Source organism: Platalea leucorodia (assembly GCF_965183815.1).
Source record: "Platalea leucorodia genome assembly, chromosome: 2".
NCBI lineage: Eukaryota > Metazoa > Chordata > Aves > Pelecaniformes > Threskiornithidae > Platalea > Platalea leucorodia.
The window spans coordinates 75,297,193-75,369,281 of record NC_138824.1 but is presented as its reverse complement, the minus strand read 5'-3'; the positions used below and the strand labels follow the sequence as shown (position 1 = coordinate 75,369,281).

Sequence of the window (72,089 nt, the reverse complement as noted above, 5' to 3'; positions counted from 1 at the left end):
CACTGTATTATTTTGGCCTAGTCCTGTGATCATCTTACTTCTCTTACTTTGTCCACTAACATTTTAAAAAGCAGCCGAATGCTGACATCTCAGTACTCCATATGCTGAGGAAGGAGGGAGAGGAAGGGCGAACCATTTATTTCGCTGCCTTCATTCCCATGAGAACGACTAATCACGTGGGAGTAGAACAACAAGTTCTGCTAGGCACACAGAATCTGCTTATGAGACATCTCTGCATACTCTCGAGGTTTCATTAGCTTTAAGTGGATTTTTTCCACTCCTCCAGATCACTGTCATTTCAAAACCAAATTTATTCAAACTAGGGAAAGACATCTCCTCAGGTATGCCAACTTCAAACTCAAGCACAAAATGTATTGTATGTATTTTTTTTAAACAGTTCAATGATTAAAATATGCATCAGTTACAAGAATGTGTTTGTGGTAAACTCTTTCTTTTCACGCTGTAGGGAATGCTAATAATTAGTGTGATTTCTGTCATCTTTCTAAGACACTGTCAAACCTGAAATTATTATGGAGAACTAATTTTTCCATACTGGCTGTCTTGCAAAAATAACCAGTTCGGTGTTTGTTATATGATCATCTAGGGAGAGAGTAACACAATAGCTACACCCAATGGCAACTTCATTAACTGCTATTTTTCTAAAGAAAACTGCTAGGATTTTCTTACCAGAGACTTAACAATCAAGGTCAAATGTAAGTACTTAGGCCAGTTTTAACAGTTGCTTTTTCATGAAGGTAGATAAATCCATTTTTAAATGGTTTCACATTGAGTAATCTTTCACTTTCATAATTCAATTTTTCTTGCAATTTATCTTTTAATGCACAGCAGTGTTCTTTTGACTGGTTTGTTATCTTCTCCAAGTAGTGCACTTGGACTAGAGTAAAGAATTGAGCCACATATTCTTCTCCTTACTGACTTCTCAGGTTTGATATTTCTACTTTATTGTGGTGACAAAAGTAGCATTTAGATTATGAACCACAGAAGGTGCTGCCGTGTTACATCCTGGTTTGCAAAGAAAGCTGATAGTGATGCTCTATATGGATAAGAGCCATCTCCAGTTCTGTAGAACATCATGTTAGCCTCTGAGGCTATAGATGTCAATAAACAAATAAAGAAGGGAGGGAAATCTTTTTTACCCAATTTTTGGCTTCTGAATTTTAGTAGGACAGTGATTTTTCTCATTGAGAAGTTAGAAAATTTTGATGGAAGTTTAAAAAAAATTTCCATTTTGCTTTAAGTAGGATGAAAAACCATCTTACATACTTGCTCCATAGATACAGGATTATACCTTGAATAGAAGTACATTTGGGAGCTTTACTACTAATTAAGCCAGGCTAAAGAAAAAGAAAATCATATTCTGAAGTTTTAGAGTCTACAATGCATGGGAGATAATTTTGACATCATGAATTGAATGTCAAAGCAAGAACTGAGAAATAGGAAGAAATAAAGCAAAGGACTTGCAACCAATGCTTCTGGTGAAAAGTGGAGGCCTTTGTTCTATGGCTTTTTTTTGGTTTACGTTTGTACCATGGCCAATTTAAGTTTGACGGATTAGTTTTTGCTTCAGGAAAAGTGGCAAAATCTTAATTTTCAGTTCAGTTTCATTACTGTGAATTTAGGGTAAGTTCCTATAAGAATTAATAAATGAAGGGTAAGAATTTATAGATTTTCTTCTCTTTATGGTACCTGAACTTGGATTTTTATAGTGTATAGATGTATTTTCCAGTCACATTCCCTGCTGGTGTAAAGGAAAAGTGATTCATGAGCTGCAGCATGCTTTCAGAGTTACAACGTGCCATGAACCTCAATGGGTAACTGCTTTCAGTCCCCTGCTGCCCTGAGCAGTTCTGTTGTATGACATGTTGCTTATATATTCACAAAAAACAACCGTGATGTTCCTTCTAGACACATAAGAAGAGTTGATCCTCCTCTGGAGGAGCAACGACTCCAAGGTTTTAAAAAATACAAAGGCAGAGAAGGTGCAAGGGGATCTTTGGTATGGGAGCAGCAATGAGAGAGGACGGAAGAACTCTCTCCATAAAAGCCATTTGCATCCATTGGAGCAAAATTCCATATCCAGCACAAGGTCCAGATTTGGGTACTGTCTTGACTGTATAGCCATCACCCAAAACTCACAAATCGCCCTCCTACCACTTTTCAACATTAGCAGGAGGGGAAAAAATGTACAAAAGCCAATTTGCTTCTCCCATTCCACTGCTCCAGAAAGAACCCAGTCAGATGCCAAGAAAACCAAAATGATACAGAATGAATGGGCACAAGTTATCACTCAAATACACCAACAGACTTCATCAGCTTCACCTGGATAGGCTTAGAGGAGCAGCAAAGCCTCTACTAAAATCATGTGTTTTTTTTCCTCTGAGTGTCTAGCCTTCATCATTGCCTATGGAAACAGGACACCCTCATTAATACAAGGCATTCACTCAAGTCTGTCTCACAGAGGACCTTTCCACACCCAGCCTACTATTTTTGTTCAAAGGCTGGCACTGCTCTTCAGTGTCTCAGCTGGAAGTTCAACACAGCTGAAAATTCACCAGGTGGAAAACTAAAGTCCAAAGTTAATTGTTTATTAGCAAAAATGTTTTTAATGAGAACCTTGTAGATTGTATTATCCAACCATGTGTAAGAGCCTCCCAGATCACATTTCTCAATCAAAGTTCTGCTAAAACTAGTAATGCTGATGGCAATTTGCTTAAAGGACAGTTAAAGGTTGCTGGAAGGATGCCAGCGTATCTATTGCTGGAATATATGCATTAAAACATCCAATGACAGGCAAAAATGCAACTGTAAGACCCCAAATATAAAAAGGTGTCATCAGAAATCCCTGTTTGAACATGGAAACCATAGAGCAAACAGGCTTTTAATTTGCCTGCATACAGCAAAGCACTTCTTGCACAGAAAGATCCCTGCAAAGGCAGGTTCTGCTTGAGATCTGTCAATGGGATCAGTAGGAACCTTGCCAAGGGTGGCTGCTCCTTCCACAGCAATGTCCTCATAAGCAGAAGAAGCAACTTGGTTCTGCTGAGCACGTGTGTGTTCCTCATGTGGTCAACAAGTCTTCTTCACAGTGTTTGTCATTTATCAAGAAAAATGGGAAGAGGCTCTGATTAAACTGATGATGCCTCTACGCCTCTGTCTTAAATTCAGACCAGTCAGGGATTATCCTGTCATTGACATGGCAAGCACAAATTGGCTTCAGATTTTTTCAGATCCTCAATACTGCAACTCATTGTGGGAGGGGAGGGGATAAGAAAAAAAAAACAAACAAAAACATTAAAAGCATCTTTTTGAAGGGGAATTGACAAAGTTTTCATTTAAGCTCATCCATCCAGGCTGATAACTTACCTTCCCAATAGAGGTGCTGATGTCTAAACAGCAAAATTACTTCAACATCTAAAAGAACAGAAAAGACTCTGAGGTCACTCTGTAAAGATTTTCCTGCAAAGGCATAGTAGGGCTAAGTCCACGTCATTGGCCTTTTCCCACTGTAATGAATTAACTCACAGAAGTACTGCATTTAGGCAATTAGGTCTGACAAACCAAAATGTCCCGTTTTTGCACTTACTGAAGACAAGGGCAGAACTACCACTGACTCTAACTGAGATAGGAGTTCTCTGACTCATCAATCTTACATACAGTTTATATATGCAGCTGTAGCACATTGGCTGTGACTAGCCTAGCTGCTGACTCAGGGGACAAAGCAGCAACAAGAGCAAATGGCAGTCCAAGGGTATGCCCTGATTTTAGCTCTGTTTCTGCCTTTCTTCCTTGCCCACCTCCAGGTTCATCCTAGAAATCAAAGGCACCTTGATTCACTTTTTTGCAAGCCTTCCTATTTACAGTGTAAAGGTCTTCAGGACTGTGCCCTTTTCACTGACACCTGCCCAGCGTATTTGAGGAGTAACTGCTGCAATACTAAGCCAGGCTATTGTGCCCAGGTAGGGAATCACAGGATTTGGAGCACACCGCATGTGCCCTACCCACACTGGCTAGCCACATCCTGAGACCAAACACTTTCTCTTGAGTCACAGCAATCCAAGGGCATGCAGCATGTTTTACAAGCACATCTGTATATGCTGAATATCTGACAATTTACAGTGGGCTTTACACAGCAAGGATCACAACAGACAGGGGCAGAGTTGGAAATGGTGTAAGAGGACAGAAGTTACAAGGATGGAAGATACTGAGATGGGCTTGATGTTGTGTGTCCATTGTGGGAAGGAAGTGTTTGGGAGAGCTTGCAGGCACATATGTACGGGATTTTTTTTTTTCCACATAGGCTGATTTGGCAGTCCTCCTCACTCAAGGCTAAATTAACATTTCCTTGGTAAAAACTGTAGAGGGTTCACATTTAGCTATTTAATTCATTCACTTAAAAGGGTAATTAATTCACAGATACCACCACTTCCTTCAGGCTACTTTTTAGCATGAAACTAATATTGCTGGTGCAGTCAAATAAGCAAAATCATTTCTCTGAACTGTTTTATTTTTTAAGGTGGTGGTGAGGAAATCGGCAAAGACCTGAGTCAGCCCCACACATCCCTGCTGGTTGTTTGGTCAGCCTCATTTCATTATTTGCGTTCGTGCCTGGCTGCTGCAGGATGTAACACCTCGCTTTGTCTGGAAAGTGAGCAAGCATTCAGAACACATTACTCACAGGCTGCACCTCCTGGCAAAGTCACCTTCATGCCACATAACTCGCAGGTAGGGAACACTGCACAGTGACTGCAGCTTAAGAGGGAACTCTCCGAAACCACTTGCCCCAACTCCTGCAATATCCTGTCAATATCTACAGGGCGAGATTGTACTCCGGCATAAGTGGCTCATGAACTGTGCCCTGTTGCTTTTAAGGATGAGAAGGACCATTACATCATTGTGATTTGATTTTGCGCCTATCACAGAATGTGACAAATAACCAACTTCTTCCTACTGAAGCTACTTTCTCCCTATGGTCCTCCTACAATCAAGGGACAAGGAGGCTTCTGCAGATGGCTATAAATGCAGACTCCTTCTGTACCTGATTCATTCAGTCTCCTCTGATTATAACAAGAGCCTAGTGAGATTAGCCGCACAAAGCTGATAGCCTTTGCAAAGATTTCTTACGTATGCTTTGATGCCTATTACTGAGCTCAACAACTCACTGAACTAAACATTCATTTTAGAAAGGCATGTGTTCTTGAATTAAAGGCACTACAGATAAGATCATCTGATGTCTCTGTCTCAGCCAGTCGCCCTCACTTTTCTTTCTAGTCCCTGCAGGAAAATAAGACATGCAAAATATTTGGAAAAATGGCACCCTGAAGTGCCTGGAACCTAAGGGACCACATTCAGAGGTTCAGATGAGATGAGTCCACCTCAAACAATGCTAAATATACCACTGCTTCTCTGCTTTCATTATTCCTTAAATTTATTTTCTTTTTTACCTGATGATAGGAGGTTTTTCCTCATAGCCAGAGAGTCACAAGCAGGTAAAATCTCATCTTTCATTAGAAGAGAGAGACAGAGAGCCTTTGTATCTGTGCAGAGATGCTCATAAACATGAGCAACATGTCCTAGAGTCTCATAAATGTGAAAACAAGTTAAAAATGACAATACACTTTTAAAATAAATCTCATGATTTACAGACCTTCTTAATCTTTGAACACTTAAGGTTGGCAACACTGTAAATATCAGCTTCTGGCCCAAAATGAAAGGCAAATTTTATCATTTTAATGGAGAATGACACAAAAGATAAATAAAGATGATCTGAAACCTCTGTCAAAAAGTTCATATACAAGATAAGCCATTCAGCAGAAAGGTGTCACATTTGAAATGCTTGCCTACACCATAAAACAATCTTTCAGATCAAGCCTGCAAGGCAGATTAGGAGAGAGTAGTGAGACATTTCCACCATCTGCCCTGGTGGAAGGAAAGGAAAATATAAGACTTCATCGACATATCTGGAAGCAACTCCAGCCTTGCAGTCTGCACATCAGCTGAAAGACAAGAATTTAAGTTTGGGCTGAGCCTTCAACAACGTCATCAAGCCATTATCTAGACCAAAAACCTCTCCCAGGCAAGTTCTCTTTGCACCCAATCATTGCCATTGACAGCCCATTTCCAGCCCCACTCCACCTGGAGATCTAGACTTTCTTTCTCTCAACCCAAACACTACCCCTAACCCAAACCCTAAATTAACCATGTAGACTGGCCTCTTTCAAACCCACACTTCCACTCCCTACCTCATTTTCACTCTGCCATCTCTGTGCAGACAGGATGTATTACTTCCATGAAGGAGCTGGGAAAGTAAACTGCACCATGTCCAGGCTCAGCTCCATATTTCAATTGCCCCATGATAGTCATTTGTCATACATCTGACATTGACCTCCACCCTGGTACTTAATCTACCATCTTCAGTGGATCTTGTGTGTCTCCTTCCGTAGTCTTCTTGTGTAAGCTTACCCTCCAAAGCTCAAGCTCCAGGTGTATAGGACCAATTCTAGAAGGTCCCTGTTGTGCATCCAGGGACTCAGAGAATTAGAGTGCCTCAGTTCAGGTTTTAAGACCATGGGACTACCTTAAAAGTGCATTTACCTAAATATAAATATATCATCCTGGGAAGGTAGGCACAGAGGAAGTGTTTCCAAATCCATACCTTGAAAGTCATTAATCAGATTCACCAAGTCTTGGTTTAGAAGAATAAAAATTTTTTTCTCTTTTATTTAGCACTGGTTTGTTATTCATTAGCATGCACCTAGACTGTGTTTTCAGGACTTTTCCCTTGAATATGGGGATTAAAAGGTATTTTGAAATGAAGAAAGGAATTCTTAGACACTCACATCACTCCAGGAGCCTGAACGTTAACATGGACATGATATACTCAGGAAAAATGTGACTTCCCATAAGTACATTTATCTACCCCCCCATGATGATGGATCAGCAATGAAAGAAAGTAGAGAAGGCATTTCTTCTCAGATGCAAAGCACTGATCTTTCAGAAGTTTACTTTAGCTGGCAATACCAAATCATGACCTCGAACTCCAGTGGAATTTTCTTTTAAATTGGTGCACTGGGTCTGTCTGGGATCATAGCAGGCGGTATGGTGCTGTATTTTGGTTTTGTGACTAAAACAGCATTGCTAACACCCCAGTGTTTTAGCTATTTCTTAGCAGTGTTTGCACAGCCTCAAGGCCTTCTGTTTCCCACTTTGGTCCCCCAGCGAGTAGGCTGGACAGCTCACCCAGATTGACCAAAGGGATATTGCATGGCACATCATGTCATGCTCAGCAATAAAAACTGAGGGGTGGGTGGTTTGGGGAAGCTAGTCATTGCTTGGAGACTGGCTGGGAATCAATCTACTTGTGGGATGTGGTGAGCGACTGTCTTTGCATCACTTGTTTGTTTTTTTCTTCCTCTTTCCTTAGCTTATTAAACTGTCTTTATCTCAACTCATGAGTTTTCTCACTTGCTCTTCACATTCCCTCCCCCATCCTGCTGTGGGGGCAAGTGAGCAAGCAGCTGGGTGGTGCTTAGCTGCTGGCCAAGGTCAAACCACCACAATTGGGATCAATTTGAGTCAGGGAAAAACATAGCTCCTTCACAGTCTTCACCTCCAGTGATGCTTTTTGCCTTCAAAAGACCTCAGAAATTCTCCAAAAGTCAAAAAGTTCTGGTTTGTATCTGTTCACTTGCTGCTGTTGAATGCAGGAACATGACCTCAACTACTATGGGAGACAAAAAGTCTAACACATAAAGTCTGGATGTGTGCAGAACGTGAATCCAAAGACCTGAGCAAATGGTGTGCACTGTCTGCTCATCACAGGTAAATGTGGGTACAGAAAGTTGAAGAAATACTTATAAATTATTCCAGTTGTATCACATGGGCCACTGTCTACACTAAATGAGTTGATGCTACAGTAGGGGAACTCTGGTATAACCAGATCCACTGAAAAAATGGTTGAGTATCACAGCTAGACCATGACAATGACCTGTACTAGTCCACTAATGACTAGTCCCTTTAGTGACTAGTGCGCCGGCATGGTCATGGTAGGGGTCAGTCCTACTCTTGGCTTCACCATGAACTTTGTGGTGAATCCAAGCAGATCACATTACCTGCCTTTGCTGCTTACAGCTAAAAACCATGGGCAGCGGTCATAGCCTCCATTGCACACTACTTTGACGCCCTTGCTGAAGTGCCCTGGGCATCAGTAACTCACCTAGGAACGACTGTCGTGCATTTATGGCAGAAGACGGGGCTCTGGCTGGCGGTGTTGCTGGCCAAGCAGACCATGAGAAACTGCCAGAGTGGTGGCTTCAGTCACAGGGTGGATGATGAAGGAAGCCAGACCTCATGGAGGGGATGGGGCAGCAGGGCCTGGCGAGGCAGCCCCTCAGGGAAGCTGCCAGAGACCCAGGGATCTTAGGAATGGGTGTTAGAGGCGCCAGCCTTTGCAGGGAGAGGGTAAAGGCAGGTCCTGCACAGGGGAGTCAGAGTCAAGGGCTATGAGGGCTGCAAGGGCTGCAGACAGCAGTTCATGCAACTGGCTGCCCTGGGGAACTGTCGGGGCCTCCATGGGTCGCCAGAGCCAGGGCCAGGCAGTGACCCACACCAGGACAGGTGGTGACCCACACCACGGCCAGCACCCGTGGCCAAGGAGAGCGGTGAGTCGCTGGAGCCTGTCCCCCCCCGGCAGCACCGGCAGAGAGGCACCAACCCCATGATGTAACTTGGCTCCGCATTTGCAAGGATGCTTTTATTCTCTGGGTAACAAGAAGAAATTAAATGTAAGCTTCGTGTTAAAGATGGTGAGGAAGGACGAGTTCACGCTGTGGCCCTCACTGCACATGAAAGTGAAGGGTTTGATCCTTCTTCTGCACATAGCTCCGGACTGAGCGCAGCATGACAAAAATGAGTTTACATTTATTGAGAGCTGAACGCAGAGACTCTTTAACCAATTTTATCTCGACCTCCAATACCTAAATGCTGTAATTTACATGGCTCTTCAGCTGTGACCGCAAATGACCGCGGAGAGTTTTCCAATGTTTTTCCCCCCAACCACGGCTGGTGCCATCCCAGCAGACAAGCGCAGCAACAGCAACATCTAGTGGCAAGTGAGATGGTGGCTACACCAGAGCAGACGCCAGCTGCACTTAATAGGATACAAATCAGACACAAATGTGAAAGAACAGAAAGCAGCAACAGAAAACTTTTTCTGTAATAATTTGTATTTAAAAGTTTTCTCATGTTTACACGAATATAATATATATAGAATATATATCTCTCGAATATAAACTAGTCTTAACTCTTCCTTTGCTTCACATGACTAACATTGTGTCATTCCTTCAAACACCAATTGATTCGATGACAATATGTTTGTATCTTATTTAACACCCTTAGGTTTTAATCACAGAATCATAGAATCATAGAATCATTAAGGCTGGAAAAGACCCTAAAGAACATCGAGTCCAACCGTTAACGTACCACTGCCAAGTCCACCAGGACATGGACATGGTTTGTCCTGAAGCACCACATCTATCTGTCTTTTAAGTACCTCCAGGGATGGAGACTCAACCACTTCCCTGGGAAGCCTGTTCCAATGCCTGACCACCCTTTCAGTGAAGAAGTTTTTCCTAATATCTAACCTAAACCTCCCCTGGCGCAGCTTGAGGCCGTTTCCTCTCGTCCTATCCCTTGTTACTAGGGAGAAGAGACCGACCCCCACCTCACTACAATCTCCTGTCAGGTAGTTGTAGAGAGCAATAAGGTCTCCCCTCAGTCTCCTCTTCTTCAGACTAAACAACCCCAGTTCCCTCAGCCACTCCTCATAAGACTTGTGCTCTAGACCCTTCAACTTTGTTGCCCTTCTTTGGACACACTCCAGCACCTCAATGTCCTTCTTGTAGTGAGGGGCCCAAAACTGCATAACAGCAGAATTTCAAGGGAAATTATATATGCAGTTACGATATTGTTATGTACTCAGGTGATGAACAGTATGATGCTTTAAGCATGAGAGAAATATTGTATGTATAATAAGACATTCAGGATTCCTGCATGGACAGGAGTGTACCTTGTCTTCTCTACGCAAGGTCCAAAACAATTCAATTTTTTTTTTCTCTTTTTCTCTTCTGGCACTAGTCATGTGTTTCATATGTCAGACACCCATTATTCAAGATGATAGACAATTTTGTTGTTAAAACATGCATCTAACTTACATCTTGTCTTTACCACTGTACTGGGTCTGGCTGGTATGGAGTTAACTTTCTTCAAAGCAGCCCATATGGTGCTATGTTTTAGATTTGTGACCAAAACAGTGTTGATAACACAGGGATGTGTTATCAGGGATGTGTGAGCAGTGAGCACACAGCATCAGGGCCTTCTCTTTTTCTCACTCTGCCCCCTCATCGAGTTGGCGGGGGGTGGGCAAGAGGGTGGGAGAGGACACAGCAGGGACAGCTGACCCCAACTGGCCAGAGGGATATCCCAAACCGTGAAACTTCATGCTCAGCAATAAAGACTGCGGGGTAGTCTTTCCAGGGCAGCCGCCACTCAGAGACTTGCTGGGCATCAACCTGCTGGTGGGAGATGATGAGTGATTGTCTTTGCACCACTTGTTTTGGGTTTTTTTCCTGCCTCTTTCTTTCACTTGTTAAACTGTCTTTATCTCAGTCCACAAGTTCGTTCTTGCCTTTGCTCATTCAGCTCTCTCTCCCACCCCACTGGGGGCAGGGAGTGAGCATGCAGCAGGTGGTTGCTTGATTGTTGGCCAAGGTCAACTCACCCACAACTAAGCATCCTTTACTTCATACCCTGTTTTAAATACGCACATTACATTGTGTCCAGAACTGCCAAGTATGATATTTCTCAGAAAGATCCTAGAAAAAAATAAAGGAAGGATTTCACTTCACAAACAGGAAAATGTTTCAGTTTAAAACTCATAAGGCAATTACCTGTTATAGATAGATGTAGTTGAATATACACAGTTAGACAGAGACAGCCATTATAATACCTATCTCTATGTAGTCACACAAAATAAACAGACTCCTGTTACCATACTGCTTTCCTGAGCACTCAGATCTGCCCTTGACCATCCCAAAATGTGCACTGTAGAAATGTTGCAAGACCCAGCTTCTGGTCTCTATACCTTATTTGCAGGTGCGTATAGGCATAAAATTCTAAATACAGTATCAGATAATGCCCTGTTCAACCAGAGTTAAGTGATGGCCGAAATAAGAGCATCTGCATGCAGTGCATTGAGTCCTATCCCATCCAAGACCCTGAGCTGAAAGGTGGCCAACACTTCTAAGAGATGGCTTGGGGAATAGTCTATATAGCCTATATCTGGATAGTGCCATTCCATTGTCTTTGCACTTTGCAGCAGTTCAGTAGAGATGGGTCTATTTGTCTCCCAGAGCCCTAAGCCCTCCAGCTTTCTCCTTGCAGTCACAGGGGGTCACAGCTGTACTAAAAGGTTAGAACTCGGCACTGGCAGAGGATAACTTTCTTTGAATGAAGCTCCAGCTTGAAATGAGACAATATGTCAAAACATCCAACTCTCTGGCTAAAAAAGAAAGTCTGATGAATGTTAACATTGCAGTGTCAAGCACTCGGAAGTGTGGAATGTCAAAATTAAGGTAGTTTCTGCTTCCAGGACTTGGAGACCAGGCCTCGACAAGGGAAAAATCCCTACTTCTTATACTAGCTGTACACTTCTTACACTCTGTTAAGAAAATACACCAGTTGCTGCAGCCTCAACTAGCATTCAAGCTGCATGCACAAATACTCACTTCCCACCACCTCTTCCAAATGCTTCCTGCGCCAGGCATCTGGGCTATTTCGAGCTGTACTTCACCAACTGATTTAAAGAAATAGCAGATGGAAAATGGCAGAGATCCCTGATGGATAATTAAATCCTCCACTACTTCCCTCTGCCCCACAGCTGCTATTCCCTGGGCTCTCAAAAGTGTTACCAGTGCAGAAGCATCACTGCCTTCCCAACAGTCATCAGGCTAAGCTGTGAAGTTCTCTTTTTCACAAGTTTATCTGTATTCTAAAGGAAATAGGGCATCATTTTTCATACCAGCTTCCCCTTGACCTTCCTGGTGTCTTGCCTTCTCCGTGGACCTGTCCCTGGATGCTGCCTTGCCCTTGAATTGATCACTTACCACCAAAGCTGCCATCCCCCAAAATTATCACAACAAAAGCCAATCTGGATGTGTGTTCCTCCAAGCCCATTTCTTCATCCATGAGACTCTTTGCATGAAGCACATTTTCCACAGATGAGACGATCCACAGCAAAGGGCCACCTTGCCCCTCTGTCCAGCTCCTGGTTAGAGAAAAACTGTCTTCAGGAGCAAGTTTCCCCCTGAAATCTGGTATTTGTAGGCTAGTCACATCCAGAAATCCAGTGCTTAAATCCTAAGGAGGATATGGAAGGAGTGTGTTTATTCCTCTAATAACAAATCATATTGCTGACCCTGTGAGTGTCCAGGCCTTTTGTGAATGCTGCTCTATACCCTGCACCAATGATGTGTGTCACAGACTGTAGCAAAGGAAGGAAAAATATTTCATTTGCTAGGTGGTTTGTTTGGTTTTTTTTTTTTTCATTTCCCACTTCAACTGTCATTGGCTGCCCCTTCATTCCTACCCTCTAGAACAGAATTACAGGTTCAAAAGTGACCAGTTACAAGAACATAGAATTTACTCTGTGCTACAGCAGTCCCCAGGCAACATGAGAAAAATGAACGTCACTACAGTGAACAGTTTTATTTTGCAGGAAGCAAACAGAGTACAAATTAAATTTTATCTTTGTCAGGTACCGTGTTAAACTTGGAAAGAATGGGGAAAAAACCTGAAGCAGAAACCGTGAACAGATTAGTAAGTATAAGCTCTCACATTTCTTTCATGGGTAATTTCTTGTGGAGGTGTTAATTTATTTTTCCCATACTCAGACATACAATCTGTATGTGCTCAACAGTCAGTCATTCTCCGGACAATGCATCAGCTTACAAAAGAGTTGTCTGCCTTAACTAAAAGCTGAGTTGATGATAGCTTATCTCATTTCCCCACTTATACACGCAAGAGGGCACAAGAAAGAAGAGAGAATTATTTCCTTCCTGAAACAGCATCATAGATTTTTCCAGTCCTCTTGACTTGAACCTCTCTGAAGCCAGCTGCCTCAAGGAGCTTGTTGTACTCTGCTGCTGTTCGCTCTTTTCCTTCTGTCTGCACCAACATATTCATCAAAACCAGTTGGGTGTCTAAAGGCTCACTTTTATCTTCATTCAGAAGCAATTCAACCAGCAGCACTCCACCGCCTGGATGAATAAAGAGAAATAAAACACATGCTGAGCTCTGGGAAGATGAGATATTTTTCAGCTGAGTTATTAGATCCTAACCTTTAGTTTCAGGAAGAAGCAGCCCCTACGTCAAGTCATAGTTCAGCATCACAGAAGACAACGAAAGAGCAAAAGAATTGGAGCATGCCTCTGCCTGGCTACCGAGGTACTGATGTACTGGGGCTGAAGGGGATGCTATGGCTGGGATGGAAATTCCCATTTCCCCCAGCTGAAATCCTCAGGAGCTTACTGATTTTGCGGAGAACCTGGCTCTGTAGGCAGTATTTTCAAAGCTCAAGGGTTCAATCTGATGTTTAATGGGATTTTTACTATGACGTATACACTTGTCTAACAGCATAGTGTTATTTCACATATCTGATGTTTCCTTCTGAGAGTACTTATTTTAAAACAAATTACCACAAAACATTTAAGTGTTAATCCTTCCAAGAAAAATGCCTTTTAAAGAACTCATATAATTGTCTCGTACAGAAGTTACAACAATTGGTAGAGACATTAGATAACCGCTCTGTTAGATTTTACTGTCTTGAAAAACATAAGCTCAAAAAGATGGCAGCTGAACCTGCAGCGTGAAGACACTGCATGCTCTCTTCCCTTGGAGAAGGCTGAACCTCAGCAGATGCGGGCAGGGAGCCCTCACCGCCAGACATGCAGACACAGAGTGTCAGGAAGGCAAAGAGAAAAAGGCTGGTGAGTGGTAAGTAAGTGAACTACATCACCTCCAGTCTAATGGTGACACTCTTAGTGGCCCCTGGGAACAAAACACAGGAATCATGACTTACTTACTTTGGCATTTATAGTGTGCAAGGGGCCCCTGCCGACTAGCCTTCCTTGGCTTCCTCTTTCCGCAGTTAGAAAGATGGGAAATGAAAAACAGAGCCACACAACCAGGCACTGGGGAAGCAGCGATGGAGCCTGTGACGGAGCCTGATGGCTCCCATGAATCCTGGCAGTGCCCAGCAGCGCTGGGACAGCGGTGTAAGAGGCTGCAGACAGTCTCTCAACCTAATGGCACTGACTGAAGTGGAGGAGGGAAAGAGTCTGGAACCAGAAGAATGAATCAAGCAAGGCACAAAAAAATGCCAAACCTGCCATGTACACAAGGGGATGGGCCACTACTCACGCAAATGAGACTCTGTAGAGAAAAACATTCAGCTTCCTAATGCTCTCGCCACTCTCACATTTCTCTTTTTAGCCCAACCTCAGTAAAACACTCCCTTTATTGCTGACAAGATTCTGATATGTCCTGCTTTCCATTGCTTTGCCCATCATATAACATAGGAGTTATTTTTCATTTCAGAGCTTGTAAAACAAGACAGTTCAGAGGCTTGTTAAAGAAGATCTACTGACGCTCACCTCCCAGGTCACAGATCTGCCTGAAAGGGGAAAGGTCAAATGCACCAAGAACATCTCTGCCACATATACTCCATACTGAGTTCTGGCCAGCCTTGAATTTCAGCATTTCTTTTCAGCATTTCAGCATTAGTTTAATTTGGACACATTAATTTTTATATCCTTCTTATATTGTGGAGCCCAAAACTGCACACAGTCCTTGAGGTGAGGCTGCACCAATGCTGAGTACAGTGGGACAATCACTTCTTTCAACAGGTTAGCTATACTGTGCTTAATACACCTCATGATATAGTTGGTAATTTTGGCCACCAGGGCATATTGTTGACTCATACTGAGCTTACCATCAACCAAAACCCCCAGATCCCTTTCTGCAGAGCTGCACTCAAGCTTCTTTTACCCTAGTCTATAGGTACATTCAGGATTACACCGTCCCAGGTGCAGAATCTGGCATTTGTCTTTGTTAAATTTCATACGGTTGGTGATTGCCCAGTGCTCTAATCTATCAAGATCTCTCTGCAAGGCCTCTCCACCCTCGAGGGAATCAATGGTTCCTCCTAATTTAGTATCACCAGCAACCTCATTTAGTATCATCGGCAAATGATTTGGTAACATCCATGAGAGGGAAGACTCTTTTACCTTCAGTAAGACAATAGTTGAGATTACTTCTCAAAAACATGACATGAATTTGAATTTTGAAAGCACTGTAGATGGTAAATGAAGAAAAGTAAAACTGAAATTGAATAGAGGAATATTATGCAAACGCGCATACATACAGGAAAACAACATCAGCAAACACTAAGGAAATTGAAACTACTGCCTGTCTGCCTTAATGTTATGCTGTCTGGAAGAGAGTCATTCTAACACTCTGTATTCACAGTCCCTTCCATATGAAGGAACATAATATACAAATGTTATCAAACTCAGCCTGCTGCATGGTAAATTTGGGGAGGGAAGAAGATATCTGAAAAATCTTGTTCTTGGCATGGTATGACACGGGGAGAAAAAAGCAATTCAAGTCAGCCCTCTGTTTCTCAAACTCCAAAAATGAAAAGCGGGAAGAAAGCCCATCACCGAAGGAACCTCCTACATTAGAGGCAGCCAGACAGCAAGTCCTCAGCTACAAACCCCTGTGTTTTTAAAACTTCATGCAGAGACAAGGTCTGCTCACCCAAGCCTCCAAAGGTCAGAGGGGTTTCAATAAATGTTATGTCCATCCTGAGGTCCAGGTCTGCCTTATTTATTTTTTTTCCTTTTAGACTTCTATCATACCTATTTCAAATTTAAAGTCAGTGTAGTATTAGGGTGCTTTATTATGAACTGTTTTCTTCTCAGAGACATTAAGTGAGGACCTTGAGCATTCCAGTCTTAGACATCTGTCCAGGACTGAGTTATATTTCTTACCTTTGAGACTAAAAATCCACTGTTGTATTCCAAGATGGTTTGAGGATAGTCAAGGTCTTCTGTGGAACTCATTTTCTTTCTGGACGGAGGCACAGATTCTCTGGTCTTCTTAACTTAAATAAGCTTCTTTCCACCAGGCACAAAGCACATCAGCTGATCCACTCTAATCTTACTGCTTCTGAGAAACACACTGGTTACAAAACATGTTAGCTAAGTCATTTGGCTTCGATGGCTCTTTCTACCAGGTTCAGCCATTTCTTTGACTCTTCCATCATCAAGTACAAGGCTAAAGAAGCAGTGCAGATTAAAGCTTGTATTGTCAGTTCAGCAGCCGGTTAACATGCTGGTACTTCAGAAGCACTTGAAAGCTTGTAACAAGCAAAACAGAAATCAGTAGAGAACGGCATCAAGAACCTGAACTCAGTGCGATGTTCATAAACCAAAGTGGAGTCTTACTTGGGGCTTGTTCAAAAGCAGCTCTGCTCCATTGGGCTGGCTTTTTGATGCTGGAAGACTTCCCAAAAAGAAACAGAAGATAGGAGGGGACAGAATTTAATAAGAAGAAAAGACAATCTGTATTGATCAGGCTTGGCCAGACAGGCGTGCTGACCATCAGCTTGCAAAACATGACCAAAACCTTTTATCTCACCTCCTGTCCATTTCCTCAGGCTTGTTCTTCCCCTACCCACCTTGATTCCTCCCTTTTCCTGCCTTTGGCCCTTTCTCTAAATGCAGTAAGTTTCCCATGAGCCCCACAGTAAGATTCCAACAGTAATGCCTACTTTAATTTCCTGTGATATTTGTTCTCTCTCGTAAGCCCCTTGATAATCTTGTTTCTGCCCTTGTTCTCAGCTACAAAGATCTGGTTGAACCTCTTCATGGCTTTGAGGGCATCCTCCAGTGGTCTCCCACTGAGTGGCCAGGGAGTTCTGATGTTTGGCACCGTTCTCCTCAATGTCTGTTTGCTAGCATTTGTGTACCTAGGTATGGTTTCTTACTGCTTCTGCCTCTTGCCTTTGTCTGTTAGGCTGAATAGCCCTTAACCAGCTATCTCAAAATTCAGGTATCCTTACATTATGGGTATCTACATATCCTTAACATTCAAAATATCCTAATATATACAACTCAGAAACAGTACCTGTTTCCCAGGTTCTAACACCACAGGGTCTCCTGTGGTACCAGAGTACTAAGTCTGAACACAGAAAAGTTAGAGCAAAGCCCAAACTGTAGAAACACGTAGAGCTCCTCATCCTGGACAACGTAGCCTGGAATCTGTTCAGCTTGCATTTAACAAGACGTGGTTTCTCTGAAGGAAAAGCCTGCACAACAGGTTTCAAGAACACAGCTACATTCATAATGGACATCTTCCACTACTATCCCCACCTCAAGGAGAGTGCAATGATCTCAGTTTCTATTTAGGAACTTCCATCTGCACATGCACTAAGTGTGAGTCTGCAGAGTTCATTCACTTGCCCAAATCTCGACCCACTCCTAGTGAACACGCTACAGCTTTTTCAGTTCCTCAGATCCATTCCGAAGACAGTTTTATGGGAAAAGAAAGCTCAAAAACTTTTCACTAAGTCTCTGTCTTTTACCAGTTAAAGCAGAAAGCAATGGACTTCACTAGCACTTTCTTTTGCCAGGAAATTCCTTAGGCCACTAGCTTTTACATGACAATGGTCATCCACAGAAATGCAGGGAAGACCTGGTCTGAGGGTGAAAAATCCTTGATTAGGCACCTGGCTGGCAGGTGGAGATGGCTGGCGAGGGTAACTGTGGTGTTACCACACCATTATCCCTTCATGTTGTACTACAGATAGCCTAGTTTCAAGGACAGCACTCCTGAGCATCCCATCCAGAGCAGGGAGAGTTCACTTTGCAGCTGCCTCAGGGCATATGTGACTAGCTTAGCTAACAATAAACATAGAGTTCCAACCAGGCAGCCTTAGTCCTGCAAAAGTTTTAAGGTAGACCTATGGTGAAGCATTTGGTTGAGCTAATCTACAAATTCCTTGTGAGGCAGCAGGAGATGTATAGAGAGGATAAGGCATGTTAGGGGATACCAGGTCAAATAGATTTTCTGCACTGTGATTAAAGACAGAATGGTGCACACAATTACAAAAAAAACTCAAAAGCACAGTACCAGACGAAGTCCAAAAAGTAGAGGTACTCTTCCTTCTAACAATAATAAATATTTACATATATAAGCATACAAGCACCAGAGGGATCCATTCTGCACACCCAGTTCTGAACAAGTGCAAGTAATGAGTAGTTTGGGTTCACTGCTGCTTTATATTGTCCCTACAGACATCTCTGCAATGCGAGCAACCACAGGCAGCCGCACCAGTCTGTTACATAAGTCTACACATTTTCAAATTCTGCTGTAAAATCATTTCTACCCACCTGTTGAAGTTGCATTTATCTGTAACTGCTCATCTGTGATTTCAGTTTATACCCCTGGGCCCTGGGTATTATTCTGTGCTTGTACTTCAGGGGCCTTTGACAAAATTGGAGGGGTGGGGATGAGCAGCACTCAGGATGTGACTTCCTGATAACTAATGTTTCATTAGCAAAACTAGCAAGCATTCACCTCTGTTCTACAGCTGTTGAATAGTTCACACTCCAAAAATAATGGTCCATTAGCAGACAGATGGATGAACAGATGCAGAGTTAAAGTTTTGCTAATCACTTTCTACCAATATTGATTAATTGGGGCACTATGACTTGCGCATCATAAAAATTGCTTTACTGCAATGGTATGCAGATGGAAGACATCCACAGACCTCACATTTGAGAGGCTGGCATTGCTATCTCAGGAAAAATAGCTGCTTTCTAAGTTACCTGGTATGAATTCAGACTCATGGGACAAGCTTAATAGTTCCAGAGGAATTACTTGCGCTTGAGGATTTCCTGCGCTTTCAAGGATTTCTTTCCCCATCTCTATCCTGTACCCCTGGGGCTGCCATGCCAGGACATGTCAGAACAAATGGTGACTCCAGCTTTTCAAATGCCAGGCTACCTGAGAGGAACAAAATGTACAGGCTGGGTATGCAGAACACCCAATTTTTTCCAGTAAAGTGTGGTTTTCAACTTAGTGTGGCCTTATCATTAAAATGTCACAAGATACAGTACACAAGATACATTTTTTTTTCCACAATAACAAGGTACCTTTTGCATCAAAGTAATTCTTTAGAACCATGGATAGCTGCAGACATTTTCTGGAACAGAAACACTATGATCACACATTTCTGAAAATAACCATTTTGCTCCATAATAACAAATGAACTTCTCTATCAAACTGTTTTATGTTTACATGTGACACACTCACACAGTGTTTTGCTTATTAATATATGCCCACAGCTGAGGAACCTCTGGTTTCCACCAGCTGATATTTCCTACCTTTCTTGGGACCATTATTTTATAAAACGTTATTTTAACATAGTGGCTACAGAACACTGGGCAAATGGCATGGTCTTTCTAATCACAATGTTGTAAAGCTATGCTTACTGGTATGCAAACTTCCAATGCACAGGTTATCATAGAGGACATCTCCATACTTAATTGATTTGCATTTGCTTCTTGGAAATAATAAAGCCTGCATATTAGCACAGTACAGGACAGAGGTAATATTCCAGACAGAATCTTCCCCGTTTGTATAATGTTTGACGTTCGTGAAGACGCAGACTTTGACAAGCAGCTATAATCCAACTCAGTTTGTACTAAAACTTGTACCATTTCATATTGCTGTGAGGAAGCTTTAACCAGATCATTGATCATCAGTGAGAATTTATTCCAAATGTGTTGTAGGTCTGTGCTATTCATGACACCCTTCACTATCCCTAAATTTCCATGAAGAACTTAGGCCACGGTGTCTGCCTTTGTTTCCTTCAAAAGTGGAAGACTTTCCAACTCTCCATGGTGATTTTGAGTAGCTGGATTTCTCCCCACAGAATTAGACTTCCATCTAAAATTTTAATTGATCATTTTATTCCCTGAACTTCACTGAATCTATTAAAAGGTTGTGAGTATCACATGGTTTACATCAAAATTGTTACTCTTCCTGTAATACAGCAAATAAGGAAAATGTACTCAGGGAATGGCTAGCTGTGGAGACACCACTTTCATGAAGTTTAAATAGGCAACATCAAAGCAGTTCCAAAATTTTTATTTTACAGTACGCAGAGTAAAGATTGACCACCCTGTCGGTCATTTTACATTCCAGTGGAGTTGTTTTTTTTTATGGTATGTTTGCTATCTTTTACACTCCGTTTAACACACAAGTCATTAATGTGAAGCAATTCAGGGCATTCCCACCCATACAAAGGTTGGGAATCACTTATACAAAAAGATACTTGTGTATTTATAATTCCAACATTGTAGGTAAACCACCTGATCTTCTGTCTTGTCAGTCTTCAAATACAACCACTCGAGCTGTAATTGCCCACCTTAGATGAAAAGGCTTTCTGAGGGACCTGGGTATCAGCAGGGGTCTGTGATAAAACAAAATTATTCCATTTAGCTTCTGTATTTCTTTTCTAAGGTGGTCTTCTATGCATGAGTAACCCAAATAGGGGCTTTCCAGGGCAAGGCTGTTTGGCCCGCTCTCCATGCCAGCTTTTAGATGCTTGCTTTCCTGTCTCGGACTGTAAAATCATTACAAGACTTGACTGCATCCCAATTGCTTGCCATCCTCCATAGGAGTCATCCCAGCAGAGCCCACAGTGGGAACATTTGATCAGTTGTCACAATGCATTTTAGACAGCTCGTAATTCTGCTGTTTGTGCCTCTGCAAAAGGCTGAACCCTACAAGCAATGTAGGTACCACAATCTTTAAATGCGCTGCTGCTCTTTCCTTGGGTACCCTTCCCATTGGGGTGGGAACTTGATCAGCCCATGAACTTGCATAATCTATTATCATAAACCACCTCATCCTCACTACAATTGCAGCCAGTACCTCAGGCATTTTGGCTGCTATAGGAGCCATCTGTGGTGTCACAGCACTTAAGGTTGCCGCTGTTTCCCACCATCTGTGGGCTGTGTTTTGCCAACTGCTGTGAGCACAGGCCACACGGGAGATTGCCATACATGCTAGGTCACTGCACTCACCTGTAGCTGAACTCAGCTTTCAAGGGAAGGTCACAATCCTTCCCCAGCCTCCTTTAGCCGGCTGCTCCAGTGTGGTGGGGCTGAATCAGGACCAGTAACCAGTACTTTGGCCTGAATTTTCCCTCTCTCTGATTTATCTTCAGCCCATATTGGTGAGATGTCTTCCTTTAGGAATAATCTTGGTCTCCTTCTGGGTTGGGAGCTTGGTTTGACAAACACTAATAGACAGTTGAAATCTGATTTTCCCTACCACCATTCAAGACACTGCATTAAACTGGTTAGCTAAAGGTGAATGCTGAGTTATTGTTCCTTAAAAATGAGCTGCCAGACACATCATGCCTAAATCCATCCATATTTGGACACAGGGAATCACAGGATGTTTGAGGTTGGAAGGGACCTCTAGAGGTTACCTGGTCCAGTCCCCCTGCTTAAGCAGGGCCACCTAGAGCTGGTTGCCCAGGACCATGTCTAGACAGCCTTTGAATATCTCCAAGGTGGGAGACTCTATCACCCCTCTGGGCAGCCTGTGCCAGTGCTCAGTCACCCTCACAGTAAAAAAGTGTTTCCTGATGTCCAGACAGAACCTCCGTGTTTCAGTTTGTGCCCATTGCCTCTGGTCCTGTTACTGGGCACCATGGTGAAGAGCATGGCTCCACCCTCTTTGCACTGTCCCTGCACGCAAAATACTCCTTCTTGCCAATTAGACATCCTTACCCTCAGCAGCTATCACACTGGGGTCTTAACATTTACTCCTACACATATTAATGCTATCACTTTTATTGCCTATTTAGCCTCCTTTGGTGTCCAAGGCTGTTGAATGCCACTTCTGACAGCTAAAGGCCTGAAAGAAACGTTTGCATAGTAGTATTAGATTATCTAGTCTCCAACTAAAAATTAAAACCTACCAACATTTCAGTGTTTCCATATTAGATTTTTTTTTTTTAAAATCTTTTTAATGAGCATTAAAAGAGGTGAACAGTTTTGTCGCACTTTGGCATCCTTAGCATTCATATCACACCCTGGAACTGCAGTTTTCCTTTTGTACTATAAATGCTGAAAGAAGAAATCAGCAACGTGTGCTACTGGCACTGCTTCATTTATCGCACCAAAGGTTTATTGACTGAAGACTGTATTCCATTTCAAAAAGCATTACCTGCTTTAAAGCTACAAGATATGGCACAGCATACAGACTAAATATGTACCTTTCTAACAACATGAACCTTAAGTCATTCTCAAAACCCACCCTGAGACGTTGCAAAGAAATACTGAGTTTTATGTGCTTTTAGTCAGCTCCTGACAGTTGGATTGCACTAATATGTAACACGCAGACGTATTTCCTATTTTAAGAAATCTGTTTCATCCTGTTACAAATAAATTGCTTTTGGCAAGGCTGGACACAGATACTGCACCCTTTCAGAGGCTGCAAGGTGTGAGAACTTCCAGTTCTTCAGAAACACGCTGACCCTCTGGAAGCCACTCTACTGGCAGCCTTGCAGACAACATTGTGCTCAAGGAGTCAGTGGTCTTGGACAGGCCATGTCTGCTCTACTAGGCCTTGCACTTAGGGCTTGAGAAGCATGTATGCTATTAATGTAATCTGTAACTTGTAATATCTTTGGGAAAGGTAAGCTGTATGTGGATCAAGGGGTGGAACGTATTGATCCTGATTGGGAGCCCATTGCACGTTTAGGAGGTAGCAACCCACATCACAGCTAAGCTGAGCAGGTGCAAGCCCATGCTGCACCGTGCTGCATGTCCAGGGTGGTCTGTGCTGTGCCGCTCACATCCCTCGGCTGCAGGATGAGCTCAGCCAGCTCACCGTAAGAGAGGAACCTGTAGGCAGCTCCCACTCGGTGCCAGCAATCACACCACCTGCATGGCCTTGCCTTTATCTAACAGTGCAGCAACAAGTTCTCATGAGAACATCCTTTTTCTTGTAAGAAAATTATATAATAACTCAACCCAAAATGAGGTGCTTCCCTCCATGGACAGGATCTATACAATGCACTGTGGGAAAATCCAACTGGGCTCCATCCAATGCTGCATGAACATGGGCACCTGGCATCTGAATGGATGTAAAATTTACTTGCTATCTATATTCCTCTTCTTATTCTGTCTTATTAAAACAGTTATTTTATTAAGCCATTTGTTTCGGGCCTTCTTTATTGAGATCCAGAAAGCACTCCCCATCATCTCTCTCTCACCTCACCTCCCTGCCCCCAGTGTGTCCTTGGGGGTAGCTGCACTTGCCCAGCCGAGCTGGGCACAGCCAGTCTCAGCTCACGGAATACGTTTCCTGCCTGGTGCATTCAAACCTCTCTTCTGATTCACCCCAGCTATGGCCAGGTTTCATTTGTTACTCCTAAGTCATATTGGGAGCTAGAAAAATTATCTCAGCCTATATGGCTAAAAACGCCATGAGAGGGAGAAAGGACTCTGTTGACAAGAGCCATCTGCATCAAACAGAAAACCTCGCACCCCAGCACCATGAAAGGGTCTGAACTTGGGAACTGCTTACATTACTCAAAACACAAGTAACTTGGAAACCTCCACCTTATGGCTTTGTTCCTATACAATCTTTTTTAACATTAAAATATCCGATGACAAGCAAAAAACACAGCTGAAAGACCCCATATATAAGAGGCTGTCATCAGAAATGCCTGTTGGAGCATGGAAACCATAGAGCAAACAGGGTTTTAAGTGGTTGGACCAGATGATCCTTGAGGTCCCTTCCAACCTGGTATTCTATGATGCTATGAATTTGCCTGCATACAGAAAAGCACTTGTTTCAGGTCTTCTTCACAGTGTTTGCCATTTAGGAAAAAAGAAATGAAAAAAAGAAAAAGAAAAAAAAGGGAAAAAAAAAAGGAAGAGGCTTTGATGAGACCAGCTATGCCTCTACTTTGTCAAGATAGGTCTTAAGCTCAGAGCACTCTGGGCTTACTCTCTTACTCTGGCACCGACTTGTTCTGTGCTCATAGAGCAACTTTCTTTGGATCATGGGAGAAAAGAGAGGTTCTGAAGGAAGAGGAGGTTAAATACAGTGTGGAGGAAAGAGCAGGAGGGTGAAGAAGAACAGCAAAATCACAACTGAGTGGATAAATAAATATAGGCTAATGGAAACAGCACAAGTCCTCATATTACGTTATTTTGTGGTTTCAAAGGTCTGGTCTCTGAAGGTGAACATAGAATTTTAGTCTCTTCCTTGTGCATACTCCATTATTTCCTTGGTCATCTAGCATAAGAGAGTAGCCAAGAATGCTTTAGCATCCCCCCAGAAGCTAGATGCTCAAATGCCAACTAGCAGATAAGGAACGAGCAGCCCAAGCTATAGCCAGCTGTAAGTTCTTCTTCACACAGGCAGTGAAAGCACACTGTGATCGGGTGTTGGTGTTTAGCTGCTCTGATATGGCATCAGATCGGGTGTTGGTGTTTAGCTGCTCTGATATGGCATCACATCTGACCCTTAAAAGTCATTTAAATACCAATGATCTTCAAATTCTGCAATCACCATTCTGCACTTCATTTATTTCCACCTGCATTCCAGGTAATGATGGGTCAATCCTGTTCTTTAAAGACCCAGCATCTTTGAACCTTGACAGAGCTAAAAGGCATGTTAGAACCAGGTGTGCATCTTGCATATTCAAGTTGTGCCCAAGCCACTCATTGGTAAGTTATTGACATGCAGAGCATGTCGTGAATCAACTCATTGCAGAAGTACTGTATTTAGGGAATTTCTTTTGACAAACCAAAACAGCCTGCTCATGCTTTTTTTCAAGTCAAGGGCAGAATTAACACTGACACCAGCCAAGACAGGAATTCTCTGACTCATCAAGGTTATATGATGTGTCAGTTTATGGTCTGTCTGGCCTGTCTACTGGCTCAGGAAACAGTGCAGCCACGTGAGCGACCACCAGCCCATGGGCATGCAACATTTTTGGATGAAAAAGTGTATCAGAGAAAGTCCAGACAGGAGTTTTGTTTTTTTCCCTCAGCATACTTCATTGGCTGCTTGGTACAGTCAAAGCAGCAAAATAATTTCTCTGAGCATTTGGTTTTTTGGGGTGTGGGGGGAATCAACAAAGACCTGGTCAGCCTTATTTCATTATTTGCATTCGTGCCTGGCTGCTGCAGGATGTAACACCTCGCTTTGTCTGGAAAGTGAGCAAGCATTCAGAACACATTACTCACAGGCTGCACCTCCTGGCAAAGTCACCTTCATGCCACATAACTCGCAGGTAGGGAACACTGCACAGTGACTGCAGCTTAAGAGGGAACTCTCCGAAACCACTTGCCCCAACTCCTGCAATATCCTGTCAATATCTACAGGGCGAGATTGTACTCCGGCATAAGTGGCTCATGAACTGTGCCCTGTTGCTTTTAGGGATGAGAAGGACCATTACAGCCTTGTGATTTGATTTTTATATCACAGAATGTGACAAAAGGCCAACTTTTCCCTACTGAGGCTACCTTCTCCCTATGCTTCGCCTACAATCAAATGAGCGGTTGGCTGGTGTAGATGGCTACTGAGAAGACTCTCTCAGGCTTCTCTAGTATCCAGCTTAATGTGCAAATGCAATTAGTGTTCAAGCCACAGCTGCAGAGAGTGACTTTCTGGTGCCTTCTCCAAATATTTCTCACTCCAGTAATCTGTAATTCTGCATTCAAGAACTGGGTGGGTTATGGCAGGTTGTGCTTGACCACGTGATTTAAAGAAGTAGCAGGAGGCATGCAATAAGGACTTCCCCAGTGACTAACTGAATGACTTGTCTGCATCATTCTCCCTCTCAGCTGTCATCTCAGGGCCTGCTCTCTAACGAGCATCACTGGACTCTGGCCAGTCACCAAGCTACAAAATTCTTTCTTGTAACTTAAAATCTAGAGGAAATAAAAAATTAATATCAGTTTTCCTGCCAAACTCCTCAGGGATCAGACAGGATTTCTCCTGGAACTCTGAAAAGACTAACCACAAGAAGACATAATTTAGTCTGTTTATATTGTATCAGTTCCCCAGGAATAAAAATGCAGGTAACAGAGCTCAGTACAGTGATCAGTTTTATTTTGCAGGAATCCAAGTACAAATTCAGCTTTGCAGATACAGTGTTAAAATTGGAAAGAATGAAAAAAATCTGAAGGAGACGCACTGCACATTTCTTTTGTGGGTTTCTTCTTGTGGATCAGGTGTTGATTTCTTTCTCTCCCTTCCAGAGCCAAAGGCAAGCCCTAATCAGGCTGCCAGGTTTACAATCCATGCACGCTCAAGATGTATCATCAGTGATTCTCCTGACAATGTATCAGCTTACAAAAAAGTTGTCTGCCTTAACTAAAAGCTGAGTTGATGATTGTCTTCTAAGAAAAGAATATCACATTTCTCCACTTACTCTATCTTGTTAGGTACGTAATGGAGGTACTATTATTTCCTTCCTAAAACAGCGTCATAGAGTTTTCCAGTCCTCTTGACTTGAACCTCTCTGAAGCCAGCTGCCTCAAGGAGCTTGCTGTACTCTGCTGCTGTTCGCTCTTTTCCTTCCGTCTGCACCAACATATTCATCGAATACAGTTGGGTTTCTAAAGGCCCACTTTTATCTTCATTCAGAAGTGATTCAACCAGCAGCACTCCACCGCCTGGATGAATAAAGAGAAATAAAACACATGCTGAGCTCTGGGAAGATGAGACATTTTTCAGCTGAGTTATTAGATCCTAACCTTTAGTTTCAGGAAGAAGCAGCCCTTACGCCAAGTCATAGTTCAGCATCACAGAAGACAACGAAAGAGCAAAAGAATTGGAGCATGCCTCTGCCTGGCTACCGAGGTACTGATGTACTGGGGCTGAAGGGGATGCTATGGCTGGGATGGAAATTCCCATTTCCCCCAGCTGAAATCCCCAGGAGCTTACTGATTTTGCGGAGAACCTGGCTCTGTAGGCAGTATTTTCAAAGCTCAAGGGTTCAATCTGATGTTTAATGGGATTTTTACTATGACGTATACACCTGTCTGTCTAAACAATTCCCCAAATCCCCAGTCCTTATACCTAAATATGTTGAAAGAGGAGTCCCTGTGTAGGAGATTAAAACTGGAAGCCAGATAATGAGAACTTAGGCCCCATTTGGCTCAGCTGCACACAGTTGGCTTAGGAAAGCAAAATACTAAACGAAGAAACCCCTGCACTGAAACTCTGCCACCCAAATCTCGCATCAAGACTGGTGTGCTTTGCATAACTGATGGGTGAGAGTCTCCCTGGTCTTCAAGAGCTCACGCCTACCAGGTTTGCAAGCCTTGTGGACTTTTGCCAGCAGCTGTCTGCATTTGTCATCCTCCCAGTCATGCAGTATCTTGGATAAAATATACAATTCAGCTTCTGGAATTGAATCTTTAAAGAAGTCTCCTGTAAAGCAAGAATACATGTATTACACAAAACTCCCAAAACACAGAGGGCTGAGTTAAGCCAATATTCTCAGTTCCGTCCAGTTCTAAAGACTCTGGGCTTGCCATATCCATCACCCACATTAGACAGCAACAGAGCTACTAGGTAAAAGCCCTCTGTGGCACTGCACAGAGGATTTTGTTCTTGTTCAGTCTCAAGAAGGTCTGAAATGTTTAAAAGCAGCAGCTCATCTGAAACAGCCTTTGATGCACAGGAAAGCATTTGAGTCTAAGTTTTCTCCAATGACAGGAATTCGGATTCATAAAGCTTTAAGAAGAGGAGACAGTTTCTCATGGTTTCTGTCATGGAAAAAAGGAAAGAATTTTCCCTTATTTAAGCAAATTTTCAAAGACCTTTGGTAACCACAGAGCTACATCATAAATCCATAAGGAAAAAATACACATCTCGCCTCCTAGCACTAGCTTCATCATCATGCCTTTTGTTCAGCACCTGGTATACTGCATTCAGATTTTTCTCTCTGCATCTTACTTTGTCATTTCCACTCCCATTTCTTTGCACCACTGGCACACATAACATTTCCTGTGTTTGTCCATCTTTGTTCTGATATACTGCCTTCCTTCCTCAAGGCTTCTTTCCTCTCTCTGAGCTTTAAGCAATATTAAGTCATTCCAACGGTTTGAAGGCTTTTGTAAACATTAAAAATTAGATCTCCCTACAATCATTTTCATCATAGATGGTGCAAAGACCATGCAAGATCTATGGACACATTCAAAGCCTGAAATATCTTAGGACTTGAAAGTCAATCAATTGTGATCAGAGAAGGAAAACCCGTTGCTCAGGGCAGGCCTGGCATCCTGCACATCTGCCAGGAGGTCTGTGCAGGGGAAGAGAGAGTGTTCGGAAGATTTAGAACATGGTATGGAAGTTCTTCAAAATTGCAGGACTTTTTTTTGCTTTGTTTTGTTGAAGTACCCGTGTTCTGAAGAAATCAAACAGTTCTGTTCAGGAGTAAAGAGCTTCTGGGTTGCTGAATAATTAAGTTGTGTCTCTCAGAGAAGGTAGCTGCAGGTGCACAACTGGGACAGCCTTGCAGTAGCAATGAATTGCAGGCTTGGGCTGGGGAAGCTGCAGGCTGGGACGCTTTGCCCACATAAGGGGCAGCTGGAGACCTGAGCCTCCAGTATGGTACCTCTGAGCAAAGACAAGGGACTCAGGAGCAACAGCTGTGACAACACTACACTGCTGTTCGCACCTACCTTCGTGGAAAGTGATCCGATGCTCCTCAGGGGGAATAAATTGCTCTTTGGCCACTTGCATGACTTTTGGCAGGTCATAAATTGTGACTGTGGAATTTGGGTACAAAGAAACACACTCCCGGGCCAAAGCTCCTCCACCTCCTTTGGGGAGAGCAAAAGAAGGTCAGCGCTGACACAAAACCAACTTGTTCAGCAACATCCCCATGAAGCGATGCAGGCAATAGTGCATTCAGCCTCATGGCAGCTGGCAAGGTACATTTGCTCCCCACGTGTTGCTAAAGGGGAAGAGGGGGGACAGGAGAGGCCACCATCTCCGTTTGCTCTGCAGGGAGCCCTCAGGCCCCCAACACCCAGGCCTATGGGGTCAGCCCCAACCCTTACAACTCTTACACACCTCAGCCCTCTTACACACCCTCAGCCAGACCCAGCTGTGCATGCTGGAAGGTGGAAAATGAAAAACAGAGCTGCTAAACCAGGTACTAAACCATCACAAGCAGTGATGGAGACTGCGAGGGAGCCTGATGGCTCCCATGAATCCTGGCAGTGCCCAGCAGCGCTGGGACAGCAGGGCGCTGCAGGGTAAAAGGCTGCAGACAATATCTCAATGACACTGACTGAAGTGGAGGAGGGAAAGAGTCTGGAACCAGAAGAATGAATCAAGCAAGGCACAAAAAAATGCCAAACCTGCCATGTACACAAGGGGATGGGCCACTACTCACGCAAATGAGACTCTGTAGAGAAAAACATTCAGCTTCCTAATGCTCTCGCCACTCTCACATTTCTCTTTTTAGCCCAACCTCAGTAAAACACTCCCTTTATTGCTGACAAGATTCTGATATGTCCTGCTTTCCATTGCTTTGCCCATCATATAACATAGGAGTTATTTTTCATTTCAGAGCTTGTAAAACAAGACAGTTCAGAGCTTGTTACAGAAGATCTACTGATGCTCACCTCCCAGGTCACAGATCTGCCTGAAAGGGGAAAGGTCAAATGCAGCAAGAACATCTCTGCCACATATACTCCATACTGAGTTCTGGCCAGCCATGAATTTCAGCATTTCTTCTTCTGATCTAGGAATGCAAACAGACACAGTTATGTAGAAAAGGTAACTGACAATATCCTTGGTGATTCCTATCATATAAGTGTTATTACAAGTTTTAGCTTAAACACTAATCTCTGTTTTTATTGACACTGAATACATTCTCGTTGCGTATAAACCTACCTTGAGCCTTACTGTAGCAGAAGGGTACAGCTATGCATTCATGCATTTAAATAGCGAATTAAGACTAGAGAAGTCCAACGGTGTATTACGCTGCTAATTCTCAGGCTTCCAAAGGATTTTTTTTTTCCCTTCAGCTACCATTGCCTCTGTGCCAGAGACCTGTGATATGTTTTTCAGAATAGGAAATTATACACTTCTATTCAAAATATCAGACAGTGTCTCAGTAATGGATATTGTTGAGAAAGAAAAATGCTGCATGATGGTTCTAATGATTGGGATTCTCACATCATCATATTTAATTGTCCTGAGCTGTAATTAAAAACATTAATTTTATCTACAATAAGAAGAATAAAGTTTCTACAAATATACTAATGATTACCTGTACATTGCTCCAAAAGGGTCCTTAGATGAAACGCCAAAAGCTCTTTCATATTGGTTTCTTCCTTCTCTAAAATAGCAACCAAAAAAAGTGTATGAGTGTGGATTTCTTTTTCTTTCACCCAAACACACCTCAGGACTACAGTTTCAGCTAGTTCATCACTGTGGAAGGTGCTCGACTTTCTACAGAATATATGCCAGCCTGTTTGTAACGGCTGTAAAGGCACCTTCACTTGCCACCCCAAAATATGCTGATAGGTTTCTCAAGAATTCTTTCACAAGAATGACTGGTTCTTTTCAAGGCCAGGTTGGACAGGTAGGAAGATAGTGGAAGGTATGTCTGCCCATGGCAGGGGGGTTGGAACTAGATGATATTTCAGGTCTCTTCCAACCCAAACCATTCTATGATTCTATGATTTATGGGAACACATCTCAGGCAAAGGTGCGAGACTGGTGCAATCATCACCATCACGCACACCATGTTTGACCATCAGTTGCACGGACTGGAACAAGTGAGACTCCTATACACCTTTGCGACAGAAGTATCCTTAGCCATCATTACTGATCATTTACTTTGTTGATGCCTCCTCAAGTAAGACCCATTGTAACAATCAAGTGCTTTCCTGAAATTCAAACACACAGAAGTCTGATTCCTAGATCATCTCTACCATCAGAAGGAAAAGGAAAACAAGAACACACACAAATGGAAAACAAGAAGAAACAAGAACACATGTTGGCTGTGGTAACAGCCGAAACGATCTGTTGGATTTTCTTTCTGAGAACCAGCCAGCATCTTCATTGTGCCCTTCCCCAGAAACACACCAGTCTGAGAGCAGCCACACAGATGCCTCAAAGCAGGCTGCAACAGACAGCACACAACGCTCCTCCTTACCTCACAGCATCGGCCAAGTAGTGCCAGCACAAGTAGACTGTGTTGGAGTAATACATCATAATATGATACTGAGACTTGGGACTTGATTTTATAAGGTAGATGTTGGAAATTTCTGTGTTTCTGTAGAGGGCTAAAGGGTGAAATAAATATATTTACTAACATGTATGATATAACACCTTGCCAAGCCTATAATGCAGCATAGTACTTATCACCAGAAGATGTCTATATGACCAAAGACAAAAACCCATTGCTTCCACAATCAATTCTTCCACTGCAATGAGCAGTGGGTGAGGGCTACTGAAATGTGTGTTGCGCCATTCAACGTGAGTAAACACTATCTACCTACACTTATTCCGGCACCAAACATTTCTTTCAAGAACAGCAAGAGGAATGCCTTACAAGTGTCATCATTTACCTACAGGCTTTTACTATCAGAGGAAGTTATTGGTATGCTCTATTTAAATGAGAAGCCCTTGCAGACAAGTCTTTTTTTCCGATCAACATGGTCAGCAAGTGGGACACAAGTACCCAAAACATCACGCCAACCAGACCTACCCTCTCTCAGTTCCCTAGGGCAGGACCTTCTGCAGACAGATGAATGCCTAAAGGACTCAAAGAAATCTGCCCCACTTCCTCCAATGCATCTGCAGTGGCATCACTCACCCACAGGACTGGCATACAAAAGGAATATAAAAGATAGATTCTGCTCTCCTTAAACTCATTGGGCAACTACTGTAAGCCCTAAAACAGGGTAAGACAACACAAACCAGAGCGAGGACACAACTTGTAAGACTCTGGCTAGTCCTGATCAGCTGTTTGATGGCCACAGATTCCTTCTGACCATGTGCACTCAACATCTCTGATGCAAGGGCAAACTTACATCACCTCTCAGTTCAGATCAGCAACCTAACAAAATACTTCACATGGTGGTAAAACTCCAAAGAAAAATCAAAACGTGTTTTTAAATCATGATGTTGCCCGTCCACCCTGGCATTTTGTTTTAAGGTTTAAAATCATGTCCACACCTCACAGTTTTCTTGAGACCAGCTCTGTAGAGACTCAGAATATCTTCTCCAAGGTCACCTGAGGCTCTTCCACAAAGAAGTTTAGGGATATTGAGCCCTTCACCTGGTTTTTACTTTACACCTTTAATTATGCTGACATTTGCTGCTTGTCATTCAGCTGAAGAGGAGATGGTGTACTCAGGCAATTCTCTCCTCCTTCCAGCTACAGTAACTGGCCTAACACTAGATATCACCTCTCCCCACATACTTCACCTCACCTCACTTTCAAAACCACCAGAAGTTTAAGTCTTTTAGTTTCTTCCCCTTCTTCTGCCTTTATTACCTCCTTCTTGTGTCAGCTCTACTGCCAAGAGCTTCAATCCCACACAGGCATCCAGCAGTCTTTCCATCCCTGTGGTGCTGGTACCCAAGCGTGCAGCAATGGCATCTGAAGACAAAGGCCCTCCTGACTCCAGCAGAAGATCAAACACCCCCAACTCACAGGCAGTGAACATAACCTGGGGGTAAGGAAAGGTGGGAGCAAGGGATCAGGTGAAAGCACGAAAGCCTACTGCATTTCTAAAGCTGCTTTGTTGGAGAAAATATACACATCGTATTTTTTCATGTAAAATCATATTTCATATAAACAAGTTCAATGATTAAACTGAAGTTTCTCTGAACACAGATAATATCATACAGTGCTTGTAGAGCACCCTTTTTCATTTCTTTTCCTTTTCTGGCAAAGCCAGCCAATGTTTTTGGCTCACAAAGTTCACATTTAGAGACCATGTTTTGGGTGTGAATGTTCCTGCCTCTTCCTTAGTTTCAGAGCACATTCTCACAGTTTCTCTTGCTTTTTGCCTGGAGAGCGCAAAGGCAAGACTGTGTGGTGATGGGTTTTTCTGTTGCTGTTTTTGTTCTTTAACTAAGGATCTAACGTATGCTCCAGTGAACCCTGGAGACTCTCCTGTGGCTTGCAGCAGCAAGGAATATCCCACTGTATAGACCCTATTTTCAGGGACTGACGTGCACGACTACAGTGGTCTCCCTAAGACAGGGAGGTTCCTCTCAGCTAAAAGGAGTGCCCTATTTGGGCCAGCAGAATTGTTCTGTCTTTTCATAGAGAAGGAAGGTGTGTAACATCTCCAGGAACAACCCACAACCTTCAGACAGACATATGTAACCATACATAAGAAAAACATCCTTTAGCTGCACACAGTCAAGTTTACAAGTATTAGCCTATTTCTCTGGCCGCACAAACACTCCTAAAACAGTAACAAAGGCATCAACTCAACTGACTGCCTATATCTACAATGATTTGATAAAGTCCCATGGGAAGCTCCTTTTACCCTCAGTAAGAACATGGTTTAACCAAAGTTGAGATCGTTTCTCAAAAACATAGGACCAGTGTTCATTTGGAAAGCATTGGGCACTCCTCTTTCTCAGCAAGCAAAAGGATTTTTCATTTTCCATTTTTCCTCTCTTTACTGTCAGCTCTGCCTTTCAGGAGCCTTAGGATGCAGCAGTATTTGCACAACCCAAAGAGCATTCCTTCCGTTACCATGTTGGCCAGAGGTGCAGCAAGGGACAATAGGAAAGGTAGTAAATGAGGAAAAAAACTCCACTGCACTGGATATTATAATTTTATGCCCATGTGCTTACACACACAGAAAGGCAAATAACATCAGTAAACAATAAGGAAAGTGGAACTACTAATTCTACCTTTGTGCCTTAATCAAATGCTGTTTGGAACAACAGTCATTATACCGGACTCTTTCTTTCACCTGAAAAGAGGCAATACATAGAAGTTCTCAAGCTCAGCCTTCTGCATAATACATACAGACAAACCATGGGAGAGGGAAGGAAAAATCTTTGAGAAGATATTTGAAAAATCTTGCATGTTTTAACAGGGAGGGAAAAAGGCAATTCAAGTCAGCCCTCTCTTTCTCAAACTCCAAAAATGAAAAGTGGGAAGAAAGCCCACCACTGAAGGAACCTTCCACGTTTGAGGCAGTCAGACAGCAAGCCCTCAGCTATAAACTCCTGTGTTTTTTTATAATGCCTCATGTAGAAACAAGGTCTGCCCATCCAAGCCCCCAAAGGTCAGAGGGATTTCAATAAATGCTAAGTATACCCTGAGGGGTAACGTCGCCTTCAAATCTTTTTTCTTTTCAAATTTCCTTCCTGCCTAAATGAGCAGACAGGATACTTTCATATGAGATGGTTTTCATTCCAAAGACTTCTTTCAGGACCTAAAGTGAGATCCTTGAATATTTCTGTCTGCAAACTCTTAGACATCTATCCAGGACTGAGTTATATTTCTTACCTTTGAGACTAAAAATCCACTGTTGTATTCCAAGATGGTTTGAGGATAGTCAAGGTCTTCTGTGGAACTCATTTTCTTTCTGGACGGAGGCACAGATTCTCTGGTCTTCTTAACTTAAATAAGCTTCTTTCCACCAGGCACAAAGCACATCAGCTGATCCACTCTAATCTTACTGCTTCTGAGAAACACACTGGTTACAAAACATGTTAGCTAAGTCATTTGGCTTCGATGGCTCTTTCTACCAGGTTCAGCCATTTCTTTGACTCTTCCATCATCAAGTACAAGGCTAAAGAAGCAGTGCAGATTAAAGCTTGTATTGTCAGTTCAGCAGCCGGTTAACATGCTGGTACTTCAGAAGCACTTGAAAGCTTGTAACAAGCAAAACAGAAATCAGTAGAGAACGGCATCAAGAACCTGAACTCAGTGCGATGTTCATAAACCAAAGTGGAGTCTTACTTGGGGCTTGTTCAAAAGCAGCTCTGCTCCATTGGGCTGGCTTTTTGATGCTGGAAGACTTCCCAAGAATAAAAATCCTTACATATCTCAGTCAGCCCAATGACGTCACCCCAGAGGAAAGACGACAATTTGGCAACACAATTCTTCAAGTGAAATGTGGACGTTCCCAGGGCTTTAAGACTGAAGGAATACCAGCTCAGCTCAAAGTGGTGACGGCATACTCCTGGCCAAGCCTAGCATTTCCCACGGCCCTAACTGCACTCACCCCTCACTCAAGCGTATGCACAGCACTTACCTTCACCATACTGAAACAGAGACTTGTTCAGCCTCGAGCCCTGGGTCATGTGCCCAGGGCCTCCGACCTTACCCATGCAAGGAAAATGACTGGCATAACTACTACATAGCAGGCAAGAGCTGCTGAGGAAATAATCTGAGAGCAGAATCCACACAAGGAGCTGAAGGAGAAGAAAGCATCCTACCACAGTCTGTGCCTGGAATAATTTCCATCCAGGTATGGAAAACCTGAGTGTGCTTCCCTGGCCTGGTTTGCAAGCCATGCCCACGGAAAGGATAAAAGAAACTTGTAGCCAGCGGGGAGCTGAAACTTGCTGTGACAGGTACAGGTCCAGGTGGCCCTGGGGCTGGCAGTAGGGTACACCCCATCCCTAAGTGCAGAAGCAGCCAGTCCAAAGAGAAGCTGTAAGAGTCTGTTTGTTGTGCTGCTTTGTCACAGTGACTAGTTTGCTCTGACAATGATCACTCAGATGAAGTCTACAAGGAATTAAATCTACTCTTGTTCCTTTTCCATATTTTCAGGTCCCCCCACATACCAGCTTAGAAAGCAATCCCTGTTTGATAGCAGCACCACAGCAGGGGTATCCTACTTGTGCTTTGCCATGTTTTGGCAGAGCAGGGTGCTGAGGGATGACAAAACATTCTACATTTTCCAGCTGGCTGCCACAGTCTTCCTCCCCTTCTCTGCAAAACTAACCAGGGGCATGCAGCAAGTCCTTGGGAAGAAAGAATGAAATGACTGCCAAGTGCCAGATGTGGCACAGATTTCAACTTCATGCAGAACACACCTCATAGGTCTTTCATCAGAAAATTAAAACCCTGGGTTACTTTCCTGAAACCTCTCTGCCACACTGTCCATTGCTCCAGCTTGTAAATGCCTGATATCTTGCCTTTTTGGGCAGACTCTGCAACTGTCAGGTAAGAAAAGACTCTTTCCATCAAGGAAAGACTTACAGTTTTTATATCACACATTTAGCAACCCTTCAGGCAATAACTTTAAATGAGACCTGTTTTAGGTAATACAGTAATGGCAAAATGTTACAAAATAGCATTTTTTCAGTGGTAGCTTTCTCCATACTTCAGCGATTAAGTTAATGGGAGAAACTTGAGCGATGCAGTAATCAACACGCCGTTCAACATTTTGTGTACATTAGCTTGGTGCATGTTTAAAGACTGCACTTTACAACTTTGTCCCAACACAATTTTAATGTTCTCTTCCTTTCCTAGGAAGTAGGATTGTATTTACACGCTGCTGCTGAAGGTTAGTTCTGTCCTTCTCTTTTGAACCTGCCTCATTTTAGAAGTAACAGGCCAGTATAAAGTTTTCCATATGTTCCTTCTGACCATTTTGTGGGTGCAGTGAAACTTTCTCAAGTAAAAGGTTCCACTGTATAATCCTTCTGTGAATCCGCATTTTCCATTCAGATCCTTACATTTTAGCCAAAGGACGCTGTATTTCTTCTAGCCAGTAGTGAAACAGCAACCTACTTTAAGAGTTTGTTGTTAAAGTTAGCTAAAAAAAGATTGCTAACACAATAAAGATTTCCCATTCCCGGGATCATAACAGCTATTCAGATCCAGGCCATCAGCCACACTGGAAGCAAACGCTTGCCACACTGAAATATACATTTCTCTTCCATTGGGCTAAACGAAACAACTCTAGGAAGAGCTAGCTGCTGCTCACCAGCTTACAGACCACTTTCCTCAAATGAGTCAGCCACAGATTGGTAATCAGATATTACAGTGACACTGAGTACAGCTGCATTAAAGATTCATGAGTACGAAAATGCTCAACCTTTGATTCTTGTAGTTTTGACTAAATAACAGATGGTTATGTGCACAACTATAGACTAGCATGTCCTAACGGGCCATAAATTCACTTCACTTAAGGCAAAGTTATAGGGTACAAGAGGCTCCGGTAATAAAATGACCACACGGTTAATTAAACCCACTCGAAGTACTTTTTCAGTCATGACTAAATCTGTCTGTTGAGGACAGCAGATGTAATCGTCTAATGGGATTACTACCAGTAGCGAGATGTAGGGGAGAAGGGTTGCAGATAACCCACACCAGATTGATGCAAAGCCACACAGAGTGCCTTGCTGTTTCCAAGTAAACTGTTAATGAGGCTTCAAGTCTAAGCTCCTCTTAAGCTACAAACGCATTCACGAAAATGAAATTGCAATAGCTTGCTTTCTCTCAAAAATCCATCAGGGTTTTTGTCATAGCGGTTAGACCACATGCAGGCTTAAGCTGTTACTTTACCTCCACGGTTCTATTTTGGTGATGAATTTTTCTTTGTCTAAATGACCCATTACAAATACTACACAAAAAATAATTATGTTATTTTTGCATAACATTTGAAAGTAAGAAATTACCTATGAACAAAATAGATTTAGTAAAATTAACATATCTGCCAGTGAGAAATGGCATATGACACTATTTTCACACATGCAACCTTCCTTATAAGCAACAAGTACAGATCTCAGGGATGCAAGGTTTTGTTTGTTTTTGGTTTTGGGGTTTTTTTTAAGGATCTTAAAAAGCCAAGATACTGAGTATCATACTTTTTCTTTGAAATGGAACAACCAGTTTTAACAAAATGCTCATTTTCTCCTTTATAGCTTCTAATTCTTCTCATGTTTTACAATAGATGCATTTCCCTAGTAACACAACTGTTGCTTCTGTCAGTTTTTGACACCAGCTAATTTTATTTTTTTCCTGTTTATATCACGTATACTACTGGCAGACATTTGGAGTGGGCAGGAAATCCTGTATACCCAGCTCATTCTTCTAAGCAAACCCTCCCTTCTCCTCCGTTTTCCTTATAGTAAAAACTCTGACTGAGAATGTCTTTTAAAGTCCATCACAAGCAATCCAGAGTTGTTCTCAGTTTAACTTCCTGGCCTGCAAATAATCTCTCAACAAATCATTCAACCAAATAGTCATTGAGATCTCTGTCAGAGGAAGGTCCCAGCAGATAAGAGGCATAGTCTTCCTGAGGACAGACAGGTTCACTAGCTAAAAATGGTAGAGGCCGAAACTTTAAAGAGAGAGAAATGCAAAAAGAAAACCAAGACAGAGAGCAGCTGAGGCAGGCTCTCATGTCAGAAATGACTTGCACTCTGTCAAGCATCACAAAGGCAATCAGTGGACACACAACTGCCTTGCAGAGGCCATTTTACACTTGCCAACCTGATAATCCTCTCCTCCATGTCTTCAAAAAGAGTTTCAGAAAGAAGCGTTCCCATGGCTTCACACAGGCAAGCACCCCTGAAGTCCTTTTACCTGGTGGTTCACCTCAAATGTTTTTTTACAGCCTTATGCTGTTTGCAGGTGTGCTGGTTTTGGCGGGGATAGAGTCAATTTTCTTCATAGTAGCTAGTATGAGGCTATGTTTTCAATTTGTGCTGAAAACAGCATGGATAATACAGGGATGTTTCTGTTACTGCTGAGCAGTGCTTACACAGAGTCAAGGCCTTTTCTGCTCCTCACCCCACCCCACCAGTGAGGAGGCTGGGGGTCCACAAGAAGCTGCGAGGGGACACAGCTGGGACAGCTGACCCCAACTGACCAAAGGGATATCCCACACCATATGGCGTCATGCTCAGCATGTAAAGCTGGGGGAAGAAGAAGGAAGGGGGTAATGTTCAGAGTTATGATGTTTGTCTTCCCAAGTAACCGTTACACGTGATGGAGCCCTGCTTTCCTGGAGATGGCTGAACACCTGCCTGCCGATGGGACGTAGTGAATGAATTCCTTATTTTGCTTTGCTTGCGTGCGTGGCTTTTGCTTTACTTATTACGCTGTCTTTATCTCAACGCCCGAGTTTTCTCACTTTTACTCTTCTGATTCTCTCCCCCATCCCACCAGGGGAGGGAGTGAGAGAGCAGCTGAGTGGTGCTTAGCTGCCAGTTGGTGTTGAACAACAGCAAGCCATGTCAGGTGCAGTGAGCAGAAGAGAAAGGCTTTGCCCGCCCTTCTCTTTTCCAGTTAAGGTAGAAAGTAACACCACTAGGCAATTCCTCAGAGCACTTACAGACACATGTTTGGGATCATATGCAGAATTGTGGGGAAGCCCTGGTCTGAGGGTGATCAGTTCTTGTTCAGACACTGTTGGCAGGTTGAGACTGCTATCTGGGAGTAACTGTGGTGCTACCACACCATTATCCCTTCATGTTGTCCCACAAATAGTCCAGTTTCAAGGAGAGCACTCCTGGGCATCCCGTCCATAGCAGGTAGAGCTCACTTCACAGGTGCCACGGCGCACATGAGACCAGATTAGGTATCAATTAGAAAATAATTCCGATCAGCCTTAGCTTTTTAAAAGTTTTATAACCTACTACTGTGGCAAAGCATTTGTTTGAGCTAATCTATGAATTTGTTTTGTGAGGCAGTGGATGTATTCAGGGGATGCAGCATGTGAGGGGGAGCCAGATCAAATTAATTTGCTGTGCTGTGATTAACGAAGAAAGGATGGTGGTGCATACCATTTCAAACAAGCCTCAAGAGCCCGGTATCAGATTAAGTAAAAAAAAAAAAAAAATAGAGGTACATTTCCTTTTAACAACAATAATACTTACACATGTAGGAATGTAAGACACTAGAGGGATCCATTCTGCACAGCCAGTTCTGAAGGATCAACTGCAACTAGATTGCTGCTTTATACAAACACTAGAGACAACTCTGCAAATTTATTGTGAGGCAGCAAAAGATATATTCTGCAAGTAACACGTTCATTGGGCTGGGGAAGGGCTAGATCAACAGAATGCTTAATGAAATGGGTGTTGTGTCCAGATTATAACCAAACCTCAAAGGCAGGATACCAGATCAAAACACGGGCAATACACGTATTTCCTCTTAATTATAATAAAAAAAAACCCTTTACTTGTATAGCAATAAAAGACATCAGTGGTCAATTTTGCTCACCCATTTATGAATTAAGGCATCTGCCAAACTAGTTGGTTTAATTGCTGTCTTATATAGAATCTAACAACATCTCTACCTCTGCTATCAAACATGAGCAGCTGCAAGTCTGTTACACAATCCTATACATGTTCATGAACTGCCCTAAAGCTGACACTGGTGTGATGTCTGGGTAGCACTGATCAGTGGTCAGCTCTCATTGGTTTGTGTTTATAGTCTTGCAGTCCCTAGTACAGTCATGTGCTCACAATTTTGGGAACCACTGCAAAAATTCCCATTTTCTCTAAGAGCTTTCAAGGTGATGCTTCCAGATAATATATCAAATATTTTTCATATGCATAGCTAATCATGCATATGCCTTTATTCTAGGTCATTGAATAGATTACTCTACAAAGCTAGAATCAATTAGAAAAAAAAAACATGGATACGGTCACAGGTTTGGTAACCACTTCTTACTAATATCAATTACTTCTGGCAATATGACTCATACATCATTATCAAAATTACTTTACCACAGGAGGCAGTAAGCAGATGGAAAGCACCACAACAATCATATTGCAGGACTTGGCCTTGCCCTTGAGGAGAAGCTGTAGTTTCTGTTGAATAAGCTGCCTCCTGAGTCACCTAGCGCAGGCTGAGGCCAGGAGATAAAAAGAAAATTGCAGGCTGAAAGGCTGGTAAGTGCAGAGGCTCATCAGCCCTCAGATAGAAACAGGAGGAGATGTTCTTCTTTAAGGATCAGAACAGCACTATGTGGTAACACTGACCATAGCAACAGAAACTTGGATTTCTTACCCTTTTGAGGCTCATGTTCTTCTTTGCTTAACATGGGCTGCAGGAAAACCACTCCTGGCTGCCAGGGCCAACAGCCACGGGGAGGCCACAGCACACGCAGGGACAGCATGCACCAGCTCCTGCACAGCACAGGGAGGCTCAGGAGCTTTGCCTCACAACCTTCTCACCCCTTCAGCTCAGACCTTGCTGCAAGCGGTCTGTGATGAGCAGGGTCCTTATACTCAAACAGGAAGAGGTCACACGCTGCCTTCTATCATTAGACGATTAATACACTTCTGAACCCTACACATCCTCAAGAGCAAGGTGGGTTCCCACTGGCTCAATCCTATCCTCCTGGCACCTCTATGAGGACAAAAGGGAGACATTGTGTTCTGTGGTGACAGATGTGAAATCTCTCCTGGTGCTGAGTGCAAGAAGAGAGGTCCATCCTTACAACTGAGAAAATGCTCTTCCTGTCTCATTGTGTGACTTAAGACTCAAGACTGGAGGCAGAACATCAGAAGCAACCCTGGGCATTTCTTGGGACTCAGTAAGCAGAATAGGGCTCAGAGGTCTCTCTCACTGCTGCCAAGGCTTTCCAGCAGGCATGAACACAGTCCTGTACTGTGGAGTTTCCCAGTCCATGGCTTAATGGGATTTACACCCCATACTTATACCACACCAGTCCTGCTCACTGAGGAAATTTTTCCACTAGTGAAGGAAAAATAAAACATACCAGTAAAGACTGAACCTGAGCTTTCCCCAGCAACAAAGGCTGATCTTAAAGTGAGCTTAAAATAGACACAGATGAAGAAGTTGGGAACTACTTGAGTTCTTGGCTTTGCAATGGCATGGGAGAGCTCCAGAGTCTGAAAGCAGGATGAAAAAACGAAGTCAAATGCATGGGATAAGCTTAACATTTCTGGAGGAATGACTTGTACTGAAGTCTTCCATCATCTTCAAGGATTTCTTTCCCCATATCTACCCTATACCCTGGGGCTGCCATGCGTTCAGTCTAGATGAAAGCCAACATCCAGCCTCCAACCTTTCAAACAGTAGTCTAATGAAGAAGAAACAAAGACTTACAGTCCTGCTCACCCAGATTCTTGATGTTCTGATAAGAGCAGTGAATAGATCTATATTCCTGCTTACAGTCCAGGGGAACAAAGCCACCAGACCCAAACGCTGAATACTGACAGACAAATGGAATAAGATACGGAACTTTGACGCAATGGGACATAAGTAACATGCAACTCATGACAAGCCTAAGCAAAGAGAGTCAGGTTACTACTGGTACATAATCCCCACTGACCAGTTTCAGAAGTAAATGGGCAGATATCTTTGGAGACATTCTCAGTGGATTGGATTTCTAGCAGCTAAGGGTCTGAAGTAGAGGTAGCATAGTAGCTATGTCGGACTCTATCCAATACTCGACCATATCAACATAAATTCAATTTTTCAGAAGTATTTATTAGTTTGGTATGTCTTTGATAAGTATTAGTTACTAAATCCTATACTCTTCAGTTTCCTTAACATTTATATCAGAGCCTGTGACTGCAGTGTGATTTATGCACTGTGAATTTAATAATTAAACAAGAACAGTAGTGTGGATTATTGGAACTTCTTCATTAATTAGACCAAAGTTTGTTGATCAAAGTCCCTTTGAAAAGGACATTGCTTTAAAACAGCTAAAACAGCAAAGGAAAGACATTAAATACTTATCTTTTCATATGAACTCAAGGTCACTCAACAGACATACACTGAAATGGAAGAAAAAAGACCAACTAATTTTATCTGCTTTTACACTCCCAAAAGTCAGTCTTTCAAATCCAAGAAATCACGTAAGATTTAAGCAATCAGCATCACAACATTCTTCCAGAATAGGGAAAAATATCAGTAACTTTGGTACTTCAGCTTCTAGAAGCCATTATAAAGCCTGCTGGTATCCTAGGTTCTTTCATTTGTAACACTAAGATGGCTAGAAGACACTTGGTAGAAATGTAGTGACTTACAATCAATACAGAACAAAGAGCAACTCTTTAATATCAAAAATTATATTCTTGAAGTTATTGCATCAGCAAGGTTTTTGCAGTAGTACAAGCACATACCTCAGCCATAATAAAAACCTAAATAAATGATATTGGGCATGGCATAATTTATATTTGTGACCTTATTAAAAGATCACAGTTTCAACTCTTTTCAAGTTTCCTTGCAGTTCAAAGCCCATCATCAACGAAGACCACAAGCAAACTGATGCCCAGCCCGTCACAGGTGGGGTCCACCAAGGATCAATATTAGGCCCAACACTATTCAATATCTTCATAAGTGATCTGGATAACGGGATCAAGCGTAGCCTGACGAAGTTTGCAGATGACACCAAACTGAGTGGGGAAGTGCACACTCTGGAAGGGAGAGCCACCCTGCAGGAAGATCTGGATAGGCTGGAAGAGTGGGCTAACAAGAACCTCATGAAGTTTAACAAGGACAAGTGTAAGGTCTTGCACCTGGGAAAACAGAATCCAGGAGTGCAGCTCAGACTGGGAACCACCTGGCTGGAGAGCAGCTCCGGGGAAAGGGACCTGGGGGTCCTGGTGGACAGGAAGCTCAACAGGAGTGAGCAGTGTGCTGCTGCAGCCAAGAAGGTCGATAGGATGCTGGGTTGCATCAAAAAGGGCATTGCCAGCAGAGATAAAGAAGTCATTATCCCTCTCTACTCAGCGTTTGTCAGGCCACACCTGGAACACTGTGTACAGTTCTGGTCCCCACTCTACAAAAAAGATGTGGACAGGCCCTTCTCTGGAGGGGGTCCAGAGAAGGGCCACCAAGATGATCAGGGGTCTGGGAAGCCTGCTGTATGAGGACAGGCTGAGAGAGCTGGGCTTGTTCAGCCTTGAGAAAGGAGGCTTAGAGGTGATCTCATCACCATGTACCAGTACTTAAAGGGGAGCTACAAAGAAGATGGAGACTCCCCTTTTTACAGGGAGTCACATGGTGAGGACAAGGGGTAACGGGTACAAGTTACTCCCAGGGAGATTCCGATGGGACACGAGAGGTAAATTTTTCACAATGAGAACAGTCAACCATTGGAATAATCTCCCCAGGGAAGTGGCTGACTCCGCTACGCTGTACACGTTCAAGACTCAGCTGGACATGGTGCTGGGACATCTCGTCTAGACTGTGCTCTTGCCTAGAAAGGTTTGACCAGATAATCCTTGAGGTGCCTTCCAACCTGGTATGATTCAGTCTTGGAGCAATGGCTACCTTGGAAAGACAAAAGCCCCCGTTTTTATTGTTGAGCATGATGTCACATGGCACAGGATATCCCCTTGGTCAGCTGGGGTCAGCTGTCCCAGCTGTGTCCCCTCCCAACCTCAGCCTACCCATTCAGGGGAGTGCGCACAAAATGGGAAAAGGAGAAGGCCTTGACACTGTGCAAGCACTGCTCTGCAACAGGTAAACCACTGGTGTGCTACCAAGACTTTGTCACGAATCCAAAACACAGCACCATACCAGCAGCTATGAAGAAAGTTTACTCCATCACAGCCAGACCCAGTACAAGGACACATGATGCAACATCCATTTCAGAGGATTCAGCACTGAAAAGATTTTGGAGAGCTTTGATGCAAAACACATACCTGAAGCAACAATACTGTTAAGTGTTAGACTAGATAAAACTCTGCACTGAGCAGTTACTGGGCAACTTTACGTACTAGGAGTTTTAAGAGGTTTTGATTGGGTTTAGCTGGCTGACTGAAAGAGGACTTGTTCCACATGCCCTCTGCATTTTGCAAAGTAAGCATTTGCAAGTAGCTGCAAACCACTTTTAGGCTTTTCTTCCTGAAGCTGCTGTGAAAAGAATAAATAATACAAGCACTATAAACGACTGAGTTACTTTACGTTACTGCACTTTTAGGACATTGTATGAAGCCAGTGCTGGATATGGTGTGTTAAGCTGAATGATTATCAAAGCCTGACAGCTGAACATCCTCACTACAATTATCTTCTCTGGCCCCAGACATTGCCCTAAATGCCAGGGGAGCTTATGGAATTTAAAAATTTCAGGGTGGTATATGAAACTTGCTCTTGGTGCCTTCTCTGGAGCAAAAAAACCTATCAAGCACAGTCTTTTTTTGTATCAACTAACAATATCTGTTGGATTCTTCTAGTATAACTCCAACACTTTTGGTGGCTGCCACTGCTTTAACTGCTTCCACTCTTGGCAATGACACTGCATTCATAGCTTGATGACTTCCTGAAAGTAGCATTATAAACTAGCATCTCCCCAATTACTTACATAATATATTATCAAGATTCCCACCCAACATATCAATCTACAGTGGAAATCCACAGTAGAAATATACTGCAGAAATCCAAGCAACAATCTAATCCTGAGCTCAAAGACATTGGTACTGACAGCCATTCGTTAAACTTCTCACGTAACTGTAGATATACTTTTTTTTAAAAAAGAGATGTTACCATGGACAGTGTGTCAGTATTTAAGAGCAGGCTAAGCAGAACTGCATGCATTTACAAACAGGTATCCCATCAGCCTTCTCAAATACTTGCAACCAGCATTAGATTGGATTTTAGCTAAATTATTACTAAAAATGAACTTCTCTTCAGGTAGATAGGCTTTTAACACTTTAACAAAGATAGTAGAAAAATTAACTCTTCACAGAAAGCAACTGCTCACAATTCAAAAGCTTGGTGGTGTTGAGATGATTAGATAATTCAGTTAGCTCTCAGCCCCCAAGACAGTGCTGAAACTCACAAGAGAAGTCACAGACTTGAGATGTAACGTGATTAATTGGAGATCTTCAAAAACATGAATTGCCAGGAAGATAAAAGAACGTCTACCTTTTCTTTCCACAGCTAGCAACTACAAAGATTTCAGCAGCATGGTCTAGTAAGAAACAGACCCCACATGGATTCACTGAAAGCAATGCAGACACACTCAGCCAGCCAGGGATCCAGCTGAGCTGCAACACCAATGTGCTCCTCAGGCACTCCAGGAAAGGGATGCACTTTGATTTGATGCATCACTGTGAGGAAAATGTCATCTGAAGGCTGTAGATAAAGAGCACACGTCCCACTGAATTAACAATTGACACAGCTGTATATAACAGGACCATCAAGAAGAGTGGCTGAGCTTCATTATTCAAATGCATTGAGTGATTTTTTTTTCAACAAATGGGTTCTTGTACAACACTTCTGCAGATTTCAATACACTGACATATGAAAACAGCAACTTCAGTTCACTGGAAACAGTTTTCTTTTTAATTTTACCATAAAAAGGCAAAATAAACTCTTTCACTATAATGTTATAGCTTTTAATATTCCTGAGCTGCATTTTAGAAGCAAAAGTATTTTTAAAGGGATTTAACAAGAGACACTGCAGCCTTACTTTCCAACACCACAAGTAAAAATAATTTAGCAAGAAGGCCCCTTTTTCAAAAGACAATGGCTAGCTCTGTATGTACCTGAAAAAATGCTTCAAGTGGCTCTATGCCACCTGAAGTAATTACAAAGCCAAATATGTCAACAAAATAACAGAACAAGTCTTCAACCATTTTACCACTGCTTCCTACATCAGTGTGCCTCTCTTACATGGAAAGTATCATTATACAAACGGCATTACATGCCAAAATAATTTGGGCCACCAAGCTTGGCACCATACAGACATATGAAGGAATCGGAGCAGTTTAAAAGATATCCTGCATATCTTTATAGTCACTTTTAAGAACTATATGAAAGTCCTGCTATCCATCTCAATCAGCAAAAACTCTACTTTGTTAAATGTGATTTCACTGAATGCACCAGAAAGCATTTTAAATCAAATCTGTATGTAATAACTTATCACGTCTGGAGTTCCTATAAGTGGCACCCACGTACTTCTCAAGCCAAATTAGGTGATACAGAGATAAAAACTAAATCAACTAAAATTAAGGTTTAGAAAACTGAAAATCAAGAAAACAGGTTGGCTTTTAGCACTGTAGGAACTCGAGCACAAGCACAGGTGGTTATACCTACATTGCGGCAGAAACCTAGAAAGAGACAACAAAGCACGAAGGAACGTCAGAAAAATCAGGCATCTATTTTCTTGATTTCAAGGACTAGATGCAAGTTAAGCATTGGTTGAAACAAACGTGTTTTCTATAGCAGTCACACCGATGAGGTCTCGTTCACAACTTTCTGGCCCTTTTGTCCAACTACAGCCTTTCCAAGGAGCCAAGGCCTCCACTACCCACTCCAAGTACTCCTTTGCTTACTCAGTGATCTCCTCCGGTGCCTTCGTCTCCTGCTCACACTTCTGCGACTATGACTTCTTTCTCTTCTGTCTCGTTTACGTTCGCTACTGCGAGTTCTTCTGTAACGTGAACGTCTGGGGCTTACACTTCTTCGACGAGGACTATGGCTTCGTCGAGGACTGTAACTTCTGCTAGAGCGTCTATAATACCTCCTTTCTCTCCTGCGCTTTTCGTCCTGATAACTCACATCTCTTCTGTGCCTGCTCCTCTCTCGTTTACCCTTACTCTCATCAGTGTTTATGCTGCTACATGAACGGCTCTTTCTTCTCCTTGTCTCTGTGCTACGTTTGCCCTGCTCACAGTGTGAGTCCTTCCTGCAGGCATTCTGGTCATAGCTGGAGAGGCTCTTTTGCTGCTGGTTATTGGCGGGAACACATGAAACTACCCCTGAACTTCTTTTCTCAGAACACCTCTCAGAGTTTGTGGTATGAAGTTTTGGACCTTCTTTCACATGAGCTTTGTCATGAACGTTGCCATTCAAGTACTTGCATTGAGTGCTTACGTTCTCAGGAGATACTGCTTCTCTTTGAGAGCCGGGAGCCAGTTTGCCTGTAACAGCCTGTCCTGAGGTAGAAGTGATGCAGCTGGATGACACAGTGTGTGGAACACCACTAGGGGTTTTCGGCATGTCAGACTGGGTTGCTTCAGTTTCTTCTTTGTTCTGATTAATCGCATCCATTTTCTTGCTCAGAAGATTGTTCAGTAGTTTCTCCCTCAGTTCCTTTTCTTTTCTCTGCAACCCCAGTGCTCTTTCTTTTTCCTCTTCCACACGTTTGAGCTCAGCCTCCTGGAGCCTTCGTCTCTCCTCTAGCTGCTGAAGACGAATCTTTTCTTCATTATGTTCTTGCTCCAAAAGCTTTACTGTCTGAAAGATAGCCAAAGGGAAGGTAAGAGTGAACAAAAAAATATTTATAGACCTGCTCATGCTTCCAAGTTACACCATAACACAAAAGCAGCAATATGGCAAGAAAATAAAATCTAACAAACAGAACTTCACCATCCCAAAATAAAACAGTTGTTTCCCCACTTAAAGGGAAAAAACCCCAAAACCAACCAACCAAAAAAACCCACTAACACAAAACTGTTGTAAGGTGAAACATTAATATTAGTCCACAAACTCTTTTGAGTGTTAATTTCTCCTAGCTGTTTCACAAGGCAAAAACAAAGCTTGGTCTTTATGGCTCCTTAATATGACGAGAGTAACACACAAGCTAGAACAACATGTGAAATTTGAAGTATTAAAATACATTTATCAGGGTCAACACATGAAGGTTTCAGTGAAATTTAAAACATGAATTTCTGTTAGATGATTGCAATCTGTCGTTCATAGATTACTTTACGAGTCCATAAAAAACAGCAAATAATTAAACACACACATATTACGTAGAAACTGATTCTCATTTTGTCAACCACTTTAGAAACTCATGATACTGAAAATGAAGGTTCAAACTTTTTTTTTTTTTTTTTTTAAACTCTGACCCAGACAAACGGCTTAGTGTAGACCTCAAAATTCTGGGAGTGAAAGAAACACATTGCTCTATTTTATCAGACAATCTTTCTGTTTCACAGCTGCAGAGTTACAAAGCCTGCAAGACGTATTTCTCCTTCTTCTAGCATATAAGTGGCCTAGCACTGTACAGTTCAAAAACGCTTCTGAGGTACGCTGGCATCAAGGAAAAAAAACTGTGCTTTGCCACACAGTTTTTCATTTCTACAGAAAATACTTAACATGCATTACATTACACCCTAACATGACTTTATCCAAGTTTTAAGCAAATGACATCCTGTTTCAGTGAAAAATAACAATACTGTTAGAGAAACAGGATCTAACATTCAAAACCTTAGCCAACAGTACTTCTCCTAGAGAAAAATCATTCTGCATTTTTTCAAACATCAAATAATGAAAGCTCATTCTCTGAAACTGCAAAGAATAGTTAAAGGAACTGCTGAAAGCCAGATGGAAAACAGCATCAAAAATGGAATTAGAAATAAGGAGTCTTGCATCTTACCCTCTGTGTTTAATTCACTTTATCATCCTTACACATTCTTTTACTGGACTTAAGAGCAACCTTGCCAATTAGTTTACAGGTAAGAATCCCTATTCAGGACTACAGGTTCAAGTTCACTCTTCTATTTACCTATATGTGCATGTTTTACTGAGGGAAAAATACTGTTTCATTGTACTTTTTTTACTTTTTGGTCCAAGGAATAGCATCTGGAGAGGTACTAAATCTGTTGTTTAATGAACAGCGCTCCCCACCCGCTCTCAAGTCAGTAAAAGGCTTTGTTCTGCTGGGTTCTTCATTAGCTTCTGAAATAAATATTGAAGGTACCTTTGCCCTGCTTAGCAGTTCTGCAATTAGTCTAATGGACTGGAGATTTCTCTGAGCTAACAGGAGCTTCCTTTCTTCTAACTTTATCTTCTCTTGCAGTTTTTTCTGTTCTTCAGCTTGAAGCTTTTCAAGTTGCTTTTTGTTTCGTCGAACTTCACGATCTTTCTGTTTCTGTTCTCTCTTGCGCAACTTTTCTTCTCTTTTTCTCTCTCTCTCATATTCTTCAAGCTCTCTCTGCTTCCTAAAAAGAGATCAATATTGTTACGTTATCTAGGGCACGTACAATTTTAGACTCCTACTCTATGTAAAAATATATTTTGTACTTTGAGTAAATTTGTTTCTAAGTAAGTCTTGTTGATTACTGAAAAACAGAAGTAGAAAACAGTAAACATTTTAACCATTAGCTGTGATAGCAATCATCAGCCTGTCAATATTTAAAAATAAGTTGGAATCCAAACATAAAACATGGCTACAACAAAAAAACTTTTTTTAACCCAATTCCACCACAGACAATAACAATACATAAGGCAGCTGGACAGTGAATCATCATAGCAAGAAGAAAATTACCCAGCCAATTAATGTGTGCAGGGGTTGATGATTTTATTTCGGTCAGTAGGACAAAATGGTAGCTTATGTAAAAGGCTGAGAGTTTCTGAGATCAGGCATCTAATTGCATGATTTTTAGGAAACTGAGTATTTTGCTGATTTGATATTTTGAACTGAACATAAGCATTAGTGATAATCTAAATAACCCTACAGTTTCAGAAACTTTAATATTTTAACATTAAGCAATAACAATTTATACACATCAAAGCAAATGGACACCATACAACCTCTGAAACAATTTGCTCCATTTGTGTTTATATTCTGAATAGCTGTCTTATGACATTTGCACCCCTATACTTTTTCTTAAAATGTCACTGTTAAGATATGCTTGTATCCCATCCCTTTCCTGGAAAAATACCGATGTTAAGAACAAATGAGCTTTATAACATCGAAGTTATTTAGTAGCAGAACTAGTGCATTATTTTCTATTCCCCATTTACAATGCACATTTTTCTATCAGAATGACTACACGTCATGTACGTTCCCTGCTCCTGGAGTTAAAGTTCAAGGGGAAAAAAAAAAAAAAAAAAGGTGTAAAATACTCCTCCAAATCTCATAATCCCTGAACCCTATTTCCCCAAAAGGACCACAATATTCTCACTCAGTTTTAAGTGCTTCACTTTAGCTACAGGAGTAGAACTTTGAAAGGAAACTTGTGTTTAGTTATTTTCTATCTATTGATGCAGATATGAAGAGGCAACTACAGTTTTGTTATGCCTGATTGTTAAAAATATAACTGAGCAATAAGCGATAAATACCTTTCTTCCTCTTTTTGTTTTTCCTCAGCTTCCTTCTCTTTACGTTTTTGTTCTTCTCTCTGTTTTTCAAGCTCTTGAAGCTTTTGCCTTTCAAGCTGACGCTTCTTAATTGATGCATCACTGAGGTGTTTTGTTGAGTCAAAAGAAACCTTTACAGGATACAATTGAAAACAGTTTTAAGTAGACAAAAAAAAAAATCCCCGACAACCTACACAATCCCCAACAATTTCAACCTAGCACAAAGGTATCCAAACAACAGCGTCAATACAATCAGAAACATAAAACCTTTTTCAAAACAAAGGGAACTTCTCTATGTGCCCAGAGCGAGCATCAGAGTACTATAACCAGATAACTGGGAACTAAATGCCTGTGCACTAGCACAATCAGGTACCAGTTTACACTTCTGTGTGTGTCTGACACCCAGAAGTAAACCCTAGTGTGGTTTAGGCCCTGGCTGTCCAATGTTTTCAACCTGTTAGAACAGGAACATACAGAACTCTTTCAACTCATGTATGCTGTTAGGGGCTGTACAGCACTAGGTAGAAATGGGCCTAAATAAAGGCCTCCCTTTCTGTCTAAAACTGTGATCCTTAAGTTCAGCAGAAGAAACAGTTCTACAACATTCAGCACCTGGTTTAAGCAAGTGCCTCCCCACCCATTCTAACGCCAGGATGCCCAAATTGAGGTATACTGGGCTGAAGCTCCAAGTTTGAGACTAGGAACAGAAGAGAAAAGGAAGTTACACACATCCAAGCAATGAGACCTAGGAAAATCCTCAGCTTCCAGGACACACGAGCACAACTTGGCCATGTCCAGCTGCGTGCTGGAACAGGACACCAGCAGACATCACACCCCTGGTGTCCCAATCTCCCACTCTAAATACCACCTGTGTGCAGGCAGGCAGGGGTCTATAATACATTCCTGCAGGCCCATTGTCATGAACCACGGGGCAGAGAACAAGGAGCACATACTCTGCAGTTTAATTCACCCAGGCTCTATGTAAAATGATGTTTCACTACCAGGCTGAAAGGACAGACAGGTAGAAACAGACAAGGTGTTGTGACCTTGTATGAAAGAGATCTGTCCTGACAGCACAGCCGCAAACACAGCCCTCTCTCTTTCCTATCAATCCCCAGGGCAGCTGCCAGGAAGGCATGCTTCCTCTTGCACGGCCAAACTAAATTTGGGAACCCTGATCCCCTGCATATAAGTGACAGTTTGAATTTCACATCCCCTTGAAAACCTTGAGGGTCAAGGCACAGTTTCTATGCTCCAGCTGACAAACTTTGATAACAAAATAAAAGATTACAGTATTTTACTCATACTGACTAAACTACAACTTGAATAAATATTTGCATGTTCCCACATTACACAAAGGAATACTCAAGCTTTTTCCTGAAATACATTTTCTGATTTGTTGAATTACTATTGAGCATACTGAAATACATCCGTAAACATTTCACTCAACTGATGTGTAAATGCACAGACCACCTCCAAACGTATCAGAGCACATTCTCTTCAGGACATGCTTTCAGAGATATCTTGTTCTCTCCTGTCATAGTTGTATTTTCCAAGACAATGAGGTTACAGAAAAAAAGATCTGGAAAACTCAGTATGCAAATATTATGAATTAAGCATACTGCATTCACAGGAAACTGTGCTACAGATTAACTTAATCATTTAAATTTTTGCGGGGCCTTTCTGTATGGGAAGTACACTAAAGATTAACTGTGTATTACCCAGGCCGTACAGGCCACATGCTATTAAACATCACAGTTCTGACACTTGTCTGGTAGACCTCATTATCATTGCAGGGACCAAATACAGAGGCTGTGAAATTCTCCACCAAAATTTCTATCTGTAGTGAACACAAGAGAGGTCAATGCACTTTAAAGTCAGCCTTCTGGTGAAATACATCTGAACTTGTTCAGAATTAGAATTTGAAGTGAAATGACAAGATTTATAAATACATATTACTTTCTAAAAACTATTTAGCAGGTCATGTTCGTATATTTGGTCCTTCCATCAAGCCATTCTCATTTCTAAGAACTGTCTTGTTAAAAAAAAAAAAAAGCAAACCACCACCCACTTTGTTCACGTAGTCTAACACCACATTTTTCTTCCGTCATTTTCCTTTAAAAATTCTATTATGGCTGGTCCATAAAACCACATTAGTGCTGTTAATGTCACCTGTTGTCATCACTACAGTACACAGATGTAGGTTTTAAGCACTGGGGAAATAACATTTAGCTGTTCTTGGTCTTTCACATGGGTTCCCATAAAAAAGCCTGCAGTTTCTCACCTTTATATTGCAAGCCACTGCTTTGCCATCATCGCCTTTATACATCAGCTTCATCCCTCGCAAGGCATTCATGGCCTTAATGAAACCTGCGTACTCTCGATATTGAACATAAGCTTCAAAATTCAAATGGCCTCCAAAGCTGAAAGTGTGAAAATTTCTGCCAGTCATTTCTTCTCTGTAAGGGTCCAGCATGGGTATGTCCACATTACGTATTTCTCCAAATTTCTTGAAAACTTTTATAAGGATTTCTTCACTTGGCTTTTCCGAGCCAGAGTCCTTTGCCGCAAACCACTTACAAGGCAAGCCCTCTAAGTGAATAGTATCTGGCCTTTCCCCTGGCAAAGTTTCATTCATATCTTTCGCATCACGGAAAAACGAGTCCCAGTCATGTCTGGTAGGAAAGTCAATCTTGTATTCCGCAGCCCGGACTTTTAAAATGTCAGAGAAGCCACTCAGCTTTATTGTTTTGCCATCAAGGCATGCCAGAAAAGATTTAACCAAACTTTTGTTTTCAACCTCTCCTTCAAACCGGATGAAATCCATTGTGCTTTTAGAAATCCGCAGAGTGGAAAACTGGTGAGTTTGCACCATCCCTTTCAATCTTTCCATCACTTCCCAGTTCGAAATGGATTTTCCCGGTTGTTTCAGCTGAGGAAGTGCCACACTGATGGTCATTTTTGTAATGGGTTTAAGGTATAACCCACAGGGAGCACAGAGCTCTACAGCTTCTGATGTATCATGAACTATTGTTGCAGCAGCCATAACACAGAAAAAGCATAGGATAAAAAAAATAAAAGATGCAAGTTTAAGTTGCAGGCCAACAGTAGTCAAATAAAACAGCCCTTATCCATAAATAACTGAATTCTTTGGCCATTTAACCATTCCCAAGTTAAAACAATGTCTCTTAATACAAGAGTCAATTAGAGAGTTAAAACTGAGTAATACAAACATCTTAAATTACTTTATAACCACTAGAGCCTATAAGCAATTAAACTTCAGTAAGGCCTCAGAAAAAAACCCAAGAAGCTGATGACAATCTTAGGGATACATGAAGCTGGTATGTGATGGCTCAGAAAGCAGCTACCCTTTCTCAGGCAGGAAGGGACTGGCGGAGCGATGTCACACCGCTTTGAAGTCTACTTAACAACCGGTAAACCCCAGCAGGCTAGCACCGAGGCGGATCCCACGTTCTCCAGCAGAAAGGCTTGGAAGGTGTCTGCAAGGAGAGAAAAGCGACCCTTTTATTTAACAGCCTGAAGCCCCACCGCCCTCCTTCCCAGCCGCCTCAGCAGTACAAGGTGGGGGAGCGCCGTCAGCCACACCGGAGCCCGCGACCACCACCGGCCGCACCACCCGCCCGCGGGAAGGCCGCCAGCCGCTCCCCCGCGGGAAGAGGCCAGCGGGGAAGGCCCCCCCCCGCTCCACCGACCCCAGCGGGCCGGGCCGGGCCGGGCCGGGCCGTGCGGGGTTAGGCGCACCCTCCGCCGCCGGCTCCCCGAGGCGTTCCCCGGCCGCCAGAGCCCAGCTGCGCCCCGCCGGGCTCCCCCCCTCCCGGAAGGGAACCCCCGGCGCCCGCCTCACCCGCAGCCGGCGGGGCGGGTCGGCACCACAGCCAACGGCCGCCGGCCCCGCGCGCGCCACCGCCACCGCCCCCAGCGCCTGCCGGCCCCTGCCCCTCCGCGCGCCGCCGGGGCCGCTTCCGCTTCCGCGTGGCGGAAGGCTCCCCGGCCGGCAAGGGGGCGGGCGCGCTCTCTATGGTAGGCCTCTCTATGGCAGCGGTGTGAGGGCGGCGGCTGGCGGCGAGGCGGGAGAGTGGGCGCCTAAAATTAAAATGGCTGCTACCTACTTCTCGGTGGCAGCGGGGCCCTTAGTTTCTTGCTTTCCCACAAAGACATACAGTGTACGCTGCGGTTAGTGTGCATACACCCAGCATGTACCAACAGGTGTGTTTCCCAATAAGGTAATTTTCACCATTTCCTTCTAACAGCCTGGGGCATGAGGGCACAGAGACCCTGCCGAAAGCCACCCTGGCGAGTGGAGAACACGGCTGGGGTGTTTGGGGTCACCAACGGCCAAGGAAGGTAGCCTCCAACTGGATGCTTACCGCACATTTCCAACAGTCTGTGCTTTCTTTGAAAACAAACCCAGACTCAGTATTTATGAAAGAATGGCACAAGTCAACAAGACGTAATTTAGTTGCATAAACATGAGTGACTAGGGCTATTTGAGTCAACATTCAAGAAGCATTTGGACAATGCCCTCAGACATATGGTGTGATTTTTGGGGTTGTCGTATGCAGGGACAGGAGTTGGATTTGATCCTGGTGGGTCCATTCCAACTCAGGACATTCTATGATTCTATTTGAGATGCTGTAAGATATCCCAGCTACATACATGGGTCTGGAAAATACGCCGCACGACCTACAGGAAACCTGACTACACTGTCAGCTGCAGGTTATGCTCGATACCCTACAGCATCCCAAATGGCAGTAGGCGTGTGAGTTAGACAACTGAATTGAGCCTTCGGTGTCATCTTAGGAGCTGTGGGGTCTGGGTCCCGCTTGGTTTTCAGCTGCTGCTTTAGGTGGGTGTGAGTCTTCTCAAATCCTGGATTGAACCTACTGCACCTTAGCTATCTCCAATACCCTAGCACATCTCGATAGACTCTAAGCCCCTATGCCAGGAAGCTGAATCCTGTTTCTATTTTACAAGTAGCCATCTGCATGCAGACACATGAATTCAGAGCTCCGAGTCTTTAACAGGATGATATTCTTGGTGTTCTCAATATCCAGGAATTGTTTAATCAATTGGCACCTGAATAGGAAAAGATTTCCCTTTCTTCTCCCCAACTGCATGGGCAGAAGAAATGGAAATATGGAAAGTATTGATGTGTCTTTACATAATTGTTAACCAATAAATATTTAAGGCATACCAAAGCACACCTCTTGAATATTTAAGGCATACCAAAGCACACCTCTTGAATGTGCTCTGATCCTGCACTGGTGCTCAGTTTATAGCTGTGAAAAAATAGGAGTTAAGTTGCAGTAGTGGGCACAGTAGACAGTTGTCCATTTTGTGCTTGTTTGCTTTTCATGTCTGCTTTGCCCACTGTACACATGAGGCAAAGTATTTGATAGGCCAGCAGATCCTCAAGTACAGTTCTTAAATGGTCTTATACTACTTTGCAGATAACACATCAGAGCTTCTCACTGTAGCTTTACCATCGGTGGATTCCTCACACTTGGGTTCGCTGCAAGTGGAGGATGCAGAAATTGCCACACATGCACAGGAGAAGGCCTGCCTCCATTCCCTGCGCCACCGCCCTCCAGATAGGTGCTCCCGTGTTCTCAGAGAACCCCAGTTTCAACACTGGGACTGTAGTTGCATACCCCAGCCTACCTCTCTCAATTTCCTGCTGCTCATCCCTAGCCCACGAGCTGCTCCTGCTGCTGCTGCCAACCTCCTGCCCCCATCCAGTGACTCACCCACTACAGCACCTTCCTGCCCCTGCTCCAGCATTTTAAAACAGGCACCAGGTCTGACCTTGGATAAACTCCCACCACTTGAAAAACCAAGACTGCAGTAGCCTTCGGCGGCAGGCTGGTGCTAACCATTGTGTGGACATAATAAGTTTGAAACATCAGTGGAAACAGGGCAGGAGGTCACCATCAATCCAGCAGCTGCAGCGAGACCACGGCTGTTGTGCAGAGGTGCTATTTCACATCGCAGGTGCTGGTAGCTGCTCGTCCTACTCTGTTTCTTTTATGGTTAAGTACTAGTGTAAAGGCAGAATTGGGAACTACTGCTACTATACAAAAGTTTGAAGTAGTTCGTGCTTTGTAGCCTGAGAGCCCCTGCATAGTATGTCACACCTTCTCCTATAAACTTGCACTTGGGCGCGCACGGAGCAGATCTAGTTACGTTCCAGAGAGTTTCAGTAGCAGCGCAGTGAGACACTTCGTATGGCAAACATTTTGAATCCTGTGCATAATGACAGTCCCACCCCCTGAGACTGTGCCAGAAATAAATATTCTGTATTTTAAACTAAAAGAGTAAATCGATGCTCTGAAAAGTTACAAAATGCCAGAACTGAGGTTACTCATGCCATGACATCAGCCACAACCGTGACAGCTTTCCTAGACTGTTTTTCTGATATACTCAAAAGAACTGTTACAAGCATTACATTTAATAATTTTGTAAAACATATGGGCAAGAAGTAGTGCTAATGTACGTAATTTTTAAAAGATGTAATCAAGCGTCAGTACTGCAGTGCAGCAAAGGTAAACAGTGTCTCTGCTCAAACGCAGTCCTCTGCGTTGGGCAGATGCATCATTTTTATTATTATTTTTTCACTGTCATGAGATACCTAAATGAGTAAATGAAATGTCTGCCTTCAGGTTTCAGAGTCTGAAGTGAAGGTCAGTAAAGCCAGGGTACCACACCTACCAAGAAGAGGAAGGATGAACAGGCAAAGTAAACATCAGTAAGGGACAGTATCCAAGTGCAACAGTGTATGTAAATCTGTTTTTTACTGTATGACATTGTCTTTCCCCAACTCTTACAAATGCATTGCGCTACCGACCTTAAAAACCATCTAGCATGTCTAAAAGCTTGTACCTTTTTTCTGACTTCAACAGATAGTCTAATAGAAGATACCACTTTTGCCTATAAACTTTTTCATCTCTATCTTCAGTAGTTACAACACTGAATCTCACAAAAGTTCACTAGAGGGAGCACTTGTTATTTACATATACATAATAGATCTATTCATAAACACAATTAAAATAGGCTATAAACAGCAGATGCTAGGTTTTGTATTCATGCCAGAATACAGACCATTCTTCCTTTCTTGGAAAAGGATATAATTCTCCCAACGACGCATGGTCTTATCTGTGTACTACTTCTGCTCTTCCTGAAATGCACCATTTTCTTGACCTTAACGGACATTTGTGGTAAGGCATGCAAGATATTATGTGGGTGTTTACATAAAATAAAACAACAACCCAGTATAATTCCATTTCCTTTCCTTCCATCTTCCTTCCTCTCCAAAACACACCAAAGAAGAAAACCTCTTTTTAGTTTAAAACTTAGCTGTATCTATTGGAGAATGATTCATCTCCTGTGCTCATCTAAATCTTTTCTAATATATAATATCCAGAAATACTCCTAGTACATATCTTTTTAGAAACAGTTAGAGTACGTGGCACCCTGTGGTTACTTTCAATGTGATTTCTGTTGTCACTGAACAGGGGACATCTCTTTATTCTCTCTCACACTGAGGGAAAACAAAATGATTCACTGTGCAGTCGAACAGTTTATGAATGGTATTTGGAGGTGGAGGCAGTAACACAGAAGAATCTCTGGGATGAAGAGATTGCGTAACTGCTGAAGAGCCATTACAATGTTGTTTTCTGACTCTAAGTAGCCTCTCCCCACAAAGCGAAACTTAATCCCTGAAGTGGGTAGGAAAAGAGGAATGAACGTGGAGTATATTGTTTTATTTCCTGTGGTAAGAAACGGCTCCATAAATCGTGCAATTTCCTTTCATTAGGTCCACTCCGTTGTTTGTTTGGTTTTTTTTTCATCTAACTGAATGCTGTGTGTCAGTGAAGTGTGTGGGTGTGACAGGTTTTCTACCTTGGAAAGAATACATAATATTAGAAGAAATATATGTGCTGATGTGGGGCAATTTCAATTAACTGGAATTAATCATCACTTCCTGTGGCTGGTTCTCCACAGGCCTAATTGTTGTATTCTGTTTAAAGTGGCAGAATATGACAATATGCAGAGACAGTTTCACTCTCCCTAACTTATCCTTATGGCAGAGAATTGGTCTTGTTAGCTCAGATTAGGAGCACACAGCTCAAAGCAGGCCCTTTCTACCAATTTATCTCAGTGCACTGTGCCCACTGCCATCTATCTTACACTAAACATAAATGGCAAAATTTCTGCTTTTTCCTTTCACCGAGGAGGAATTAGCATCTGTAGTGGTACTGGTTTATGAAGTGTCTGGACAAACCATAGTGTGCTGTAGCCTATAAAACATAGAAATTAGATTTAAGTTCCAAAGACACATTGTACTATGCTCACTAGCAAGATGTATGTTTAAATAGTTGTAGTACCATGCTGTCAGATGCATTACAGATTATTTCAGTTTTTATACAGGCACCCCTGAGATGCTTTCACATACTGACAGATTTCAATAGCTATCACTTAAAATAAGTCCAAATCTAAAAGATCAGGAGTTTTTTCTACTTTTTTCAATTAACTGTTTAGGGGGAAATATTTGAATGTGATTCAAATTAACATTTGAAAATTAAGTATTTCATCCACAATATTAAATGTTACAGATTGATACCAATCATAAAAGCATCTCATGTTTTTATGTACACTTTATAAATCCAAAATTTTTCTTAGCAATTTATGGAGTGAAATGCAAGAGCTGTTAGTCTACCTCTTCATCTGTTTCTGAAGCAGAGAAGAGCAACGGGTTAATGCCAGTAACCTTCCTCAGTAGTATATTTCTCTTTTGACACAGGGAAGAATTCCACAAGAGTCAGTACTAGTGCAACTGTTGACACCTCAAAGGCTTTTTTTAAAAGAGGTGAAACTGCATTATTACAATTGTAGAACTATGAATTTCTAAAGAGCTTTTAAGCAGACAAGATCCCCTCTGTAGGTTCAGCCTCCCCTTCCCTCTTATGTTTCACCTAATCCAGAAAGACCAGAGGTATTTTGGTCAATCTGGCACAAGTGGAAGTGAATATGGCATCAATTCCATGTTTCAGCAGCAATGCCTGTAGCCCAGCCTTGCTTCCCAACACACACATCAAGGAGGTGAGGGGAATCAGTGGCAGAATGCTGTGCTGAGTTTCCGTTGTTATTGCTTTTTGCACCTGGCAATCCTTCTTCCTTATTTTCCATGGTCTGATTGTGAAATCTAAAAAACTAAACAAAGGGAGGATGACCAAGCTGGATCACATTTGGTTTGCTCATAACACTGCTCTTTTCATACTGACAGATACTGTCTATATATCTCAGAATATACTGCTAGGTCTCATTCATTTTAAGCTTTACATCTTAAAAAATATCTTATAATTCCTGTTGACCAGACTTTTATCAAAGTTTGTTTCTGGCCCATAATATGTATATACTTCTATATCTATCTCTATACATCTATCTATATATACATACACATACATGTATGTATACAAACTACACTATGCAAACTGATTGCCCCCTAAGCTCCCTCTGCAGCCAGTAGAGACAAGTTTCCCTACACAAACTTGTGTAGGGAAAGCATTCAGGTGTTCTGGTGATTCTGTGCTAGGGGATGACAAGCCACACTAGGATGAGTTTGTAAATACTCTCCTCCCTTCTCTCCCCAGATATGTCAGTAGGCAGAGAGACCACTTCTGAAGTGTTCAGATATGAAAAAAGCCTTGGTAGTCAGAATGAAACTCTTAAGTTATGTAGGTACCACATATGGCTAATATTGGACAGCAATCAACTTCCAGCCAGAGACTAAAAGCTCCCAAAAAGATTAGGTTGTTGAACTTGCCGCAAGCGGGCAGATATTCAGGTACTGTTGCTTGAACACATCTCAGTGGGTATCAGGCAGCCTAAATTGCCTACACCTGAAAAGCCTCCATCCCACTCCTGGATCAAGTTAAGACCACATATTTCAGAGCAGTCTTCTAATTGTGGGTTAATTCAGGACATTTATTTTTATTAGCTATTTGATCCAGTTTCCTATCTCCACTTCCTTTGATTTTAGCAACTCTAAGTTCAGGCTGGTAAATGTGATGCTGGAAGTGTGGATCTACACTGGACCATGCTCACAGTAGCATGGAAGTTCAATCTGCCACCAAGATATGAGAGCTTGCAAAGATTCTCGTGCACCTTCCTGTTCCAGGTCTTCCCATTAAATCATGGGAAGAAATAAGTGATAACTGAGACTATGTACACTGAGAGTGGACAGAGTTTTGGGGAAGGCAGCTACAATGTTCTTACCTGTTTTGCAAGAGGAGAACTGGGATTCGTGAGTGACAATACATACAAGTGACAGTCTCTGTGTGAGTTGTCTCTTTGTAAGCAATTTACAGGGGTTAGGATAAACTCAATCAAGGGTTATAGGAGAATTGGAAGATTCAATTTAGAGCAAAGCTTCTTGCATGTTTTTTGGTCTGTGTCATAGTTGTATTTTCTTATCAGAAGCCATCAGCAATGCTCTCTATATAAAAGGCTGCTGTGAAGACTCTAAACAAATGTGATGCAGCTTTGGCCATCAAGCAAAAAGCCTTACATAGGAATTTACAAAATTCTCATGGTCTTTTTCAAGGGCCTGGAGTGTGCCTGCAGGCCTTAACTGCCCTGACCAGCTTCACCTGGGTCCCCCACTGGTGGATCCTCTGCCCAAGGCCCCCACCTGAGCCATGGTGTAGGTAGTTCTGACTTGCTGACTGGATTCCTGGATTGACCTTGAACTGGACTTGGCACCTTGTCCTGGATGATGATCACCAGGCAGTCAGGGGAGCCTGTCCCTGTCACCAGCCTGGCCCTGCTTAGGTGCTTTGGGACAGTGCCCTGACTGGTGAAGGTGCTGCCCCATCAGTGCTGTAGACACCTGTGGCTCCTCTTGCCTCATGGAGAGACCTCAATCTTGCTGTTCCCTGACAGCTGGCTCAAGCCTTGTGTTTGAGATAAAGATTCTGGTAAGTGTTCTCAAAATAAGCTGTGACAGAAAAGGTGGGCATTTGGTGAATTTCAAAACTGTTGATAATCTATTTAAGCTTTACAGACAACTGGATGAAAATTGTGAGTTGAAGATGTCTTCTGAGCCTTCAGTTTATTGAGAACACATGAAGCAATGACTGTGCTAAATGCTTATTTGTGATAACAAATTCATAGACTACTTTCTGTTTAGCTCTCATTAGGATCTTTGATCTTTGACCTCTTACATAAGAGGTAAGCTAAAACAGGATTCAGCAGTTTTCTAAAGTGCTAGTTTAACTATCTGGTGGTCAAAGCTGCTGATGAGGAGTGGTGGCATCTTCTCAAAGAAAGAGAAGGATCCACAGTGGTGCTGACCATCCACCAAAACCTGGAATGCTAGGAAGGGGCGAAATGCCTCTCCCTGCCTCCACCTTTCCTGCTGGGCCTCCTCTTTTTTGCACTTCCCCTTCACTTTCACATACAGAAAGGCAGGGTAAATGCCTTGTCGTGAAGGAGGACTTGGTTTCAGAGGCACACTTCCTATGTGCAAGCCTTCTCTCTTTTCTGGGATGCTTGACTGCATTCACAGCAGTGGATAAGCTCACTGTAGAAGTTCACCAGGCTGTTGATTAACCTGCACCTGGCACAGCATCTTGCTGGCACAGCCTCCATCAGCCTGGAAGAACATCCCCATGGGACCACTGCAAGCACTGATACTGTGATCAACCTGCAGCTGGATGTGGGAGCTGCTGGAAGATGCAGCACCTGATTAGCCAGAGCTCCTGGTGGCCCATAGTATGGACAGATGTGGTTAGGTTCATCTGGGCCTGTGACTCCAGTGCTTGTACAAAACAGCCTCCTCAAACACCATGGTGTTTCTTGCAGCGCGCCCCCCCCCCATCACAACTGTCCTTGGTAGCTTGTGTGTCGATAGATTCCACAGCAGATCTGTACCTCTTGCAGGGAGTCATCCTATTTCACCAAGGTGGGTTGCTTCACCCTCCCACCCCCCCCGAAGAAGTTGCTGTGAACTGTCTGATTCTTCCTACAACACTTTTATCTGATGCTGTGGCCTCTCAGACAGCATCTTACAGACCAGTTCACAGCCATGTTTTAGAAGGGTGTTATGGGCCTCCTCCGAGTGCAAAACCACTTTGCAACACGCAGAGGTGAAGGAACGGATGGAAAGAGGACTTCCTGGATTTATCTCAGATTTGGTTTGTCACTTTGTCTTGTCTGATGATCACTCAACAGCTGAAGCAACCTGTTCCCAACCTGGCTCTGCTCAAGTGCTACAGGACAGTGAGGGCTCTGCCTGCCTGTGAGGTCTGAGTTAATATTGGCCACCTGAACTTCAAAAGGAAAGAACTGCAGGCTTTTCATTCTGAGTCAGTTTGTGGCTTTTTTGAAAGATTTCAAAGTAAGACATTGGCATCATGCATCATGGAAGGACATTTACAGAAAATGGCAAATGATTCTGCAAAGTTTAGGTACCATTCTACCAAACCTCTGTACATAAAATAGTTCTTATACACGCTACTAAATCCCAATGACTAAAATATAGTTAGTAGTTATCATCTGTTTTTTGTTTTTGTTTTTATTTATTTGATTTTTAACAGTAGTAGTATTCTTTCATCAGGCAACATAATTTTCTGCAAGAAGAAAAGCTTATCTTCTGTTTCCTTTCCATGTTTTCAAATTTCTTTCCTTCTTTCTGTGGCCAATGTTCAATGAAGACTATGGAAAAAACAGGTCATATTCCAAATCTAGCATAAAAGCCATCACTGATGTGCTTAAGAAGCATATTGTAGGATACATTGCATGTAAGTACAGTGGTCCTTGGTACCCATAGTATGAGCTGTTTCTTTGTTGAGGTCTGTTAAAGGCTATTCCTTTCAATTTCTGCACTACTGTTGCAATTCAAATCTCTTCAGTTTCACTTACGGCTTTCTGTAACAAGTCCAAAGAACACAGAAACGGTAGTCTGGGTTGTTCTAAATTGCTCATTTCTATGGTTAAGGGAGCAGCTTTGATTCTGTTGCTTGTTTTGCAACTGATTCTCACGTGACTCTGGGCAAAATACTTGCCTATATGAGCACTGTTTCTTACAGACTTTATCACCCAGAGTAGACCTGAAAGATGCTAGGCAGAGGCATGTATCTTCATTTTGCAGCTTACTTTGAAGTGTATAATAAAAATGAAAAACAAAATGGGTATCTAACATTTAAAAAAAAAAATGCTGATCCCTGTGACAAATACATGAAGGCATTTCTGCAAGATTTGTATGATAGAGCATGAGAAGTCAGCTGTTGCATGTCCAAGCAACAATTCCTGCAGCAGTCAGTAATGTATTGAACCCTATCAGTCATGAATTGCTAGCCATCTTTATTGTGGGACAGAACTATGAAGAAAGATATGAGTGCTGTAAAAACTAACCTGAGTGAGAAATGATGTGTTATCAGGAAGTGGCAGAAAACGTAAAAGTAAGAAGAAATAAGGCTACTAACTCAGTTCCAGTGACATCAGCTTCAGGTATAGTGTAGTTTGTCTTGACCTGCACCACAGGAAAATCTGACACAGCATCTCTGTGTAGGATTTATTCTGCCAGTGTCTAGATACTCACATAAATCCTGGGAGTTTCCAGGATTCTGGCTGCAAGACCCACAACATCACTGCAGGTGAGCTATTTTTCCTAACTGGTGATTCTGCAACGACTGAATGGAATAAAACTTTTTTCATTACTTTTCTATTTGACCTGCACTTTCCTGTTCTGTTTGCAGTAATATTATAGGCATGATGGGAAGAGGAGCCAGAAGGAGAAGGAAGTTATTATAGACTGCCTTATATTTCATATCTCTGGGCAGTAATAATCTCTGATATAATGACAGACCCATTTGAAGGGTAAAGCGACAGTTTTCTGCAAGTGATGAGAGAATAAAAGGATTCTTATCAAGGAATTTTAATTATAAAAGTAGTAATAAATTTTAGCTTAACAGTGTATTTTCATCTACATATGCTACAGTCTAATTGTTGTTGTCTCTCTTCCAATTTGGTATGAAATAGCGACATGAAGCAAGCTTTGCACCGAAGGAAGAAAAAAGTTATTTATGTTAGTGCAAGTGGACCTAATTATGAGTCACAGGTGTCATGGTTTAACCCCAGACAACAACTAAGTACAACACACCTGGGGGGCTGGGGGAGAGAATCTGACGGGTAAAAGTGAGAAAACTCGTGGGCTGAGATAAGAACAGTTTAATAATTGAAATAAAATAATAATAATAATTAAAGAAAAAAATGTAATGAAAAGGAAAATTACAAAACGAGAGAGAAATAAAACCCAAGACAGACAACTGATGCAAATGAAAACTGTTGCTCACCACTCGCCAACCGTTGCCCAGCCTGTCCCCGAGCAGCAGCCCCCCAGCCAGCTTTCCCCCTAGTTTACATGCTGAGCATGATGTTATACAGTGTGGGATATCCCTTTGGTCAGTTGGGGTCAGCTGTCCCAGCTGTGTCCCCTCCCAGCTCCTTGTGCACCCCCAGCCTCCTCGCTGGTGGGGTGGTGTGAGAAGCAGAGACGGCCTTGACTCTGTGTAAGCACTGTTCAACAATAACTAAAACATCTCTGTATTATCAAGGCTGTTTTCAGCACAAATCCAAAACATAGTCTCATACTAGCTACTATGAAGAAAATTGACTCTATCCCAACCAAAATCAGCCCAAAAGGACATGATTTAGAAAGGGAAAATGTCACAATTGCAAGATCCTTTGACCTATAAAAAGGAGAAGTCATGATAACAGCCAGATTATTTTGTTTAAAAAACTTTATAGGAAATAAATCTGTCTGGGCAAAGCCACAGAGCCTAAGAACTTTTTGTCTGTAGCTTCAGTTGCCCACTTTACCCTTTGCTGGTAAACATAGGCGGTATAATAAATTGGTATCTCCACTAGATGTCAGTGATTTTTCTCTGGCTTCACAAAGTTGATAGCATTCCAGAGCACTTGTTACCTCTATTAGAAAGCCTTTGCTTATTGAGCTAAGGGCTGGATTTTTTTCATGTTTCTTTCCTTCTGATTATGAGTTTAAATATTTTACATATATATGGGTTATTGTATGTTGTGGATAATGGTATTGTAAGAGGACTTGAAGAATTGAAATTCTATGTCAGTGATTATCTACAACTTTATCATCCTTCCCTGCAGAGCTGGGCTACCCCAATTTTCTTTAAAAAGATGGATGTTGTTCCTGTAATCTCAACCACTTTATCAAGGACCATGACTCTTTCTAAGCAAATTCTCCTGATCACAAGCTTGCAGGGAAGTATAAAGTTTTAGGCAAACGTTTGCAGTTTGCTGAGCTCAGCACTCCCTTTTTGTGCTCTGCTTGTCTTTCACTGACATTCTTGCATGTTCTTACTAAAACAGTGAGTTTAGAGAGTAAAACATCAGTTTGAGAGTAAAGCAGCATCTTTGTAAGAATAAACTCTCGAGGCCTACCAAGTCCAAGTGCATGACAGCTGATAGTAACTCTCCGCAGTATGCAGAAGAAAGCAATTTGATAGTTGAAATGCTTGTCCAAAAGACTGAAATTGAGTATCCTTCCCTGTCAAAACTTGTGTATAAAGCCTTTCCAGCTAAAGGAATTAAGCATTGTGATGCTTAAATTTGAAGTGTGAAGCCATTGCTCCGTATGGGCACACCTGAATACAGTGCATGGAAGGAGACACCTTAGATGAGGTTCTAAAAAGCCAGTTGGAAGGAGCCTAAACTAGTCAAAACTGAAACCAGGTATGGATTTTGGGTCTTCATCTCAGCTCTCTGCAGGAGGCAAGTGCTGAAGGTCTCTCAAGCAGTTGTTTTTTTTTTTCTTAGGATCCTTCCAGTGGGAGGATCACAGGACCTTCATGATTCATAGGCTCCCTTGGGTGAGGTGGGAAGCCTAAGTTCATTTCCCATCTCAGCCCAAAGGGAAACAAGCCCACAACCAAAATCATCTGGGCGCATTTTTACAACATAGTTAAAACAGAATATTCTTAACACAGAAGCAACTGCTCACTGTTATGAACCTGAGGTGTTTGGTTTCCAGCAAGCTCTACCTTTCAATCCAGGCTCTGGGCACCAGAAATGTGATAGTGTTTACTGCTGGTCAAACTGATGAGTTTAAAAGATAAATGAAATTGGTTTTAGCACCTAAATTGCCGAGTACGCAAAATTTGTTGTGAATACCTTTCTCAAAGGTCTGTTGCTCAGTCAGCAGTTACTGACCTCAAAGCATGAATCAGTGGGTGATATTCTACAGCTGTGTGATGCTGAGGTCTACGTCTGTGTGACACTACCTTTAAGAAGTACTTGGGGAAATTTTCATTTGCATATACAGTGTTTTTCAATTATTTTCACATCAGCTTCATCTCTTTTTCAGGTATTTTATTTTAGACCGGGCCCAGGCATCCTCTGCTGAATTCAGTGATGCTGGTCAAAGACAACCACGTCCGCTGATCTGTCAGTGAAGCAGTTCCTATGAGCACTCTCCCACACAGAAGGCAAACGCCAGACAGCCAGCTCCAGCCTCGCTGACCCAATTGATTTTATCTATCTGTGGTAATGGGGTGTCTTGCCCCATGCCTTCTCCTTCCCCCAGCTGCCGGCTGGCAGTGGACAGATGGTAACTAATTCCTCAGCCAGAGCTGGGCAGAAGTCGCTACCTCAGTTTAAGACGTTATCAGCTGCACCTATCTGTTTGGCTCCTCTGCTGGAGATTAAATATCACAAGCAGAGGCAGGAAAAATCAATATTTGTTTGCACCTCTGCTGCCCTCATGTACAGCCCAACTTAGTTAACTATGCAGGAGCTGGAGGCAAATGCCACATTTTAGTCTGCTACAGCCAATGCTGCAAGAGATCATTTGTAACTCTTGACACAAAAAGTGCAGTAAACTATATATGGAGCAATTGAAGTCAATGCTTCTGTAAATGACTTTGGGTTCTGCACTGCTGCCAGATTCAGAATCGCTTTAATTAAATTGTGTACTAGTTTAAAGTAGATCTGGGAAACAGCAGAAAGACAAAACTTACCTGATTCTTTCTCCGTCCCCCTCTCACCACTTCTCTGTGCAGGAAACTGGCTGCAAATTTTGATGTTGCACCAAAGCAAAGAAAATTGCTTGTATAGAGCAGTGTCTTTTAGGAAGGCTTCTGTACATAGAGTGTGTTGCTCTCTTTGTTGACCTCCTTTTATAATCTAAAAAACACAGGAGTTCAAGCAGTGTGCCCCAGAGTAACTAGGGTCTCACAGCAACAGCTGAAAAGAGCTGTATCTGACTTATGATAAAACAAGAAAGTGAAGAGTAATGAAATACAGGCAATACACAAAGAATTCATAGATAACAATAGTATAAAAATTAGCTTATATAGATAATGACTAAGCAAGAAAACAGATATTAATATTCAAAACTGAAGTTTCACCTTGAAGATCACTAACAGGAGAACAGCCTAATTAATAGAGGAAAAATTGAATGTAACAAATTGAGAGAGTAAACTTCAAAGAGGGTCTTGAGGAGGGCTAGGCATGGGCACTGTAGCATAGACATTAGCCCAATGAAAGAGAGAGAGGCATATCTCCAAGCAAAGCACCTCTTTTACTAAATCAGAATTGTATTAATTAGGGCAAATTATTATTATTACCACTATTTTTACCAAGTATTCCTAACTGTTATCAGGACTAATACACCTAAAACTAACATGAAGTTTTCTATTCTATATAAAGAACTCTGAATATCTACTGGTTTTAATCATCACACTTTCTGACTTCTACTTCATGGAAAACCCCAGCTTAATTCTCACTTCTGAATCTTCTCACCTCTGATGCTTTCAGGTTGTTGTATTTCTTATTAGCATGAACAAAGCCAAGCTGGACGTATGTAATTTTTTTTCCTTTTTACTAATGCTGTGAAAGCTGCTATGTATATTACTACCCCAATCTATTTTGGTGCTATCTTCTACGGCTTAATATATGAAGTTCTCTTAGAGGAGCTCATGTTAAACAATCGATCTGCTAAGAAGCAAATAAATAGATGGGGTAATAATTTCTTTCAGCATCCCAGCTAGACCTTGAAGAGGACATCCTGTTCCCAATCTCAGATGTTTGCACCAGTCAGGAGGGATTCTTACCTGATGTGATTAACATGGGGCACTACTGCTAATGCAGACAAGTTCTCTGGCTTAACAAAAGAGGAAAACAAATGCAAAGGCTATCTTTTAGGAAGAAGCCTTAGCATAGGAATGGGTTTTACAGGGACAACAAAGGTCTGCTAAGGATCCCATAGCCACTGTTGGCATTGCTTAATGTGATGTCTATGTCAGTTGTCTCCAAAGCAGGGTGCATACGCCCCAAGGAGTGTGCAAGACAATCTACTGGGGTGCAGGAAGAAAATATTTTTGTACCATTAATCAATAAAATAAAAATACAAGTTTTTTTAAATAGTGTTTACTTCATCTTTATCTCATCCTTTTTAATTTCTATTTTTTGTAGGTTTTATAATATACATAATATATTAATACAGTAGTACATGTATATAACTTACTTATAAATGAAGATACATATATTGGGGGTGTGTGCTCAAAATTTATTTAATGTTAGGGGTGCATGATCAAATAAGTTTGGAGACCACTGCTCTGTGTCATATTGGAGCCACCTTGCACTGGACGTCTGTCTGACCAGCTGCAGAGCATGAGGCATGGTACAGTTTAAGACATCCTCATGTGGCTAATCTCAAATAAGTAGCACTATTGAAACAGGTTACCTTTTTTTTCCACTATGGAAAATTAATCTTATGGGTGAGTGACAGAGACAGATCAGGCTGGTAACATGGAGACAAACATATTGCTTCCCTCATACTTGTGTTCATCTTCTTCTTGGATTGCACTTAATGTTTTAAGAAATTCTTTGCAGCTTTCCTTGCTTTAAAGAGAAGGTGGATATACACTGGAATGTCAGCATTGCAAAACCATATGCCCGTTCTGGAAAAATACCTCTGGTGGTGACTCCAGCATTTGTGATGCAAGGTGAGTGAAACAGCCATACAGTGCTCCATGAGTAACGGGTGCATCTTCCAAAAATAGATTTTTGAATTGAGGGAAAAAATATGTATCCTTTTAGCAAATATTCTAAAATAGCTTTGTCAGTGATTAAAAGAAATGAAAAGAGGAAGTAGGTGTTACAGTATAACGCATGTTTTTATTGGCATCCTACAGCAGAAATGCATTCAGTGAGAAAAGACTGAAGAAATACAATGTGTGTCAAAAAATCAGGTAAGAAAATAATTTATTTATTAAGAATTTATGAAGTCATTAGGAGCAGAAGTAACTCTTTACAGTTTGACTGACAGGAGTGTTTCATTTGTGGTAGTATTTATTCAGGTTTTGTAGTTTGAAGAGATTGAGTTTGTCTAGTCTGGAGAAGAAGAGTGTTTGGAGGGCTTATGCAGGAAGGAGCTCATTCTTTGTGTTCAGGGTGGGTAAGGCAGGACTCCCAGGCTCCAAACTGAGTAATGAAGAGTCACATCTGGAAGATTTTTTTCTTTTTTCTAATTTAAAGGTGGCACTTGAACAAATTTTCTGAGGAAATTATACTCCCCATCATTCTTTCTAAGAAGAAGTTAGATAAGCATTTCATGTCAGAAGTTGAATTGATTCTGCCATAAGGAAAGGATATGAACAAATAAGACACCATCCAGCCCTATTTGTTTTGTGAAAGTGTGATTGCTATTTCTTATGTTGTCTTTTGAGTTATACAAGGCTAAATCCAGGTTCTGGTCTACCTTTAGTTTGTCTGTCAGTGAAATAAATTCCAGAAGAGTAAAACCCCCCAGGTGAATATTTGATTTATAAATTCCCCAAAGTCCCATGAATTATAGGTGATGTGCTTTTATTTTGCTATGTTAATTGTATAATTATGTAATACTGTGTTGAACTGAGTACTATAACAAGCCACATTTTATTGAAAATGCCTGTATGGAATTTAGGCCTGACCATGGTTCAATAAAGGTGTGAAAAACTTCCCTGTTTAAGGCAACAGCTCTTTTCTGAAAACAGGGTTTCAGTGTTATAACTACTGATCTAGTTAATTCATTTAGCTAACTATGTATTTAGCTCTTGCTGAGTTGTGTATTTCCGCTCGTGTTTTATGATGCCAAGTAATTTACATACATACATCCATCTCAGGAAAAGGCTGAAGTTTTCAGATCTGCCTACATAATTTAAGAGCCCAAGTCAGATTTTGCCTTCTGAAGTCACTTAGGCTTCATAAAGAAACACTTTACTCAGCATCCCTTTCCAAAGACCTGCTAGTGCGAAACGTGGGCAAGGTGCCCGCAACAGCAGAAGTGAGTAGGGTGGGGACCGCATAACAACGAAAACCAAAAGTCAGATAGCTGTTTGGTTTATTTTACTCATGCTTCATGGGTTTGCTGCAGGGAGAGGGACTGTTTGTGTTCGTCTACATGCACATGCGTTCAACAAGCTGCCATGAGGGGAAGTGAAACTGGTGTGGTGAGAGTGAGGGAAGGTGGCTGAGATGTGGATGCTGGAGGGACAGTGGAGCAGAGGAAGGTGACCCAGACTGGTGCTGATGCACTGTGGCCAGCTGGTAAAGGTGGGGAGAAAATGGACTTTTCTGCAGAAAGTTTTCACTGTTCTGGACAGACATCTGTGACTTTAGACACTGTGAGGAGGCATCTGCACATTTGTGCAAAGCTGGTAAAGATGTCATCGAATTAATACTCACTTACTACATTCAGAGCTTGAGAATACTCAGGTTGGCAATATATAGAGCTTTTCAAGTATTTCAGGTAGAGCCAGTCAACTATAATGAGGCAAAAGGTTCTTTCCACAGAGAAAGGCTATTACAGAAGTGGGTTTTTTGGTGTTTT

General features: G+C 42.3%; 2 protein-coding genes across 4 annotated transcripts; both read right to left on the bottom strand.

Annotated features, from left to right (window-relative positions):
• Positions 1-26,365: 26,365 nt before the first annotated feature.
• On the bottom strand, positions 26,366-34,775 carry ASMT (acetylserotonin O-methyltransferase). The gene is made up of 8 exons (XM_082304259.1): positions 34,694-34,775; positions 32,711-32,885; positions 31,364-31,493; positions 30,473-30,541; positions 29,823-29,941; positions 28,872-29,012; positions 27,493-27,615; positions 26,366-26,855 (listed from the first exon to the last, which is right to left on the bottom strand). Exons 1-8 carry the CDS (start codon positions 34,763-34,765, stop codon positions 26,644-26,646), a joined length of 1,041 nt encoding a protein of 346 aa, XP_082160385.1. The 5' UTR covers positions 34,766-34,775; the 3' UTR covers positions 26,366-26,643.
• Positions 34,776-34,793: 18 nt separating this feature from the next.
• AKAP17A (A-kinase anchoring protein 17A) lies at positions 34,794-55,140 on the bottom strand. Of its 3 annotated transcripts, none has more exons than XM_082304255.1 (6): positions 55,032-55,140; positions 53,451-54,666; positions 51,149-51,297; positions 49,785-50,025; positions 47,413-48,316; positions 34,794-34,883 (listed from the first exon to the last, which is right to left on the bottom strand). In XM_082304255.1, the coding sequence occupies exons 2-6, from the start codon at positions 54,210-54,212 to the stop codon at positions 34,843-34,845; spliced, it is 2,097 nt and encodes a 698-aa protein (XP_082160381.1). In that variant the 5' UTR covers positions 54,213-54,666; positions 55,032-55,140; the 3' UTR covers positions 34,794-34,842. The 3 variants fall into 3 exon arrangements, with proteins under 3 accessions (XP_082160381.1, XP_082160383.1, XP_082160382.1); XM_082304257.1 differs by lacking the exon at positions 34,794-34,883 and adding an exon at positions 35,005-35,061; XM_082304256.1 differs by lacking the exon at positions 34,794-34,883 and having other exon boundaries at positions 44,940-48,316.
• Positions 55,141-72,089: the final 16,949 nt, after the last annotated feature.

Bases quoted from the DNA above. Each gene is read 5' to 3' on its own strand.
- AKAP17A (XM_082304255.1), bottom strand. From the start codon at position 54,212: ATGGCTGCTGCAACAATAGTTCATGATACATCAGAAGCTGTAGAGCTC. The intron at 50,026-51,148 runs GTATTTATCGCT...ATCTCTTTTTAG, and splicing joins AAACAAAAAGAGGAAGAAAG to GAAGCAGAGAGAGCTTGAAG. The intron at 34,884-47,412 runs GTAAGCAAAGGA...TTTTGTAACCAG, and splicing joins GCACCGGAGGAGATCACTGA to TGTGTTTCTCAGAAGCAGTA.
- ASMT (XM_082304259.1), bottom strand. From the start codon at position 34,765: ATGAGTTCCACAGAAGACCTTGACTATCCTCAAACCATCTTGGAATAC. The intron at 31,494-32,710 runs GTAATAAAGGCA...TTCACCCTTTAG, and splicing joins AGAGCTGACACAAGAAGGAG to CCCTCTACAGAAACACAGAA. The intron at 29,013-29,822 runs GTGAGCATCAGT...CTCTCCCCAAAG, and splicing joins GCAGATCTGTGACCTGGGAG to GAGGTGGAGGAGCTTTGGCC.